This window comes from Poromitra crassiceps, assembly GCF_964638095.1.
Source record: "Poromitra crassiceps genome assembly, chromosome: 14".
Classification (NCBI taxonomy): domain Eukaryota; kingdom Metazoa; phylum Chordata; class Actinopteri; order Beryciformes; family Melamphaidae; genus Poromitra; species Poromitra crassiceps.
Genome location: NC_139633.1, coordinates 23,469,365 through 23,541,453, shown reverse-complemented (window position 1 = coordinate 23,541,453; position 72,089 = coordinate 23,469,365). Strand labels below are relative to the sequence as shown.

At 44.6% G+C, this 72,089-nt stretch overlaps 2 protein-coding genes across 2 annotated transcripts; both read left to right on the top strand.

Annotated features, from left to right (window-relative positions):
- Window positions 1-13,227: 13,227 nt before the first annotated feature.
- On the top strand, window positions 13,228-36,945 carry LOC310788942 (receptor-type tyrosine-protein phosphatase epsilon-like; the record flags this gene model as incomplete). Its single annotated transcript, XM_083650530.1, has 20 exons — window positions 13,228-13,338; window positions 23,269-23,340; window positions 23,528-23,624; window positions 24,460-24,533; window positions 25,066-25,202; window positions 25,441-25,531; window positions 25,676-25,752; window positions 25,848-25,884; window positions 26,432-26,529; window positions 27,115-27,234; window positions 27,561-27,724; window positions 31,448-31,583; window positions 32,182-32,331; window positions 33,618-33,711; window positions 34,084-34,160; window positions 34,299-34,433; window positions 34,689-34,814; window positions 35,032-35,183; window positions 36,611-36,746; window positions 36,871-36,945. The coding sequence occupies exons 2-20, from the start codon at window positions 23,274-23,276 to the stop codon at window positions 36,943-36,945; spliced, it is 2,043 nt and encodes a 680-aa protein (XP_083506656.1). The 5' UTR covers window positions 13,228-13,338; window positions 23,269-23,273.
- Window positions 36,946-39,742: 2,797 nt separating this feature from the next.
- gnrh3 (gonadotropin-releasing hormone 3) lies at window positions 39,743-40,946 on the top strand (the record flags this gene model as incomplete). The annotated part of the gene is made up of 3 exons (XM_083651238.1): window positions 39,743-39,889; window positions 40,142-40,222; window positions 40,828-40,946. 3 exons carry the CDS (start codon window positions 39,743-39,745, stop codon window positions 40,879-40,881), a joined length of 282 nt encoding a protein of 93 aa, XP_083507364.1. The 3' UTR covers window positions 40,882-40,946.
- Window positions 40,947-72,089: the final 31,143 nt, after the last annotated feature.

Here is a 72,089-nt window from a genome sequence, read left to right as displayed (position 1 = left end):
GTCTCATCCGAAGGATGGTGCTCACTCACAGGACAGAGTCCCTGTCTCTGCCTTGGGGCATTGGGGAGATTATTAATGAGACTAGTATAGTAGGGATACTACACGATCACGTTTTTTGCCACCGATCGCCGATCGTCAATGAGCAATATCTGCCTGATACCGATTGTCATGCCGACCTTTTTTTATAGCAGTTTTTTTATAGCATTTTTAAAATGGCAGTTGGTAGGCTTTAGCAGTACTATGTTGCCCCCCCCTTATATCAGCTTTTATAGCAGTATTATAGGTCTAATAGTTTCCATTGTACTGTACATGATATTTTTGGTGAAAATAAGCTCTACATTTCAACAGCATCTTTGATATAGATTGTTTGGTCAGTAACGCGGGTCTCCCTCCATCCTGTCACAGTAAACAGAAAATAAATCTATGGAATCCTCTCTCCTGATTAGATCAAAGTGGGATAACGGGAAAACAGGAGAGCAGAAAATGTATTTTCTGTATCCTGCAGAGCGGAGGAACCTGCTCCATGTTACTCACATCAGACTACATCAGTGATGACTGTCGGAACCCCATTACAGCTCCTTTATTGAACTGTAACGTAATAATGCAGGTAATTTTCCTTCACTATGACTCCTGTCAAGATATGACAGCAGCCCGTGCCGAGAGCCGCGGTCGTCGGCCATTGTCAACATGATCCACCATGGGCATAGGTAGGGACGTGTCCCTACCATTTTTTTTATTTATTTTTTGTCCAAGGCGGACGTTTTAGGGGTGAAGCTTCAATATTCCACTAACTAACCAACTAGGTTAGAGCACCCAAATCTGTGTTTGTATTTTACTGTACATCCCAGAACATGGCGCGGTGTTAGCATTGTCCCTCCACATACTGTTTAATGTTAGCATTTGAGCTAACGCTATTGTAACAAACTATATCCAGGATGCACATTGCACATGCAACATTACTAATGTGATTAATATGACATATTTGGGTGATGTACCCCATCAAATTGCTGTACTGTTAGTAGAGGCTCAATTTTGGCAAGGGAAAAACTTCTACTACTCACACAGGGCATCTAACCACAGTTAGATGCCCTGTGATCAGTTATTCTGCATAAATATAATGAATTACTCAGATATTCAAACACAATATGTAATTATTAATATTTGTATGAAATGCCTTCTGCAGCACTTATTAAGTATAGGCTACACTTCTCTCTTCTACACCTCTACTTCTCTACTTTGTCATTTTGTGGTGTTTTCATGTTGTTTCATTCTCTCATCATCAAATACAGTAGGTAGGTAGACTAAGTATTGTTAACTAGAAATATCGTGCTTCACGATCTCCCCAATAGGTGTCCCTACCAATACCAATGTCAAAGTCAAACCTACGCCCTTGTGATCCACTTCATAGTTCTCTGACATTGTTTGCTTAGAAAGACGACCATCTGCTGGAGGACTAATTCAGAGGTCGTCATAGAGCCTCCATCAGGTTACAGTTATTATAAAGCTTCATTCATCAGCTTTAATGGTGATGAGTTTGGTGATAGACACTAGACACATGAGCAGATGAGAGAGAGATGACAGACTGGAGGAACAGAGCAATGGAGGAGGGGAGGAGATGAGGGTGTAGGAATGGATGGATTGTTCACGTCCAGGATAGGAGACAGCTGGGTCTGCTTGACTTGGTTTAAGTCAAAAGATGAAATGAAACTGAGGATGAGGAGCGTAGTGGGTGACGTTTCCTCTTGACAACTGTGGTTTGTGTTGAAAGTTGAGAAGATTGTCACTTCTCTCTTCTCTCCTCTTCATTTCTAAGCCGTGTTCGGATTGGTTCACTCATTCACTCACTCACTATTCCCCATGTAGTGTTTATCAGTGAACTATATGGGGATTGGGGAACGAACACTACACAGACTTTTTTCCTGAAGATCATCACATCGCAAGATGCGTCATCTTGCTTAAAAATGTTCTTCTCCTTCGGTAAAGACGACCGCATTGCATTGTGGTATACCGGTGAACATGTAGGGGTGCATTCGCTGTTCACTAGAAATCGCTGTGCATTGTGGGTGTTTTATAGCGGACTATATAGTGAATCAAATTAACAGTTGAGAATTCGCACACTATATAAAATAAAATAAAAGGCGAACACACTATTTCTGTCATAGTGACTGATTCCGAACATGGGCGCTACTGTTGTTTACGGTAAATGCCAAGCAACAGGATAGAACAGAGGGACCCAGGTTGACATCCCAGGGTTTCTATATGAAATAAGCTCTGTGATAAGTACATATTACTTCACTGCTTCGTTATTATTCATAATCCATGTGGTTTGTAGTTTCATTGAAATCCTTGATAAAATGGCCTTGGAGCTTCATGTGGGTGGCAGCCAGCTAGATGGGCACAGTGCTGGGAAAGCAAAACTTTGATGTTTGATCATTGCAAATTTGATCATCGTAATTACACTCAGTGTTATCATCACTTTGCACATTCAATCCTTATAGGCTGCAATCATCATCAGGGCTCATTTTAGCTGTACAGTTTCCTGTGTAAGTTCCTCTGTAATTACAATACAGATCAAACTGTTATGAAAGGTTTTCAGTTAGTCATTGTTGTCTGTCTGTCTGTCTGTCTGTCTGTCTGTCTGTCTGTCTGTCTGTCTGTCTGTTTGTCATTGTCTGTTTCTATGTCATTGATAGAGGAAGTTCAAAGTGTTATTCAGGGACATCATAGATACAGTCGGTCTGTGTGGGAATGCCCACAAAACCTTACTTCCAGTATTGTTGTGTCAGTAGGACGGTGGGGGGAAACCCCCCCCATATATCTCAATGGGCTGACTCACCAGAGGACGGTGCTGCGGCTCTACACTACAGGATTGGGGATTCAAGAGCAGGTACACAGACGTCTGTTCAGATGTGCCTTTTACTGCGGCGGTTGAATCGCCGACCCTGTCTGCCTGGGCTGGGCTAGCAGCTAAATGCTAACTAACACTATGCTGAATGGGCAGAACGGGAGGATTTCCCCCATGCTGACCCACAGACCACACGCGTCTATGACGAGACACCACCTGGATGTATGCTGTGTTCTTGAAAAGTCTAGTGTGTTTGCGCTTGCGCGCGCGCATGCGTAAGTGTGTGTGTGTGTGTGTCTGTCTGTCTGTCTGTCTGTCTGTCTGTCTGTCTGTCTGTGTGTGTGTGTGTGTGTGTGTGTGTGTGTGTGTGTGTGTGTGTGTGTGTGTGTGTGTGTGTGTGTGTGTGTGTGTGTGTGTGTGTCTGTGAGTGTGCTGGCCAAGATGAGCGGGAGGATGTCGAAATCTCGGTGGGCATAATGACACACATTGAGGTGGCGAACACTTTGTTGAGTTTTATAATCCATTAGTCCCGATGGGAGAAGTGTCTCTGTGTGAGGACACAATCTGCCCGTAACAACGTGGCCTTCTAATCTTGATGATGGAGTGTGTGGGAGTGGAACTGCCTGTGCTCCTTATATAGGCAGCTGGATGTGGGATGTGGATTGATGCTTTCCTGCAGTGCCTTTACAAAAACCTCTGTGTCTGCTCTGTTATCATCATCTGCCACGGCAGCCATACCTTTTAATAGAGAGGCAAAGTGAACGTCACTTCCTGCTTCAGCACTGTACCAGAGATTTTCTTCCGCCATTTATTTTCCCATAGACATTTCGTAAAATGCTTATAAAAAATAGTTTGACTTGGTCAAACCAAACGGTTCAGCTACATTTAGAATCGGGAGAGACCATAGAACATTTCACTCGGACCAAAACGTAAAAAAAACAACATCGAAAAAACATTTTCTTTAAACCCACATTTCTTTACGTTTTGGTCGGAGTGAAATGTTATGCGATCTCTCCTGTCAAACCTATATTGGTGTTGACAGTAATAATATATATAATTGAGTACGGTAATATGTAATTGATTCATTCAAATCAATAAGCATTTGCTTTTGGGAGCCTGTGAGTTTTCATCCCTGTAACTGTTTTGCAATAAGTTACTCAGCGTATTTATTCAGCAATAAATGCACTTTATTAAGTCATCCTCTCCTTGTGATCACTTGGTTTTAAGTCTTGAATATACTGTGGAACAAAAATTTTAAAGTAAATATAAATTGCAGACTGCCTGCTGGCTGCGTCAATATGCCGTCCCGCCACGGGATGGCCGGTTTAGGTTTTGTTCTTGATGGGTACCACCAGGCCTGAAATAAATTCTAGGGGAAACACACTGGACTGTTAGGCAACTTAAGGGTTTCAAAAGTAATGCAAGCCTTGTGGTGTAACATAACTGTAACGGTGGTGTGCTGTGAGGAGAGGAAGTACAAGCAAGCCCACCCCTTCCCTCTGATGTGGAAGTGAATTGAAAAGCTGTAGTTCCTCGAATGACAACTAGGCATCGGGGGCAGTAGGCATTCCTCCCCATGTTAAAATGCCCGACTTTGTAACATGATTAAACATCTTTCCAGTGAGGGGCAAAACACGGTTTTTGGTCTATATAGCTAATTTCACCTTTTCATAACAACTGTAGGGGATTAAAATTTTTATATAACTCGCTCGTTTGGAGTAAAATAGATGATAGAAAAGGGGGTGATTGACAGATCGCCTGTCCAGTGATCGTGCAGCTTCCTGATCACGGACCAATAGCAGGCGGAGCTGCGGCTCTGGGAAACTCCCATCTCACGTGAGGTGCGGAAGGACTCAACCCATTCCCTCCCACTCTGCTGACGAAAAATCAAGATGGTGACGGCCAAAGTTTCAACTCCACCAGGGAGATGAAATTTTATGGGATAGCTACGTCCATATTATTTATGTCTATGGGAAGTACGTAGGAAATTCAAGTTGTACAAGTTAAGTACACACGTGTGAAATTCTTATGCTCGGGGGTTCCATTACAAGACATAGTGCAAGTAGCTACAGTAGGTACATACAGTAGTCACAAGAGTTATACTTATGTATGTAAATATGTATTGCACTCAGTCTCTGTCTATAGAGGGTATGCACGTGATGGCACAGAGGCAGAAGTCACTGTGGGGTCATGCCCACTGAGTCACAGCAAGACTGAGCTTGAGTGCAGTTGCAGTAATCAGCCTAGATAACTGACACCTGCTGCTCAGGGAGGAATTTGACCCTCATTTTGACACTCAAGCCTGATTGAGGGGCCGTGTTCCAGTGGGTGTGCATACCCTCTATTGTCTGTGTGTGTGTGTGTGTGTGTGTGTGTGTGTGTGTGTGTGTGTGTGTGTGTGTGTGTGTTATTTATTGTTGAGGATGACGAGTCGTCTTGTGGCCTGAGGTGGGTTGGTGCGTGTTTTGGGGGTCCTGTATCTCTCCTCCCTGATGGTAACAGGGAGGACAGGCAGCTGGGTCGAGTGAGTCCTTGATGATCTTCCGGGACTTCCTGAAGCTAGTGTTGTGAAATGCTAACGTGTTGTCACAGTGTCTAGACGATAGTGAGGGAAGAAAGTGACTGTTCATTTTAATATATTGTGATATGAGACTATAGATTTTGGATATCGTAATATTGTGATATGGCATAAGTACATTGACTGTATGGATTATGGACGTAGCCTATACCGTTGTTTTTTGGACTCGCATCTATGAGGCTTGTTGTTGCCATCTTGGGGTCCTTACGCAGCTCATGCGAGACGGGGGGTGTTTCCCTGAGCCGCACCTCCGCCTGCTATTTGTTCTGTGATCGGCAAGCTGCGCGAACACTGGACCGGTGACCTGTCAATCACCCCCAAACCACCATTTATTTATGTGACTCATAACATCACGTATTATTAGCACTATTCTATTTGCTTGATTGATATTTGGCTTGTTTGACACCACCCATACCCGACTCGAGTAAGAGGAGCAAACTGGAACACCATCAAGTGAGTAGCACTTACTGCAGCCCTGGTTGGGCACCGTAGAAGGAATGGTGAAGTTGTAATTGCAATGATTATCCTCTCTGGTCCTCGGGCCCGCCCAGACTGTGGCCCAGAAGTGTCATTTTCAGTGTCCTCAAACTTGAGGATGGAGATCAGTGAGGGTAAAAGCTGGTAGTTGAGGTTGAACTCTGCTCATCCACCCACCACACCAAACTACATTGAAATCAATGGTTTGAAAATTTGAATTGATATGGTGCGTCAAAGCGACACCCATTTCCAATCAGGGTTGTTGTTGTTGAGGATGGTCGTTTAATGCGATGAGCAGCCAATTAACGATTAAGATTCAAGATTCATGCAACTAGGAAATCACAGGAAATAAACTTTTTTCTCAAGATAACAGATCTATTAGTGAACCGTAGGTGAAGAGCCCTTCAATTTCCTTTCTTTTGTGAAACCTGGGTTGCAGTTGTCTCAGCTTTCAGCAGCACAGTGATCATGTTCGCCGGCCCATGCTGTGAAGTGCAGCACAGCATCTCACCAGCATCTGGCCCAGTCATCTCACAGCAGGCAGTCCCACAGATAGAATACAATTACAGACTCTCACTCTGGTCTGAAGAACCTGTGCAGAATTTCTGTGAAATCAAAATGTTGAAATCTCAAGTTCCTCTCAGTAGCATCGAGGAACATGACTGAAGGTGACTGCATCTGCAGAAAGACAACAAAATGAAATCCATTCTTTTGTTTTGTTTTGTTTGTCTGTTTCTTTTATTTATTTATTTATTTATTTATTTATTTATTTATTTATTTATTTATTTATTTATAACCCTCCTCGGGTTTCTTACCTCATCAGCACAACTATTTCTTTCTCTCTCTCTCTCTCTCTCTCTCTTTCCTCTGTGAAATATGTATTTACGATTCTAAATATAGCTGAACCGTTTGGTTTGCGTTTGACGAAGTAAAACTACTTTTATAAGCATTTTACAAAATGTTTATGGGAAAATAAAAGGCGGCTAAAAAATTCTCGTACAGTGCTGAAGCAGGAAGTAGGCGGTCACTTTGTCTCTCTATGCTAAGCCGTGAGCATGGCTTCCACTTGGATTCAATGTTCAGGGCTGAAAGGAGAAAAATACTCTATGTAAAAAGATAAAGATGATAGTTGAATATGAATAACTCTGGTTTATACATTTTTTATACTGCGTATCATTTATCTCAACTTTTGCATCATTAATAATGATATATTACCATTGCAATTATTAACTATGTTTTGCAAACATTATGAGTTAGTATAGCGCAGCACCTATTTTATTATTATTAATATCTTCCTGCCACTGCTTGGCAACTGAACTTTATCTACTGTAAATCTTCTTCCTTTTCCCACCTGGGAGCTGGAATGCTGTGTGGCCTCCTCACTTTTTTTAAACCTTTATTTAAAAGGGCCCTATTATGCCAATATAATTTATTATTTTATTCTGGGTCTCTCCACTAGAGTAGCTTTGCATGATTTTACAGTTCAAAAAACTTGATTTTTATTTTATTTTTAAATTTTGTATTTATCTTGTAGGCTACTGTGTTACGCCGTGTGTGTAAATGTAGACCCGAATGCAGAGACAACAGAGGCAGGAGTGTGTTTAAAGTCACTTTACTGGACTGTGAGCCACTGTCACACTTGTTAGGACAGGTCTTCTCAGAGCTTTTCAGTCTTTCGTCTGCGTGTCCATTTTCATAACTCTCTTAACTGACAGAGGCTCGAACCCTCAACCTCCAAACTGTCATGCAGCTGTCAAACTCTGTCTCACACTCTGTCTCACTGAGTCTCACAAGGTCAAGTCATTTGTGTCAGAGCTTTTCAGTCTCCACTCGAGAAGCTCTTCAAAGTCCAAGCTTTCACTGAGGCTCAACCCCCGAAACCTCCAAATTGTGGTGTGGCCATAGGTGTCATTTACAATGGGGGCATGTCCCCACCACTTTTCAACACAAAGTGACACCCTTCTGTGCTCAGATGTCAAATATGGTCTGACAGAGAATTATGGAAATTTGAGTCTGGAAAAGTATGGCATTTTGAAAAATGGAAAATGTGTAGGAACTACGAATCCTGTGCTACAGTATGGGAAAAGAGGTGTTTTCGGCTAGTTCGTTCTCAGTGGCCAGTTGTCCTCAGCACAGCTCAGACTGAGTGGGCTTGTCCAGCCCAGTCACACTGACTCACCTCTTCTCCTCTCCTCTGCTAGCTGCTCGGCTGTGTGGCGGTGGCCAAGTCTTAACAATGTGGCTTTGTGCCTCCCACCTGTGGGCAGAGGGACCCTGGGAGAGTGGGCGTGAGTGGGCGCTAATGCTAAGAGGCTAGCTTTCTTTCTTTCTCACATTCAGCCCGGCCCATAGAATAACATCACACTGAAGCCTTTGTGTCAATAGCAAAGAAATGATCGCACTCTAATTCCAACATAATATGTACAATGTTTTTGTGTAGTATCACATTCATGGATGGATCCAGTGCTGTATGCACGGAAAAAACTAAAATTGTGAAAAAAATGGAACAATGTAATTGTTGTCACTGTTATTAACTTTTGGTGATAATTCCTATTTGAAACACTGTTTTGTTGAAAGCAAGATTTGAACGTGTGTAGGTGTAACCTGTTTGGAAAACCCTGTGTTTTGCGTAGAATTTGTTTTGCGTGCCTGGAGATAAAGGCCCCTATCGTTGCATCGGCGCAGTTTCTAGGCCGAGCGGCAGGCGCAGATCAAAGCAGTGGGCGTGGAAAGGCGCACTTGATATCGTTGTGCTGGCGCTAGATGCAGCCCAAAGCATTACAACCACGCCTTTTAGGCGTAAAATTATGCACCGTCATGCTCATTGGATAAGTGCAATAAACGAATCGCACGCTTGCCTTTTTAGCTCCAATTCCAGTGATCCCGCAAAACCAGACGAAAGCCAAACGCTCTGCCCCCCCCCCCCCCCTCCCTTCATCCAGCCTGTCTGTCTGCATTATAGGCTATTATTCCATATTATTATGCTTCTCAAACCAATCTAACTGCAGTTTCAATACTGCAAGCATGTAAATACGCTACACTATAGCAAGATCAAAGTGAAAATAATGTTCTATGCATCAGCTAGAAAAATATAGCCTATTAGATTGGTGAAAGTTTGTCCAGAAAGATATCATTTTCTCTCGCCTGCTGCAGGAAGGATGATGCACATAAATATACCCTACATTATGTCAAGTCATTGCATAAATGTGTTTTTATTGTAAAACTAAATGTGAAATAGGGGCAAGTTATTGGACGGACATCACAGTATAGCAGATGCCATTAGAAGCGCGTTCCGAAGCGCGTTCCGCTGTTACTTCTCTAAATCACGTTAACTCGACAAGGGGTATATATATGCCCAGGAGGACATATATGTTTCACATAGGGTGGTGTTTTCATTTCGAGGTTTTATTTGGTCCAATATTGAAATGTTGACAATGGCAGGCTGTGTTACCATTACACATTAATTTAGAACTACCTTTTATATCTATTTTGGCTCATTTGGTGGCTATTTAGTAGCGAAATGAAGAAACACAATGCATGCTGGGAACTCAGAGAGAGAGAGAGAGAAGGGTGACAGAGAAAAAGCAGTGAAGGCAAAGAATAGGCCTGCTTTTGAAAAGCGCAAAGCGCTAAATGTAGGCCAGCTCCCAAGATATGACTAGGCTGGTATTTAGCGCCGACACGCCCACTTTGGGACTGCGCCACGCCCATTCGGCCTAAAGCGCATTTGGCAGCCTAAAGCCTATTGCTATCTTGCCGAAACAGGCACAAGGCACGTTTTTTTGCGGTTAAGGCCCGTAATAGCGCCGATGGCCTGTGGGAGAATAGAGCCCAAAAAGCGTATTTGCTCGACCACAGTGAGTAGGTTGCAGGCAGTGTAGATTAGAAGTTGTGGGAATGAGAAACACAGTACAAGAACACTCCATGTACAATTACTGCACGTCAACACACACACACACACACACACACACACACGCACACGCACACGCACACACACACACACGCACACACACACACACACACACAGACAGAGAGGCACATACTCTCGCCCGCTTGACAGATTGTGCACAGATGCAGCCTCCCACTCATTCCAGTCCCCTTTGTTATGTACTCAAGCCTTTCATGGTTATTTTCCCTGTTAGTCGGCCTGAGTCAGGGAAGATCAACAACTACGCAGCAAAAGCATGTGTAGTTGTGCAGCATTTTGATTTGATCCAACTTCCTTTGATATGTATCATTTCATTTTTTATGATTTACATTTTTTATTATATATATATTTTTATAACAGACGCACACAAAACAGCATGCCAAATACAGCAAATGTAGCAAACACAAGCATGACAAATCAGTGGGAGGAGGAGGGGGGGGGGTTACAGTGTTAAATTATCTTTATGGAACACATGCATGCACATGATGATATACTTAAAGGAACACTCTGCCCATTTTCAACCAGCTTTGTATCATTAGAACATCAGTAGTATATCAGAAAACTGTAAACTGTTTTGAAGTCTGTCATTTAATTTGACAGTTATTGAGTGTTAAAGTGTGGACCAGTGACATCACTGGTCCACACTAACTCAAATTAATAACTCATTAACTCAAATCAACTCTCAATAACTGTCAAACTAGATGAATGATGAATAGTTTGACAGTTATTGAGAGTTGATTTGAGTTAATGAGTTATTCAGTGTTAAAGTGTTTAAGTGTGGACCAGTCCACACTTTAACACATTCACTGCCAGCCTTTTTTCAATACTGTAGTTAGCATCTGCCAGAGGGTTTTTTTGAGGATTCTGGCTCATTTTACAAGAGCCGAGGATTCTTTTCTGCTTTGACTTTTTGAACACAAAGTTCACAAAAGTACTAATAGAATGTGTGCTTTCTCTGTCTAAAAGAGTTAGTTTGTAGAGTTAGTAGTTATGTAGATATTAGCCGTTGAGTACAGCATGGTTTCAGAGATTTTCAGAGAGTTTTGAGATAAATGGATTTTTAGAACCACCTCACGTCAGAGTCCTGCACCGGGTCGGGGTTCCGCGGGGCCCCGCCGGGTACCCGAAAAAAAACGCGGGGGGCGGGTAAAAAATACACTTCTGTAAATTGGTGGGTCGGGCGGCGGGTAAAAATTAATAAATGCGGACAGGCGGCGGGTGGAACAACGACAACGTATGAGCCTTGTATGTTTTTCTGTTGCACTCAGATGGAGGCAGGGGGTGTGTCTGGCAGGGGGAAGGTGTGTCTGGCAGGGGGGGTGTCTGGCAGCTGGTCTGACTCGAACAGGAGAAAAGTTTCTGACGCACGTTTTCGCTAATTTGTTTACATAACCGGCATCGTTTCAAGTATGCGCATACTGTGCAATGTGTGATGCTATATGGACTGCACAAAACATTCAAAACTCAGCTGCGGTCAAGGTGATTGATTGGAGACAATACGAGTCGGACAGATAATATAGTAGGCTAACGTTAGCTTCCAGTCAAACATACACACTGGCTGTTTTCATAGCAACAGGCAACAACAGGTCATGGATGGATAGCGTGAAAGTGGAGAGGTCTCATCCCAACGTGGATTTACGTTCCTCCAACAGCAATCATAAAGGCAGTATGGATTATACCGGACATATTGGAAATAGCTGGTAAGTCACTTTGCTTGCTGTAACTGTCTGACTGTGTGTCTGATAGCAGAGCTATCCAGCTGGTTAGTGAGCTAGCAGCTGCTAAAAGCTAATTAACGTACATCAGCTGACGAGTCTCGGCCAGAAAGACTGCTGTTCGCCTCTCGTGTGAAACGGTGGCAGTTTCGTTTGGTTCACTACAAAATGTTTGCACTGCAGATTAACGGTTATTATATATATGCGGTTCCGGGTCGGGGGGCGGGTCTCATGTCTGCCGGGCGGGGTGGGTTGCGGTACTGATTGATCATATGTGCGGGTTCGCGGAGCGGGGTCGGTACTGCACGTCGCGGGGCCGGGCGGAACCGGGTCTTGAAAATCAGACCCGCGCAGGACTCTGCCTCACGTGCCTGTGATTATGGGTGCCCTTGGGCAAGTCTGTATACTGTATTGTGTTTGTGTGTGTGTGTGTGTGTGTGTGTGTGTGTGTGTGTGTGTGTGTGTGTGTGTGTGTGTGTGTGTGTGTGTGTGTGTCTCCAAACTCCTCCCTCCGTCTGTGCTGCTGCTGCTGGCTCCGCGGCCGCTCTCGGGCAATTCTGGATTACTGTAAAACGGGCTCGTTCGTTTCTTGGGGTGTCGGCTGAGAGCTTTGATGAAGCTTTTGCGATTCTGGTCTTATTTATGCTCAAAGGTACTCGAGTGTGTGTGTGTGCGCGCGCGCGCGCGCGTGTGTGTGTGTGTGTGTGTGTGTGTGTGTGTGTGTGTGTGTGTGTGTGTGTGAAATCGAAAGCGTTTTCGCCCAGCTATTTCCTTGAGAATGGCTTTCTCCCGCGGCTGTTTTTGCTGGCTTTCTCTCTGTCTGGAGAGCACTGTCGCCACTTAGCTGGTCGGTAAAATAGATTATACACATTCTCTTCCTCCAATATTGGTATAGGAGACGTAAAAGGGGTTGATCGATGTCCCACCGTCAAATTTTTTTTTTTTTTTTTTAAGCCGAGATATCTCGTCTTTGGCACTCAACGGTTGGATCCTGTAAGCCGAGATATCTCGTCATTGGCACTCAACGTGTTAACACTCAATAACTGTCAAATTAAATGACAGACTTCAAAACCGTTTACAGTTTTCTGATATACTACTGATGTTCTAATGATACAAAGCTGGTTGAAAATGGGCGGAGTGTTCCTTTAACATTACTCTACAGCACTGTTTCTCAACATGGGGTCCAGGGACCACCAGGGGGCGCCGAGGGGTCCCCGGCAGACCGGTGAATTGCCAGACCTCAGCATGGTTACATTTATAAGAAGTTAGCACAAGTAGAGGATGCAGAAGAAAGACTATTTTGTTTGATCATACTTTCCCTATTATCGATCCACCTACAACACAGTAGGACAAAAACACATCAAACAGTAAAAATATAGCCTCAAATTTGGGTCCAAGAGACCAGATTTCACCAAATGGGAGTCTACTCTGCACTGCAGGCCCAATGTGGGCTAAACTAGAGCGTCCCTGTGATATGTATTCTAACTTGCTGAACTCTGCTTCATTCTCCAGGTGGCGTCTGTTCATGAAGACCACATGAGCCCATGTGTCGTGATCCAAGTCTGAAGCTCCGACACACTTCCAAGAGAAGCTCAGCCGCCGGAAACCAGCAAAAAAAACACAATCTTCTCTCCGTCTGGTACCGGTACCAAGACCTCAGAGAGGATGTGAGCGGGAGCTGGACTGAGGGTAGAAAACCCCAGTAAAGAGCAACCAGGAAAGGAACTAGGAGAACATGGTGGCTATGGACCGACGGGTCAACTGATACCAGATCTCACTGGCGTTGCTTGGGAGTGTAAGTCCTTTATTAACCCTCCTGACCACAGTCCAGGTCGATTTCATTTCAACTCAATCAACCCAGGGAATCAATTGAAATTCAATCCATTAATGGGAAATGAGCCAGTGTCTCTCTTCTAGATGAGCCTAATTGGATTTCATATCATTTCTGCTGATTGATTCTTTTGACCTTAACCATCCAGCAGACACAGTGATCAGAGGACAAGTAACTGGGATTTGACCCACACTAGCATGCCGTCTCTATGTGCTATGGAAGGCTTTATGCTAGGAGGGGTTCCATGCCATGTTTTGTAATATGTGCTATGCTAGATACAAGCCTCTTACCTTTCTATCTAGACTGATGTATTTTGAAAGCTAGTCTTGTTGCAACTGCAGCTAACCCTCATGTGAAATACTGCCAGCTGTATGTGAGGATATAACACACACTGACCTGACAGATGAGCTTCATACACACTGACCTGACAGAGGAGCTTAATACACACTGACCTGACGGAGGAGCTTAATACACACTGACCTGACAGAGGAGCTTAATACACACTAATCTGACAGAGGAGCCTAATACACACTAACCTGACAGAGGAGCTTCATACACACTAACCTGACAGAGGAGCTTAATACACACTGACCTGACAGAGGAGCTTAATACACACTAATCTGACAGAGGAGCTTAATACACACTGACCTGACAGAGGAGCTTAATACACACTAATCTGACAGAGGAGCTTAATACACACTGACCTGACGGAGGAGCTTAATACACACTGACCTGACAGAGGAGCTTAATACACACTGACCTGACAGAGGAGCTTAATACACACTGACCTGACAGAGGAGCTTAATACACACTGACCTGACAGAGGAGCTTCATACACACTGACCTGACAGAGGAGCTTAATACACACTAATCTGACAGAGGAGCTTAATACACACTGACCTGACGGAGGAGCTTAATACACACTGACCTGACAGAGGAGCTTCATACACACTGACCTGACAGAGGAGCTTAATACACACTGACCTGACAGAGGAGCTTCATACACACTGACCTGACAGAGGAGCTTAATACACACTAATCTGACAGAGGAGCTTAATACACACTGACCTGACGGAGGAGCTTAATACACACTGACCTGACAGAGGAGCTTAATACACACTGACCTGACGGAGGAGCTTAATACACACTGACCTGACAGAGGAGCTTAATACACACTGACCTGACAGAGGAGCTTCATACACACTGACCTGACAGAGGAGCTTAATACACACTGACCTGACGGAGGAGCTTAATACACACTGACCTGACAGAGGAGCTTCATACACACTGACCTGACAAAGGAGCTTCATACACACTGACCTGACAGAGGAGCTTCATACACACTGACCTGACAGAGGAGCTTAATACACACTGACCTGACAGAGGAGCTTAACACACACTGACCTGACAGAGGAGCTTAATACACACTGACCTGACAGAGGAGCTTAATACACACTGACCTGACAGAGGAGCTTCATACACACTGACCTGACAGAGGAGCTTAATACACACTAATCTGACAGAGGAGCTTAATACACACTGACCTGACGGAGGAGCTTAATACACACTGACCTGACAGAGGAGCTTAATACACACTGACCTGACGGAGGAGCTTAATACACACTGACCTGACAGAGGAGCTTAATACACACTGACCTGACAGAGGAGCTTCATACACACTGACCTGACAGAGGAGCTTAATACACACTGACCTGACGGAGGAGCTTAATACACACTGACCTGACAGAGGAGCTTCATACACACTAATCTGACAGAGGAGCTTAATACACACTGACCTGACGGAGGAGCTTAATACACACTGACCTGACAGAGGAGCTTAATACACACTGACCTGACGGAGGAGCTTAATACACACTGACCTGACAGAGGAGCTTAATACACACTGACCTGACAGAGGAGCTTCATACACACTGACCTGACAGAGGAGCTTAATACACACTGACCTGACGGAGGAGCTTAATACACACTGACCTGACAGAGGAGCTTAATACACACTGACCTGACAGAGGAGCTTAATACACACTGACCTGACGGAGGAGCTTAATACACACTGACCTGACAGAGGCGCTTCATTCTCTGTGTAGAAAGGATGTCTTCCATTATGGCTGTTATCTCTGAACCCGGAATGCAGACATTTATCACCTCCAGCCCCACTCCTCTCTCTCCTCTCCTCTCTCTCCTCCCCTCTCCTCTCCTCTCCTCTCCTCTCCTCTCCTCTCCTCTCCTCTCTCTCCTCTCCTCTCCTCTCCTCTCCTCTCCTCTCCTCTCCTCTCCTCTCCTCTCCTCTCCTCTCCTCTCCTCTCTCTCCTCTCCTCTCCTCTCCTCTCCTCTCCTCTCCTCTCCTCTCCTCTCCTCTCCTCTCCTCTCTCTCCTCTCCTCTCCTCTCCTCTCCTCTCCTCTCCTCTCCTCTCCTCCTCTCCTCTCCTCTCCTCTCCTCTCCTCCTCTTCTCTCCTCTCCTCTCCTCTCCTCTCCTCTCCTCCTCTTCTCTCCTCTCCTCTCCTCTCATCTTTCCTCTCACTTTACTGGCATAAATTTGTGCCCTACTTACATCCTTTTCCCAAGCACTTGACAGCTGAAGTGGTGGCTGTTTCTGCCATTCTTATTTTGCACTTCCTTTGTTCATCCTGTCCTTGTAAACAAACAAACAAACAGGAAACAGAAATCTCTAGGAGACGAGAGACATCTCATCCATCCTGTGCCAACCACAACATGGATTTGTCTTTGAGCCTGTATTGATTTGTGAAGAACCTGAGACTTGAAAGGATACGACTATCTATTTGATACATGTTTTATTGTTTGAGACGCCACTATAAAAAGAACATTTGATACCTAAGCAAATTAAAGCAACTTGTTAACGTTACGCTATTTTAGAAATAACGAGATAAAAACACACACACCACAACAACAAACAAATGCGAGTACTCAATATTTGAAATATCCATATTTGAACAGACACGATTTCTAAACACATAGCCGCACATACTTTACAATGTTATTTTATATTATTCCACACCTGATAGGTCAATAAGCAGTATCCTCGGCAGAGATCCAGAAATGTCCTCCAGACAGACAATGTCACTGATAGCACACGGTTGAATAATTTAGAAATCATGCATTTTTGAAAATCAATGCTGATTCCATCACAGCTGAAGCTTTTAGCAGGGTCAGGTCAGACTGGACACTGAGCTATTTATGTGTTTACATGCCATACATCATGTCCCACTAGCTGCTCAATGGCAATTCATCTCCAGCACCATGCAGAATATCAATCTACTTCATCTAGCATGTGGTTAGTGTGTGTGTGTGTGTGTGTGTGTGTGTGTGTGTGTGTGTGTGTGTGTGTGTGTGTGTGTGTGTGTGTGTGTGTGTGTGTGTGTGTGTGTGTGTGTGTGTGTGTGTGTGTGTGTGTGTGTGTGTGTGTGTGTGTGTGTCAGCATGTGCCACGCAGTCTGGCACATGCTGCATGCAGCACACACCCTCTGGCTGTGCAACGTATGTGCAGGCATGATGCATCCATGTGACGTGAGAAACGGGGGAACAAACATGTGTGGTGTGTGTGTGTGTGTGTGTGTGTGTGTGTGTGTGTCTATGTGTTTGCTGCAGGGTGCTTAGTGATATTACAGTACGTAGTGTATCAGGGAAGGAAGTGGCGTGAAAACAAAAGTTCTGGAAGAGGTGTGGCAGTCATTCTCTTGTGCTGTGTGTGTGTGTGTGTGTGTGTGTGTGTGTGTGTGTGTGTGTGTGTGTGTGTGTGTGTGTGTGTGTAGTTCACCACGCTTTAGCGGGCACAGTTTTTGCCCTAGGAGGCAGACATTTGGCATGGAGTGTGTGTGTGTGTGTGTGTGTGTGTGTGTGTGTGTGTGTGTGTTGATGCCAATTTGTTTGGGGGAAGGGGGCGGGGCAAATATGGAAATGCAGGATGGCAGGGTCAGAGGGTTGAAATTTGGCATGGAGGTCAAGTGTGTGTGTGTGGGGGGCGGGGGGGGGGATTTTGAAATGCAGGGTGGCAGAGGCAGAGTAGGGTGGGCTGCCCCTGTTGTAGCATCCTGCATTTCAGAAATGCACATATGTGGCAGGATGAGGATGTCGACTCAGGAAGATGAAGATGATGATGTTATGGAGACAGGCGAGATGAAGGAACATTAAGTCAAACTAGTAAAAGAGGCTTAGGCCTTGGCCACACTGATCCGTGGTGTCTGTCCGTGTGCGTTCATTTCTCTGTTCACTTCCATTCATTTTCAATGACAGCTGTCCGACTGTCCGTGGAGCACTCAGAAGCGTACGTATCCAGAAGATTTGCATACGTTTTGATGGACAGAAAGTTGAAGAGGGATGAACTTTTTCTGGATGGACGTATCGGATGGTCGGATGGTCGGATGGTCACTGTCCGTTTAGCCAATCAGAGTCGAGGTCTCGAGAGGAGGCGTTCCGAGATTTGTTTCAACTTTTCAAAGAAGATGGCGGCCGAGGCGGTGAAGGAGGCTATAATTAATGCTGTGTACACCATCCCGCTGTTGTACAACGTGATAGTCAGTGTCACCGTCTGGTTTCACCATCTAATCTGGTCATTCGGTGGCATTTTATTGCCACATATGTAACGTATAGCGCACAGAGCTAACAGCTAGCTGACGCCAGCTTTCTTCTTCTCTCGGTTTATAGGCGGGTCGCTGACACCTTCAAGGTGCTTACCGCCACCTGCTGTACAAGTAGGTTACTTGTACATGCAACGGACATAAACCTATCCGTCTATCTGTTCTGTCCATTTTCTGACGGATCAGTGTGGCCAAGGCCTTAGTGTGAGAGTAGCCTGATATCAGACTGAATTGCAAACTTGTTTTTCTTGTTGTTTGTTTTGTTTGTTTGTTTGTTTGTTTGTTTGTTTGTTTTTGGGGGGGGGGGGGGGGCATTTTTGTCAGATAGGACAGTAGCCAGACAGGAAAGGTGGGAAGAGAGAGTGGGGATGACATGCGGCAAAGGACCACGGGTCGGATTCGAACCCGTGGTCGGCCGCGTGAAGGACAAAGCTTTCGTGGTACGCGTTCTACCAGGTGAGCGACCGGGACGCCCCCGAATTGTCAACTTGTCACACTCCATTTCCAGAAGCAGCCAACTCAGTTGAGTGGGCGGATTCAAAGGTCTGGACCCAGGCAATTGTCAGAGAGGAATTTAAAATCATCCTTAAATTCAGAGAGGAAGGTGGGCACGTCAATCTAAGTCTGAGAGCAGTTGTCTGTCTGGGGAATTGAAAGAGAAGCTAGGAGATGTTGCCTGGGTCCAGACCTTGGAATCCGCCCACTACTTCACCACAGTTGTGTTTTGGCTGCTTCTGAAGATGATGGAAATAATGTGTTGAGTTCACTGTTGTTGTTTTTCACTTTGCGACAAGCAGAAAAGGCTTTGACAGCCGCCGGAATAAATAAATGAATAAATGAATAAATAAGTAAATAAATAAATAAATAAATAAATAAATGAATAAATAAATAGATAGATAGATAGATAGATAGATAGATAGATAGATAGATAGATAGATAGATAGATAGATGGATAGATGGATGGATGGATGGATGGATAGGAAATTAAGATATGACTACTGATCATCACAGTGAGATTTGAGGTCGAGCAATGTATATAAAGGACCCTCACTTTAACAGCAGCACAAAAAAACCTTAAATACCTTTTGACTTTTGCAGTTGGAAATGTGAAATACATAAGAGCAGCGTCTACTGTACAGTTTGGTTTGAATGAATGATTAAGATGAGGAAGCAGGCTACAGACTGCCAAAAGGAAAGGATGTGTTTCTAGGGTAGCTGGTGCTATTTCTGATGGCACTTTTCTCTGGGTGACTTTGGCTAATTCAGGTTCTGATGTGAGAGCCAAGGTGAGGTTGATGGTAAAGTGAAGCCGAGTCCTTTTTCGGATGCTATGACTCGTGGGGTTTGACAGCTTTATTGAGCCTTGAATTACCCAGGGTTAGGGTTTGCCATCATGCCATCATTTTCTCACACACTGCCACACATCACTTCCAGCACGCAAGATGCCTAGTTCGTTAAATAAGCGCTAATTCGCAATAACTGTAACAACATAATGCAAATTTAGCCTTTAGCTAATTGGCATGAACACATCACACACCTTCACACACTCGACCTCCATGTCAAATTTCAGACACACACTTGACCTCCATCGCTGGCGATGCTAAACTTTTAGCTAACCCGTTCGCATCTATGTTCGCAATGGCATCCCAAGTATCATCATACTATTATGGGATGCGATGCGAACAGTTGTATTATGGGATGTGCATTTGCCAGGCAACGACACACGTTGACACGTTTTGGAACAGCGCCGCACGCTGGCACGATGCTCCTAAAAGCAAAAAATGCTTATTGTTTTGAATGATTTGGCATCTCTTCTATTACTGTCAACACCAGTATTGTTGTATTGTAATAATATTTTAAATGAAAGAAAGTGTCGCACACTCTGGCTCCATATGCATACTTTAATGATGACGTTTCGGCCGTCCGGCCTTCTTCAAAATCAACAGAAGTTTGGAACAACATGTATTGTAATACTATGCCATAAAGGTTTATTGAAATTTTCGGGAGAGCAGGAAAAAAAAATCAAAAACAAAACAAAACAAAAACATTTTCTTTTCTGGCCTGGCAGGGGCGTCATTGGCCTGGCGGGCCCGCCAGGCCTGTAGAATGGTAGGGGAAGCGCTGGGTTTATTGCGGCCACTTGCAGTAAAGGGACAATCCATTGGCCGTACTCGACACTCTACTGCCTGCAGATGCGAGACGTACCGTGTGACCTCTGCATCGATCCGTACCCAGCATGCATTGCAGCGTGAAGCTGCAGGAGGGGATGGTGTGTGAGTGGAGGTGATTTGCCCCCAGTGGGGGAGCGTGGGAACAGCAGGTGTTGACACTGTCAGCTTGTTAACACTGGAGACATATTCTGGCTCCTTCCACGCAGTCTGGCACATGCTGCATGCAGCACACACCCTCTGGCTGTGCAACGTATGTGCAGGCATGATGCATCCGTGTGACGTGAGAAACGGGGGAACAAACATGTGGTGTGTGTGTGTGTGTGTGTGTGTGTGTGTGTGTGTGTGTGTGTGTGTGTGTGTGTGTGTGTGTTATGTGTGTGTGTGGGTGTGTCTTTATCACGGGTGTTATGTTTACTGCAGAGATGCTGTACTGTGCGATATCCAGAAGCCCCTAATTTGTTGTCAAATAATAATTCAGAAGTTGCATCATACACTTTGCTTTTGAACATCAGGGCATTGTCACAGCGCTATTATGTAGCTCCAGTTCCTACAAAAGCATTGGGAGTTATATTTATATGAACACCCCCCCCCCCCCCCCCAGGGTGGTATGCAAAAAGAATCTCTGAAAACATCACAAATTAGGCCCCTAGATGACCCAGTTCTAGAAGGACTAAATTGACACCATGAATTATTCCACCCTGTCCTCTATAACGAGCAGGCGATGGAACAGAGGATAAATTGGGGCATTCAAATCTTATTTCTCTCGTTTATTCCGTCAAATTGAGGCAGATTTCTGTTTGCCCAATTTATTCTATGATTTCTTCCCCTCTCATTAGAGAGAAGAGAGGAGACGGATGTGGGTTTGGAGATAATAATACAGTAAGACAGGAGGAGAAGGTGTCAGAAACAGTTTAGTTCTGGTGTCACGAGAGGAACGGGACATATCCTTTTGGAGATACTCTCACCGAGCTCTGCTGCAATTAAAATCACTAATAGCTTCCAGCGGGGAAAAGAGTAACTGGGAAGTGTGAGAATGTGATTTATTAGAACAAAATGATGGTTCACTGTTAGAGAGAGAGGGAGGGAGGGAAAGAGAGAGAGAGACACAGAGAGAGATAGAGAGAGATAGAGGGAGGGAGGGAGGGAAAGAGAGAGAGACACAGAGAGAGAGAGAGAGAGAGAGAGAGGGAGGGAGGGAGGGAAAGAGAGAGAGAGAGGGAGGGAGGGAGGGAAAGAGAGAGAGAGGGAGGGAGGGAGTGAGGGAAAGAGAGAGAGACACAGAGAGAGAGAGAGAGAGAGAGAGAGGGAGGGAGGGAGGGAAAGAGAGAGAGAGAGGGAGTGAGGGAAAGAGAGAGAGACACAGAGAGAGAGAGAGGGAGGGAGGGAGGGAGGGAGGGAAAGAGAGAGAGAGAGACACAGAGAGAGAGGGAGGGAAAGAGAGAGAGAGGGAGGGAGGGAGTGAGGGAAAGAGAGAGAGAGAGACAGAGAGAGAGAGAGAGGGAGGGAGGGAGGGAAAGAGAGAGAGAGAGACACAGAGAGAGATAGAGGGAGGGAGGGAGGGAGGGAAAGAGAGAGAGACAGAGAGATAGAGGGAGGGAGGGAGGGAGTGAGGGAAAGAGAGAGAGACAGAGAGAGAGAGGGAGGGAAAGGCGAAGAGGAAAACAAGACCATCTGGTCTCCTCTTACAGTAAAGCCAACAATATAACGGTTGTTATGTTGTATATAGATAGGTAATTTAAGTCTATAGGTTATGTCATAACCTATATACTTATCATAGACCGTATAATCCCGTTCCTGTTCTCCTCCCCCACTACTCTAAAGCATGGCACCCATTCTACCCTAAAGTATGGTGCCCATTCTATTTTATATTTCTATATTTTCTATATTTCTCTATCATATGATTGTTCAATGTATTATTATTACTACTGTAATTGCTACTGTTGTGTCAGCTAGAATTAGCTAGACATATTTTCTGTGGAGTCCTCTGAGACATGCTTGTGAATTAGGGCTATACAAATAAACCTGAGTTGACTTGACTTGACTTGACGTAGCTACCATGACATCACCCATTGATTTTTGGACTTCTGTTTTGAAGCCTTGAGGTTGGCATTCTCACCGTCGCCATCTTGGTTATTTGCTATTGGTCCTGCATCGGTGAGCTGCGCAATCACTGGACAGGCGACCTGTCAATCACGCCCCAAAACATAGTCTGCCTTGTCGGCTATTTGACTCTAAATGGGAGCATCATTTGCAAAATTAACATCCTGCTGTATTGAAGAGGACTTGAAACTAGTGATTGAGATCATGAACTCATTAGGAAAGTGTTTACTGAGGCTATAAATCAAGTGAGAAATAGGGTCGTTTTTCCCATTGGCTTCTATACAATCAGACTTCTTTTTGCAGCCAGTGGAGTAGCCCTCTGCTGGCACTTCGAAAGAATGCAGGTTTAAGACATTGGCTTCACGAACGGAGCTACGAGCTACCCCCTTGTTACATGCACTAACACTATGATTCTCTATCTAAGTCGTCTGTTCATTAGTATCATTTTGCTCCTAAAGGAAAATGACAATTAAGCCCATTGGGTCACTGAACAATCTGTGCAATGTTGAGTATCAATGTGTCATAGTTTCTCCAGCTGAGTCTTACTGTCACCAAGCAGGATGCTGTGCCTGCTATGGTGTCATAGATCAAAGATAGTATTGCAAAGTGAGATGTCTTACATCTAACAAACATTATGTTGAGCTCATCTTCAGTGTCCATTTCAAAGACCACAGGGGATCTTGTTGCTGTCACCTATGAGATAATGCTTCCTTTTTGCTCCGATGTCTGGATATGAAGTTATTTGAGATGCTGCTCGTCTTTCACATCAGCGTGACAGGACAAGGCTGTGGGCAGATTGCACTGCCCAGTCAGACACACACACACAGGCTGCATTCTTCAGCCTCATCCAGACTGAGCTCTCTCCTTCACCAGGAGACATTTCTCATTGGTTTGGTCCCCTCTAGTGGAGTCTGTGAAGCATTACAGGACTTATCTGTTTTCTGTTGAGGGAACAGTGAAATACTGTGTTTTGTTTTGGACATTGAACAATGTTTCTTTTCATCCACAGTGACAATGGTGTTGTTTCTGATTGCCACCTCCATAGTCTTGAATAATTCTTCCCATGAGAACCAAACTGCAGGTAATTGCTGCAAGGCCTGAAGAACAATACTACTGCACGTGACAAAGGAACAGACGTCTTTACAATTGTGTTTTCCCGCGATGCTGAAATGATCAAATAAATATCAAGAATCCGTTTAATTAATGTTGTGTATTTTGGTGTGAGGTTAATATGGAACTAATTATGGCCCACCTTGTCTCGTTTTCAGAAAACCCCACCCATCAGGGGGCTCATGTGCTGCCCTCAACACTGGTCATATCACTGCTTCTTATCATTATTGTCCTCCTGACAATCTATTGTCTAAGGTAAATACAACACACACACACACACACACACACACACACACACACACGCACACACACACACACACACACACACACACACACACACACAGACACAGACACACACACACACACACACACACACACACACACACACACAATACTGCTATACTGCTCTTACAACCATGACAAAAAAAGCTCACTCCGTTCATCTTTTTCACAGCAGCCATTTTGTGTCTAAAAGGCAGGGTAAACACAGGTGCAACCAAAACATTAATGAGGGTTTCCAACTTCCAATCCGTTTAGGTGTTCCAGTGCTGGGGCCCTCATTAATATTTTGGTTGCACCTGGGTTCACCCTGCCTTTTAGACACAAAATGGCTGCTGTGAAAAATACCTATTTGTCTTGTGTAGCTCTCCTTCTCTCCCTATTTCTCTCTTTCTCTCTCTCTCTCTCTCTATTCCTGTCTCTCTTCTCTCTCTGGGGTGGGTGGGGGGGGGGGGGGGGGTTAGAGGTCAGTGGCTTGGGAACAGCTGGTGAACAGGGGGCTTATGGGTTAACAGCTGCACCTCAAGTAAGACAGCAAACAGACAGTGTGGTCAGTTCAGACTCATTCACTGACCGACACACTCAGACCTCGGGCTCGTCCTCCCGGCGGGCCAACACAGCGCTTCTCATGAGAAGGAACAGCTTTGTCTCTCTCAAATGGTTCATATTAGTTTTTGGTGTTTGCTGTTTGCCTGCCTTGTGTGCTGAGCAGCCGTGTTCCAGAGGACGGGCTTATCTCTGGTCTTCTCCTTTTAATACAGATAACTGGCCTTTATCCTCTTGACTCTCTTCTTCGCTGTTTTCTAATTAGGTTCAAAAACCACAGGAAAGCTCTAGTGACGTCGGTGGATAAGAAGATTCCAAATGGCTTCTTGGAAGAACAAGGTACTGTTTTGCTGTTATATATCTATATCATATATACAGTATATATATATATATATATATATATATATATATATATATATATATATATATATATATATATATATATATATACAACTAGTGGCGCGTGAAAATGTTGCAATGCCAGTCTTTTGCTTTCATTTCATTTTTATGTGAATTGTAAGTCTACAGTGTCCTTTATGTGCTAGGAAACTTTCATGATCCTACTAAGGTACTTTGAGATGTTTCTGTAGGCCCTTAACTTTCCGAGCACATAAGGAGCCGTATAAGCTTTCATTTCAAGTCAAAACAAAAAAGCAAGGAAAAGGGCAAATTTGGGGCTGAGACCGTTTCCCGCAGCAACAGCAGCAGCAGCATGTTTACGACTCAAGAAATCATTTCTGTCACGTCGCCCCAAAAGTAGGAAATCTTAATGACCATCAGGCTTGTTTTCGCAGGTGCTACGAGAGCTTGTAATGTTCTCTGCGGGGAAACGTTAATGTTCTGACCCACCGTCATATTTCATCCCGCACAGGAGAGCAGACAGTGGTCCTCCTCCCCAGATCTCCCTCTCCATCCAAGAGGTACTTCCCAATCCCTCTGGACTCCCTGGAGGACGAGTACCGGATCCGCTCCGCAGACGACGGCAAGCTCTTCAGAGAAGAGTTCAACGTAGGTCTACTAACCGCCTCCACACACCTGAGCCAGACATGAGTAATGGTTTGATCCGTTTAACTATTTAGCAGCAGAGTATGTAACTGTTTACAATCGAACTGTGACCGCCACGCATGTGGTGTGTGCAGCATGTATAGAACAAGCACCAAATACTAGTCATAAAATGTTATGTTCGTATTGGATATGAATGTGTAATGAGTGGCTTTATTTTATTTTTTTATCTTTCTCTTTATAGTCACTGCCATGTTACTACCACCATGGGTCCTTTGAGGAGGCGAGCAGAGAGCACAACAGAGAGAAAAACAGATACCCGAACATTTTACCATGTGAGTGAAGATCTATATTCTGCAGCGGCTAATATAAATGTAACCTTTGGACTTTGATCAATAAAACTAAGGGTAGCACTAGAATGAAAATAAGAAGAAAACTTTATTCCCGGGCGTTTGATCTTTTTCTTCTCTCTTCAACAGATGACCATTCAAGAGTGGTGTTAAATCACATGGATGGCCATTTGTGTTCAGACTACATCAATGCGTCGTACATCGACGTGAGTCGTCAGTACAAACTGCAGCTTTCGAGGAGCTTTTTCGCAAACATAGACTATGAGAAATGGGCACTAATACGTTGTTCTCTTCCACACAGGGTTATAAAGAGAAGAGCAAATTCATCGCAGCTCAAGGTAAATATACATTTATTTCAGTTTTATGATGAACGACGATATCGGCTCGGTATCGGCCCGATAAAGGCTTTAAAATGAAATATCGGCATCGTCCTGAAACGATCATTTCTGGTGATATGGCGATGTGACGATATGACGGCGATTCTGCCGATAAAGTGACCATTCATGGATCATTCAAATCCATCCAAATGAAGATCTAAATGATTCAAGGCTGTTTAAGTAGGATGACTCTTACAGTTTTGTTTGAATGAAAAATGTTACGTAAATAAAAATATGGTATTGTTTTAGAGAAGTTGAAGTCGTTATAATACAGTATTAATGTCTATTACATCTGCCAGTGGACCGTCACGATAAGAGCAGGCATAATAATGTGTTCATTCCACTACAGGAGAGACTTGTGATGTTCTCTGAAATTAGGTGGGGAAAAATGCGTGCATTCGGCCAAAACAGTTGGAATATATCAGCGTATCGGATATCAGCAAAAAAACAACTATTATCGTGCATCCCTATGCATAACATTTTGTTGTTTTTATTGATTCCCCTTCAGGCCCAAAGCTTGAGACGGTGGCTGACTTCTGGCGGATGATTTGGGAACAGAAGACAGCGACCATAGTAATGCTGACCAATCTGAAGGAAAGGAAAGAGGTAGGTTTGTCTTCAGGTACCCTCCTTCCATGTTGTAGCATCTAGCGTAGCATCTAGCATATGCACCTACACAATCCATATGGCTCTGATGTGCCACTACTCGAGCGCCTTTTGTCTTCTCCTGACCCAAAGTCACGGGCATAATTTATTTGACCCTTTCCCAACTGAGAATCTATATGACGTGTCACCCAGCAGATTACTTAGCATCACATTAAATTTAGCCTCAAAGGGACGATCAATCGAGAGCCAAACGGGGGTTTGATACTGCAGAACAGAGGCATCGGGGATCGATAAGGGAATAATTGTTGATAAGATCCTGAGAAGCTTCCTGATAATTAGTTTGAGAATCCCATTAATGAGTTGAAACGTCACCGTGAAGATCGTATTGACTGACGGAGGAGCAGCACACGTTCCTCTTGATTGTCTGCGTGAACCGCACACAACAAATACAATACACACGTACTGGCAATACAACCGTTTCGAGTGTATCTTGTAATGATTATAAAGTGTCTTTAAAGGCATAGATGTGTTTTCTAATTAAAGAAGGATAGCTGTTAATTGTTCTGATTCTGATTCTCCCACCAGGACAAATGTTATCAGTACTGGCCTGACCAAGGCTGTTGGATGTACGGAAATGTCAGAGTGGCGATGGAGGACTTTACCGTACTGGTCGACTACACCATTAGGAAGTTCTGTGTACAATATGTAAGTAAAATATACTACATGTATCACTGCTGTGTCTGATTAGGCAACATTCACTGTACAGTGGATTGTGAGTGACTTTTCAGCATAAGGTGTGTTTATAGTAATAACTGAATACAATATACAATCAGAGAAACAGATGCTCTGAAAATGGCATCATACGTTTTCATAATTCAATTGAATTGCTTAGTTTAAGATGAGATAGGATCAAACTAATGATCCCCATGGGGAAATTGGATAATTTTAACAGCAAGTAGTAGAGTAATGGTTGGGGTTAGTAAGTCAGTAACGTACGTTTGTGTGTGTGTGTGTGTTTGTGTGCTTCACAGCAGGCTAGCGATGGCCCCAGGGCGCCCCGCCTGGTCACCCAGCTCCACTTCACCAGCTGGCCAGACTTCGGGGTGCCGTTCTCGCCCATTGGCATGCTGAAATTCCTCAAGAAGGTCAAGACGGTCAACCCGTCTTACGCCGGACCCGTTGTTGTGCACTGCAGGTAACCGTGTGCGGGGGCAAGGATCTACAAACAGCTAAATAAACACAGAGTACATTTACAAAATGCTATCTAGAGCGCCTAAGTCCCGCCCTCTTCCGGGTATGGCATGAGCCCGAAGGGATTTCATACCCCGTTCATTTCTCCATAGACGGTTTGAAAAAGCCTTATAATGAATAAAAGGGCAGCAATATAATATTTAGTTGTGTGTTTACATGTTAGTTGAAACAAGTGCAACCAACAGTAACCACTTCCTTTATTCTAAGTTTAAAATAATTTTAAGAAATAAGAGTCTCGAGTTTGAGATTGGCTTTTTTTTTTTTTTACCTTTATTTATACAGGGGGAGTCTCACTGAGAGCAATGCTCTCTTTTTCAGGAGTGTCCTGTTCACATTCACACACACATTCATACCTGGAAGCTGACCAGTACAACCACAGTCTCATCTGCTGGCCACTGAGCAGCTCCACTTGGAGATCATTCCAGGACCAAGGGGCGTAGTAGAACAGACCAGCTTGCCAGACTATCTCCATTTCGTGCTGTACCCGCGCAGGAGAGAGTCTGGCTCCTCTTACTCTCACTCTGGTATAGCGGGGGCGAGGGGGGAATGCTCTGTTATCTTTACAACCATCCACCAAAAGTACCGAGCAGGCCTGCTTTATTGCACGATCCAAATCTCCGTCACAACTTGCCATTTCCAGCGTGTAGGTTGCTAGCTAGCGTTGTTGTTTCACGGCGGCGGAGGCATTTGAGAGCGACATGCAGGGAGCAGAAAGGGATTTCCCTTCGCTCCGACCGGAATGGTCGGCACCAATGGCAGATCTTATCCCCGCAGCCTGCTTCCACGAGTCAGACTACAGGCATGTAAACGTTCTGCTTAAATAAAAAGGTAATAAATACGAAATAATTGTAGAAACTAAAATGTACCAATGTTGTAGCCTACGCAAAGTAAGGAATGAACAGGGTACAATGATGGGTCTCAGTGACATACCTCAGTGCTGAATGATACAGAGGGTCAAGTTTGGACGAGGTGGCTGCTGGGGCAAACCTGTATATTGTCGCCAAAATCAATCTGAGAAAAAAGGGCAGTAACTAAGTGTTTTCTCGACACCATGGAGAAACAGGACTTAAGCCTGTACAGAAAGCCCAGAGTGAATTTAAATTTCTTCACAAAGTCGCCACTATGGAATTTAAAATAGTAGGCTTTTGTCCAACAGATTGAATAGCGTCAAGGGTATTGATGGAGACTGGGTTGGAACCTTTGTTTGCGCAGAGGGAAAACATCATAGTTTTAGTTTTGGTTGAATTTAAGAGCCATTTCAAATCCAATAACGCGAGCTGCAGGGTGTTAAAAACATCCCCTCCCACCTCAACGCCCCAAAAGGGGGACGGGGAGTTGGCCCAAGTGAAATGTTCTATGGTCTCTCCTAATTCTGAATATAGCTGAATCGCTTGGTTTGTTTGACAAAGTAAAACTCTTTTGTAAGGATTTTCCAAAGCGTTGACTTAGGCACTCTATATACCACCGGTAATTAATCTTGAAGAATAAATCCTTACCTGTGTCCCTTTTCAAACAATGAACATCCTTTTGGAACAAAACAATGAGCAAAACTATGTTTAAAATCATGGCATGTAAAACAACAGTGTCTGACCCGTTATGCCAATAGCATGAAGATGTGGTTTCTGTGGAATGAGACAGGAAAGAGAGGTCAAAGGTTGACTTTAAGGTCTGAATCAAAGCATCAACAGTTTGGACTTTTTCTTCTTCATGTATTAATTGAAGGTCTGAATCAAAGCATCAACAGTTTGGACTTTTTCTTCTTCATGTATTAATTGAAGGTCTGAATCAAAGCTTCAACAGTTTGGACTTTTTCTTCTTCATGTATTAATTGAAGGTCTGAATCAAAGCATCAACAGTTTGGACTTTTTCTTCTTCATGTATTAATTTAAGGGTCTGAATCAAAGCATCAACAGTTTGGACTTTTTCTTCTTCATGTATTAATTGAAGGTCTGAATCAAAGCATCAACAGTTTGGACTTTTTCTTCTTCGTGTATTAATTGAAGGTCTGAATCAAAGCATCAACAGTTTGGACTTTTTCTTCTTCATGTATTAATTTAAGGGTCTGAATCAAAGCATCAACAGTTTGGACTTTTTCTTCTTCATGTATTAATTTAAGGGTCTGAATCAAAGCATCAACAGTTTGGACTTTTTTCCTCTTTACGCAGTAACAGGACGCCTGGAATGTGCATTTGTTTGTCCGCTCAATCAGTATAAAGCCTCGGTAAGAAATCTGCAGCCGATTGTAGCAACTGCTGCAACAGGTGCTGAGGGAGTGGGGCCTGTTGTTCTGAATGGGGCCCATTGAAAAGGCTTCAACACCCCGCTGTGGAATCCCAGGCCTGTGCTCCCGGAGGTGCCGTCTGTCCAAATGACCCTTGTAAATCTGTTAGGAGGGTTTTTGGGGCTGCAGACATGAAGCAATTTTACACGTGCTTAGAGCTGACCACAGTTGACATCTCTGTTGAGAAAGCACATAACAGGAACGCAACAAGGCCTATTACTTCTATCAGGCCATGATATGTTTTATTCGAAAGATCTCGAAGCTGTACTATGTTACGTGTTGAACAAAGCAAAGATCTCTGTGGATATTGTTCTCGGTGCTCGTTCGAGTTATTACGGATCCAGCGGACAGACAGACAGACAGACAGACTGTGTTTGCTGTGTGAGTTAAGAGGAATTGAAAGAGAGATTATTTTTTTGTTTGTTTTACTGTCCTGCATACGAAGATGCAAGGGATGTACTTTTTTGGGGTAAAATCTGCTCAATTTATGTTGCCTTCTTTGAGTTGGGTGACTATGAGATTCTTGAGTTGTCCTTTAGAAAGGGAACCTTTTTGAAGCGGATTTTATTTGTCAGGCCGGGGAGAGAAGACAGAATATTTGGTTTAAGACCGAACTGACCACTGCAACGACACAATTTGGTGTCATGAGGGTTGGTACGTTGTGTGCATGACACAAAAAGAAATGAAAATCAATCAATCAATCAATCAATCGATACATTTTGTTTATTATCTACACCAGAGGTGGGCATTGCAACTGGCGGCCCGCGGGTCACATGTGGCCCTGGGTCAATTTAAAAAATAAACCGTTTTTTGTATTTGTTTTTTTTACAAGGCGGACGTTTTTGGTTAGGTTAGGTTAGACCACCAAAATCTGTGTTTTTATTTTACTGTACAACCCAAAATGCTAATGGCATTAGCATTGTCCATCCACATACTGTTTAACGTTAGCATTTGAGCTAACGCTATTGTAACAAACTATATCCAGGATGCACATTGCACATTGCAACATTACTAATCTGATTAATATCACATATTTGGGTGATGTACCCCATCAAATTGCTGTAGCGGGCTGTTTTAAAGCGAGACCAAAGTTTCTGGTGTCATCTGAATGTAAGAATTATTAAATTTGAATATGAAAAATATAAATGTAATTTATAAACTTGGATTACCAGTCCTTTTTTCATCAAATTAGTAGCTATAATTGGGAGTGATGGTGTTACAGTAGGCTACTGGTGGAAGTGCACGCTCACAATCTGGCCCTCTGGTAGCGAGGATTTTTTGTGTGTGGCCTTCTCTATCATCAACGTTGCCCATCCCTGATCTACACACTGCTACTTGAGTATTTCTAACAGAGAGGACCTTGTGGCTCCTGTGTGTGTTCTGCAGTGCCGGGGTGGGGAGGACAGGGACCTTCATCGTCATCGACGGCATGATGGACATGATGCACATGGAGCAGAGGGTGGATGTCTTTGGCTTTGTGAGCAGAATACGAGAGCAGCGCTGTCAACTCATCCAGACAGATGTAAGTGCTGACCCCGTCAGACCTGTTGCACCTTGGACTGACAGCTCAGCTCGGTGTTCTGGCTGTGGTGTAAACAAGCAAGGACGTCCAAAACAAACCCTGTCCATGATGTTAAGATGGACAGAAAGATGGACAGAGGAAATAGTTTGCCAAACTAAACCAGTATTTTTTCTCCCAATCGTACTTGGCCAATTCCCCCTGCGATCAGCACATGCTTCCTCCGATGCATGTGCAGGTATCGCCAGCCGCTTCTTTTCACCCGACAGCGAGGAGTTTCACCGGCAGGACGTAGCGCGTGGGAGGATCACGCTATTCCCCCCAGTTCCCCTCCCCCCTGAACAGGCACCCCAACCGACCAGAAGAGTGCAGCGACCAGGGCTCATACCCCACCGGCTTCCCACCCGCAGACACGGCCAACTGTGTCTGTAGGAACGTCTGATCAAGCTGGAGGTACCGCTACCGGGAATTGAACCCGGGTCTCCGCGGTGGTAGTGCTTTTACCTCTGAACTACCCAGACTCCCCCACTACCTTCTGCTTCTTCTTCCTTCCTTCCTCTCTGTCTGTCTTCCTCACCGTTTCTCTCCATCCCCCCCTCAGATGCAGTACTCCTTCATCTACCAGGCTCTGCTGGAGTACTATCTGTACGGAGACACCGAGCTGGACGTGTGCTCTCTGGAGGGCCATCTGCAGAGGCTGCACAACACCAGGGCGCCCCACGACAGGCTGGGCCTGGAGGAGGAGTTCAGGGTACAGAAGAACGAAACTCACTCACACTAAACAGTCCAGTCAGTTAAGGAGGACTTGCCCAGGGTGCAGCTCATGGCAGCAGTAACATAAATATCAATGCTTTGAATAATCTATAGCGTTATATTATCTTCCTATCTGCCACATTGAATTTACTGTCGCTTGGTGCCCCTCACAGTTCCCTACTGGACTGGAATTTATCCCTTGTGCATCTTATTCTAGTAGTAGTAGTCATTTATTTCGGTCCTTTTTAACAATTTTCTAAAATGTATGTACTGTATATCCATCCATCCGTCTATCTATCCATCCATCCATCCATCCATCCATCCATCTATCTATCTATTTATCTATCTATCTGTCAGAGGCATTGTGACATATCTCTCACACACACACACACACACACACACACACACACACACACACACACACACACACACACACACACACACACGAGACAGACACACATACACAAGTCCCACTGATGATGTCATCAGTGATGTCATAAAAGCAGTTGTGACATCATCAGTGATGTCATTAGAGTCCCACTGATGATGTCATAAGAGCAAAATCAAGTCCCAGGGGCAGACACTGAAAGAAGTGGGAGTCTGGCTTCAGACCCCCGTCTTCAGCCATGGACAGCTGTCCTGTATGTTGCCAGCAACAGGACAGGTGATCCAGCATCCCAGAAGTATGTCATCAAGGAGCAGCCAGGGCGAGGCCGCACAGCGGCCAAGCTGCGTATGTGAGCTGCAGGGTGGGCGACCCTGCGTAGCGGGCGAGCCTAGGAATCGAGCGTGCGAGATGCCTAGTAGAAATAAAATGAATAACAATAACGCATTAAATGAAATGGAAAACAAACAAGAAATTAGAGAAAAGGTGGAGGCTGAAGTTTTGGCTTATTATGCCTACCCTTTTTACATGACATTCTAAGACAAAACCAAACAGAAGCAAACAGAACATTTCATACTGTACACACTATACACAATAATGATCATATCTCAGTTTTATATGATATTTATTTACCACCTTATTTATTTTTTATTTTTTGCTGAACTCATCTTCTGCTCCACTGATAAGAAACCTATTAAGATGTGTTTATGTCCAGCCTCACTTTTCGCGATTGTTGAAGCATTGGCTGTTCCAACTTTAAAATCAGCGAGAGGTTTACCGGGGCACATGTGATGTACGGAGTAAAAGACTTTCTGATCATGTTCATCCTGTCTTATTTGCTCCCATCAGAAGCTGAAACTTTCTGATCATGTTCATCCTGTCTTATTTGCTCCCATCAGAAGCTGACCAACGTGCGCATAATGAAGGAGAACATGAGAACTGGGAACCTTCCTGCCAACATGAAGAAGAACCGCGTGCTTCAGATCATTCCGTGTAAGGAGGTCCTCCGACAGCCCAAACTGTTCCATAATACATCACATCCAAGTGACATCAAAGATCCCACTGCTGCCTGAAGTATGCAGATCTCTGGCTAAACAACTCCTTGCCCGTGTCACGAACGACATTTGGATACGGCTTGTACCTCGACCTACTGTAAAGCCGAGTAAAGTGACGAAACAAAACAAAACAAAACGAAAAAGCCAACGTACAACTTTTTTTTAATAGTGGAAAATATTGATATGGCTCCGGCATATTCATCTTTAATAACACGGTTAAAGTTTTACTCTGCTGTTTTTTCCATCAACCTTTTCAACCTTTTATTTTATTCGAAATCGGAATTGCAAGTTGTTGTTTTTTCTCTCGCAGATGATTTCAACCGAGTAATACTCTCAGTGAAAAGAGGACAGGAGTTCACAGACTACATCAATGCTTCCTTCATTGACGTAAGCGCTCCCTCCTGACCTCTCGTATAGATCTCCCATAGAAGTATATTCATAGCTTATTGTTACCTTTTGAAACAATGTCAAATATGATGTTGGTTGCACCCCCAAGTGTTGTTTCCTCGATGATCCTCCCTGCAGGGCTACAGGCAGAAGGACTATTTTATCGCGACCCAGGGCCCCCTGTCTCACACGGCGGAGGACTTCTGGAGGATGGTGTGGGAGTGGAGGTGTCATTCAATCGTTATGCTCACCGAACTCAAGGAGAGGGAGCAGGTAAAGCCTAGTGTTTTTTGCAAAAGTACATTGTGAAACATGGATTTGCTCATTTCAGCTATTTCTTTATTTGTTTATGTCTTCGTTTTTTGTTGTTTTTATGTTTCTGGAAATACAGCAAGCCATATTCACAGCTCATGTATATTTTCTCCTTTTCTGCTGTTTTCATGGAGTGCAACGGGAATGGGAAATATCACCAAAAGTAGGAGATCTGAGTCAAATGTAACAGTATTTCCATCTAACCTTTCCCACCAGGAAAAATGTTTCCAGTACTGGCCATCAGAGGGCAGTATAACCTTTGGAGATTACACTCTGGAGCTGACTGGAGATACACTGTGTGACACCTTCACTCTGAAAGACATGGTGCTCACCTACAGACCAGTGCGTAACGCTTCACATACAACATTATACATCTACTTAGATAAGTATTTTAAATGTATACAATTGCCTTCCAATATTTCATTGAGCTGTTAGACAAACCTATTAATTTTATATCCGCTTTATACCTTTTCATGATATCGTCTTAAGTGCAGCGTTTCCAAAAATACTCAGCTGCTCAACTGCATGAAAACAACAGCATATTCCCCCATGTCACCAGGAGAAACAGTCACAACATGTCCGGCACTTCCACTTCCACGGATGGCCTGAGATCGGAATACCGGCGGAGGGAAGAGGGATGATTGACATCATTGCTGCTGTGCAGAGGCAGCAGCAACAGTCGGGAAACCATCCCATAATTGTGCACTGCAGGTAAGGAACCAAGCACCAGAACCAAGAGGATCCAAGGAACCAAGCACCAGAACCAAGCACTGATGTGCATCTTAGGATATAAATTACTTCTACTACCCCTATAATGCCCTTTTACCACAAAACATTTAACAACTAAGTAGATGCATCACACACTTTCAGTACAACTCCTTCCTTTTCCACTGTACTTTTCCCAGGGCCTGATCACTGGAGTCCCACCAAACACAAAAATGCTTTTGGAAGGAATTTCAATTTAGCCAGTCATTTTTTTTCTTTCCCACAAAATGCCTGTTACAATAAATTCTACACTTTGCCTCGGCAGACCCGGTGCTCTCCGCCGACACTACTTATGTGATCCCTTATAAAGACTTAGCTGTGGAAGCTTTGATCAGAACCTAGCTTCAGGTGAAGTGATTCTAAAGCAGCTCGGCCCGCTGGGACTGATCCAATCCACCGATTCACAGTCAATTAAAACCTCTCAAAGTGAAATCTCCTCCGACTCCCACTATGATTAATCTGATAAGATGAGCTAACGACAGGAAATGGTGTCATCACTCTCTTCTACTCCTTCATCACCGCTTGTCTGAGAGGGGCTTTTTAAAGCTTTTTCTCCGCCCCCCTCGGGAATGGGGCTAACCCATTGCAATCCCCAACGTCTCTCTACACTTCTCCTGCACATCGCACATCTCTCTCTCTCTCTGTCTCTCTGTGTCTCTCTCTCTCTCTCCCCCTCTCCATCACACAAACATTGACTCAGTCAAACACTGAGCCTCCAAACTGATTAGTGTTAGCGTTTGGATTAGCTCCTCTTTAAGTGAGGATAATTATTAGCACTATTACACAAAGGTCACCTTTTCTCCAGCTAACTTTTTCCATTTGAATGAGAGAAAAGGAGGATGTGCTTCTAAGATGATAGAGATTCCATTGCAGCCCTATTGTTAAAGAGAGGAAAACATTTCAACTTTGACTTATTTTTCGACTGAGCTACAGACTCATCATTAACGGAGTTCATCTTCAATCTGCAGGCATAGTTTCTATAAGTGCAGAATCTCAATTGCAATTCTGCACAAGAGCCGCAATGATTAGTCGATTGACAGAAAATTAATTGCCAACTATTTTTTTTTTACAATCAAATTTTTAAGACAAAAAATACTAAAATGGTCTTGTTCCAGCTTCTTCAATGTGAATATTTTCTGGTTTCTTTAGTCTTCTATGATCAGGTCAGGACAAACGAAGATATTTGAGGACGTCATCTTGGGTTTTTTGGGGGGGGGGAAAGTGACCGACGTTTTTCACCATTTTGTGACATTTTATAGACCAAACTAATCAATTAACCGAGAAAACTAATCGATCGCCCCATCTTGCAACAAAACTATTTATTTTTTATTTTTGTGATGTTGTTGCTGATGGCTTTGTCCTTCATGTTTCAGTGCTGGTGCGGGTCGGACCGGCACCTTCATCGCCCTCAGTAACATTCTGGAGAGGGTGAAGGCTGAGGGCCTCCTGGACGTTTTTCAGACAGTCAAGAGTTTACGCATGCAGAGACCACACATGGTCCAGACTGTGGTGGGTAAAACGCCATCATATCAAATGTACATAGCAGATTAGATCAGATCATTTTAGAAGTGTGGTAATCGCATACAGTACTGTACATGCACTGTAACACTCTTCCTCTGCTTTTCCTTTTCAGGAGCAATATGACTACTGCTACAGAGTGGTTCAAGATTTTGTTGACATTTTCTCAGACTACGCCAATTTTAAATAATACCTGTCAGACACTGTACCATAAACGTCTGTCAGATTAACTTATGCAATTTTTTCTGAATGTTATTTTCTAAAGCAAGCTCTTTTTACATTTTGCACTCGACTACAGATCTAAAATTCATTGTAACATACTGTAATATAATTGTATACGTATTCTTTGCTCCGAGAGAATCTGTCTCCTTCAAGAATGTTTGTGTGAGTGTGATCTTCAAGTACAAGTTCAAGTAAAATATACAAATTATTATAGTTAAGTCAATAGGGTGGTTGAGTTGTTGGATATGTAAAAAGCATAGCTTTATGTTTCTTTGCATTAGTCCACCAGTCTGAAGGTGAAAGAAAAGTGTTTATTTAGGGGGGAAGTGAAATAATTGTATTTGAAGTTTATCTACAGTATATATATATATTATGTATAGTATGTATTGCTCACTTCATACATATAAGGAATCATAGTTATTATGTGTTGTGGAGTCCATGCATTCTCTTTTATTTATGCTTTATTTTGTTATTGACACACACACATTCAGTCTGTTTGATAAATAAGATAAAACAATTAATGCTTGTGTTGAAATGACATCCTGTGTGACATATGAATAGTATTTATGGTCTACTTTTAGCTCAAAAACATGAAACTTAAGTTAAGATACATTTGATTACATTAGATGCTGCAAATTACCTCACTTCTATCTAGTATTCAACGAATAACTTAACTGCTGCTGCCGAACTTTCCTTTTTGCCTGTGGCAATTTCACTTAGCGGACTGGTGCCTGACGCAGTAATATGCAATTAGCTACATTGATCAGGCAGACAATAATATATTAGTACATTCATCTTTACACATTTTTACAGTTTTGCAGTTTAGCATCACATCTTTCCGCTTAAAAAGAAAATAACTTTTTGTACTTTGATAGACTGAATTTACAAATGCATGTTTGCATAAAGCAGTGCCATTTTGATTAGAAAGACAGTTCTAATCATGAAAAACCTGTCACTGAGTGACACAATTTTAATAGCTATATAAGCCAGATTTTAAGTTGAAATCAGACTTACTGTAAGTGATATTTGTTTTTAAATTATGGTGATCTGTATGAATCTTTTCATTTCATTATTTGTACTGGACACAAATACTATCTGATGACAGTAACACAGCACGAGAGTGTTGCCGTTGTCCAATGGAGAAATACAACACTGCAGATTTTACTGTTAGAAAATCTGGATTTAGAAGAAGAGTTGATAGAGTTGAACCTTGTCCAGATCCCCCAGGAACTGAGATCATCCAGGAGAGAAAGATTTATGGGACAGTATAAATCACTGATATTAAGAACCAATGCTTACGCAAAACATGAAATATGCATGCTCAGCCATTTGGACATATTTGGACTATGTTCTTATAGTTTCATATTTAAACAAGGAAATGCCAAATCCTCTGCAGAAGGTTTTTCTTCTTAGTGGAATGGTGAGTTTGGAAGTCTTAAGTTTGGGTAAAAAAAAAAGCTTCTGCCATGTTTGTATTTCCATTATATTAAATTGCTGAGATGGTTAACACTGATCATTTTGGTTCATGTAGTGTACATAAATTCTTATCGTGGTCATAACCATCACTAAGGACTAACTGTAGTGTTGACCTCATTTTTCATGTACCACTAGCTTTCCAAACCAAGTTAATTGTGCAGTAATAAGTAGGCTAACACGTTTCATGCTGATATAAGAAAGAAAGGATTATGACAGTGGGCCTGTGCAGCTGATGTAACATTGTAATGCACACTCATCTCAATGCTGTGATGCCTTTTTACATCTGTATGGAGTTCCAACTGTTTGCTAAAAGTTGATTGCAATAAATTCTAGATGAGAGAAATGTCTAATTTCATTGTAATGTTGTCCTTTTCACCTACTAACCCTATAACGCCAAGTGACTATTTGATACATACTTCATTTTTTGTAGACCTCTACAGTACATCATCAGTGTGACCCAGGCCCCCCCCCCCCCCCCCCGATCGAAAACTGTGAATAATCAGATATGCACCAGAGGTCAGGACCTTCAATGAGACATCCGAAATGGACGTTGTCAATCATGTGACCAACATGTGGTTTTGCATGGATATTTTTGCCTATTTTGAAAAAATGTAAATTGTTACCGATGCAATGTGGGCTATAATGAGGCTACTTAATATTATGTATCTTTTTGTACAGTAAAACCGTGTTAAATACGTGTGTATAAAATTACAAAAGCAATCTAAATCTGCCATTGATCTTTTTTCCCCATCTGGGTCCAATAAACACTCCAGTTTCAAAGAATTAGAATTTTCTGACAATTATTTGACGGTTCAGGCTTCACAGGGGTTAAAACAATCAAACAGACACGACTCACAATGATTACAGGATACTAATATATGAATGTAACACTCCATGCTGTTTGAGCCCTCGTGGTGATGTACTGTAAGCATATCTCAGCACTTAGCCAGGTCCATTTGTGTCCCATTAGTGGGTAAATGTGTCACACCTGCAGAGAGGGGATTATAATCCTGACGACAGCCAGCCTCCTACAACACCTATAAAAAACCCCTCTGGCTAATGCACCACATGCTAACAAGAGCAAGCACAGAGGTGAGGCAGTTCACAGTGAAGTTCCCCTGATGTTCACTAAGTTACAATTATTATCTTATTTGTGTCTAACATTGTTTACTGTTGTTGGGCGTGACGCGCTCCCCTACCAGTTGGCAGTCTTATGGGGTTGTTGGAGAGGAAACTGTTGTGTCATTATTTTATTATAGTAAATATGGCTTCCACCCTCTCCAGCTCCAATGGAGGCTAGCAGCAGCAGCAGCAGAGTGATGTTGCAGGTGTTGTTGCTGGCGCTGGGGGTGCAGCTCGCCCTGTCCCAGCACTGGTCCTATGGGTGGCTGCCAGGTGGAAAGAGGAACGTGGGGGAGCTCGAGGCCACCATCAGGGTAAGTGAGTTTTACCATTGTGCCAAATCCAGAGCGTGATTCCACTGTTTTGTCTTATGAGATTTAACTGAGCAGAAACGCTTGTACAAAATAGGTCAGAGAAGCCTGAGTCAGGCTGTTTTGCTCGGGATAACAATATTGCGAATGTGTCTGGGTTCAGATGATATACCAACCATGGTTTCACTGGGCTTTATTGATGCCATGATGAATGCTACACTGGTCCAGTTTTCTGTTTGGCTGTACTTTCCTTAGATGATGGGTACAGGAGGTGTGGTGTCTCTTCCTGAAGAGGCGAGTGCCCGTACCCAAGAGAGGCTTAGACCATACAATGTAGTAAGTGCTTATTATACATAATTTATTACCGATGTCTCCTTCAATTGTGCAATATTAATGTACACTGTAGCACTGTGTGCCAGAGCGGCAGTGACGATACACAAACTGTTCGACTGGTTTATTTTTTTTTCTTCACATTTTTTCTTCATGCACTGAATGGTATAGGCTTCATACTTGTGTGTGGATGTTTGCAAGCAAATGTATATTGCTCAGACTTGTTTACTGTGATATATGATATACACTTTACAATAAGGGTACATTAATTAATGATTAATTCATGCCTAATAATGCTTAATAATAGTTAATGCTTATTACCATAACCATAACCATTAACTAAGCTTAACCCCAACCATAACCATTAACTAACCATAAATTATTTAAAAACATGTAAATGAATACCTTAGTTAACATGCACCATCAGTAAATGATTACTACACATTAGTTAACTGTTAATTAACTGCTTATGAATCATTAACTAACCCATAATAAATGTATCCTTATGGTAAAGTGTTATGATATGAATGAAAAACATAGGCTAAATGTTATATTCGATACTATTGTAGCTGATCAAACTACTAACCGAGATTTAATTTCAATTTCCTCAGATGAATGACGAGTCCACTCATTTCCAAATGAAGAAAAGGTTGCCAGATGAATGAAGACGTAAAGTGTGTGAGGGGAGAACACTCACGTTATTTGCATCAACACCAGTAATGGATCAGCCACTTGCCAGGATGCTGACTTCAAGATAACATCACGTTCATCACATGCATGTCAACGATATCTGTGTCATATTTATATCCATGTAAAATTGGAATAACGTTTTTGAATCTTGGTCAACTTATCTTAATGTTTTGTTGAATGTGCTTTTCATAAAATGTTATTTCCCTTTGTAGATCTGGCTATTAGAACTGATTAAAGATGCTGTTACACTCTAAAAATCCTCTTTCTAAGCTTTTAAATAGGATAAATTGCCTTTGTAATGCAGTCACGACCGACAAGCATGACAAACTTGTGATACAACAATCTTAGCATGACAACAGCTGGTGATTAAGCCAATTTATTAGAAATCAATGACTTAATTAAATTTGTTACAGTTTTGGTAATTCCATTTACTGTCATGCCAGTCATGTGTGCATACTTGATGAAGAGAGACTACACCAGATGATATTTACCTGAGTCTCTCCACATTAGCCCATAAATGAAAGACACTCATATGAATATATAAGAATATGTTATACTTTTTTTTCTTCTCACATGTCCAGATTCGTTTTTCTGCTATTGGGATAACTGCAGCCATCCAAAACCGACAAAGTGTAAAACTTTTCCTCCCTCTGTACAGGAAATTGGTGTTCATTATAAAAATGTGAATTTCATATCAGGAAAGGAAAAGAATCAGCAGGGGGCATATGTTTTAAAGAGAACTCATTTTCTGGCAAAGCCCCACAGACAGAGAACTATACTAATCGCCTGGTGCATAAGGGGCCAGGATTCATGAACTGTGCTGACACCGGGGAGGCCCGGCATTGTTAGAGCGTGGTTGTAATGCACACCAATGAACCCAAACCCGCTGGCACAACTGGGAGAAGGTGAGCATTATAAAAGCACATAGAATTAGAGAGAAATTAAACCACATTCCATTGCACTTCCAGAACAATGGTTCTTCATTTGTGAGACTTTCACATCGTTGGTTTAATATTCATGGTTCTAATTTCCATAACGCAATCATTTCGCTTTGATGAGGAAAGACTTAAGGATTTTTTGAAAAGTATATCCTATGTTACCTTCTCTTACAAAGTTGTAGAAGGAAATTGTGTCGAGGTCAGTTTTCTCCACAGCTCACTGTGAGACTTTTCTTTTTGTCCGACTGGTTTTATATTTATCTGTATCAAATTTTCAATTATTTGGCAACATCCTCATAAAAGAGAGATCATGTTGCTTTCATAACGTTTCCTGAAATATGGTTTTAATTCAATTTGGTACAGGCTACTCGCTTAATAATAATTCATTTTTTCCAGTATAAATTCCCTCTAAATAATCCCTAAGCATTTTCCTGCAAAACACAACTTTCTCTTTCCCAGTGTCCTCATCAAGGACCTGCCTAATTGCACGTATATCAGGACAACAAAACCTGCTGGTATCTATGTTACCAAATTTGATTTAACCTCACTTTCTCCTTCCCAGACCCCCTGGTGGATACGCCAGTGTTTACCTCAAATTAAACTTCATATTGTTTACAGCCTCTCGGTCCCCGAACATTTTATAGCATTTTAGAATTATTTATTTATTTCTTTTTTGTAATGATTGTAGAGTTGGGGATTCATTTGAATGTTTCCCTCATCTGCATGAAAATTATATAATTAACTTTTGATTAACCAGCACAGTTGAGTTGGTTCCCCCATGCCCACTGGTGAATAGTACCCACCGCATTTTAATGACTGTTTTCCAATTGAGTGGCGACCTTTTCATCAAAGAGCCGCAACTGGGGCTAAACAACGCTAGAAAAATAATCAAGGTGAAGACAATAGTCGAGGCCGACAGGCTAGGATGTCACCTTTAAAGAATATCAACACAGATGAAAGCAGTGCGTTTAGTGGCGGTGGCAAGAAGCCAAGCGCTGGCGTTGTGGGTCGCCCCATTGTTCAAGCTTTGGAGGTCACGTCCATTGGCATATAGAGAGGGAAAGGACAGGACGCAGGGAATAGCCCATTGTTACATGTCCTTGCTCTGGGGGGATTCCATTATGAAGGGTGATACATTTTTGATACTTTGATTTTTGTGCCATTCATTTGTGTGGAAACACATATTTAGATGATGATGGCTGCAGGAAAAAGGGTCTCAGAGCAGCTCTGCTCCGTCCAAGGCCACACAGCACTGCATGAGCACACCTGCCAATCAAGCACATCCACACACACACACACACACACGTGCATCCTCGTCAAATAAGTATTCCATCATATTAATGCATAATATTATACTTTTCATTCCATCATGATTATGCTCCGTGCACCATGTGTGTGTGTGTGTGTGTGTGTGTGTGTGTGTGTGTGTGTGTGTGTGTGTGTGTGTGTGTGTGTGTGTGTGTGTGTGTGTGTGTGTGTTGGGTCATAGGAAAGTTTTATTGAAGCGCAGTGCATAATGAAGTCATTTTCCAGGTGCTTGTTGTGGCTCTTATTATGAACAGAATGATAATTTCCCCTGGAGGAATCTGGGCCTGAATATCAATTGAAGTTTAGTGTGGGTCTTACTATGTTCCCGCAGGCTATAGTAGAAGGGAAAGTCATCTTCAGAGAGAGTCTAAATGTCAGGGAGGTCTTCAAACAGTTTTTTTTTTCTGCGGCCCGACTGAAGGGGGTCTTTGGAAGCAGTAGCCTATCTCTTGGAATTGATATGGTAGAGGTGAGGGGAAGAGGGAGATAAGCGACGCAAGGCTTGATGGTTTAACGTAAAGCAGTTGACAGTAACCTACAATTTTATTGGAAAAAAATATATATATATTTACACACACACAGTATATATAATTTAGGAAGAGAACGTACAAGAAATGGAAATATTCTTCTTGAGCTCAGTTCCATGGTAAAATATTTGTCCACACACACAGTGCCTCTGATCATATCCGCTCGTCTCCACATGGTGACACTCTTGAGCTGTCTGATTTGAATCTGCTCCTAGCTGGTAGGTCTCCCAGCAATTCCATCAGTGAAGTTGCAGATAGTGTACTCCTCTAAATCTAACAAAGACTTCAATCAATCACCTCAAATTGCTCATTTTACCGCGTGCTGATCGATGGAATTGGTGTTTATAGCCAAAGTGTTTTCTACAATTTTGTGGCAATTTTGAGTCCTGTACACGGCCTGAAATCGAGCTCAGTGTACAAATGCGGAATGTAAAAACGGCAAAAGTATTTAATCTGTGGAAAATCTGAAAGTCATGACTTTCTCAAGTGTTCTTAGCTTTGCATTTTGCAAGACACTTTCTTTTTCTCCAAGTTAACTGGAAGTATACAGCAAGCCATACGGTAGCATGTACTGTACAGTAGTGGATTGGCCTTCCCGCTCCTCCTTGGCTGGCAGGGAACCTTCCTGTTGTGCTCCGACTTCTTTCCTTTGATCAAAGAACAGTGTTAAAGCACTGGGAGAGGGAGGAGGTATGAAATATGAATGAATACAGCTGTGTTTTGATGGATATGTCTCAAAGTATCCCAGTAAGAGACTGCTAAAGGCCAGGAAATCTGTTTGTGTTGTGGAAATAGGCTCTTCCTCGCATGTTTCTTTAGCAGCTTCATCTCGACGAGCTTTTCAGTTCATATTTTAGAGAAGCCTTTGTTAGGGAGAGAGCTCAAACTCCGATCCACGCTCGAGTAGGAAACTGTTCTAAGAAGCCCCTACTTCGTACTATATATCATTAATGATGCCATTTCCTTTGTTTGGTCTTGAAACCACCTTTTGAACAAAACGAATTCTAGCTACGAGAGGAGGATATTTATTATTTTTCTAGGGTAGACCCGACGTTCTCACAGATGGAACGAGATCTCATATGAGGTGATGGGAGGCTTTGTCACTAGTCATGTCTGTGATTCCATTTCCTTTTCTCCAACCCCCGTCGGGGAGCTGTGAGTCATTTTGAAGTTGAAAGTTGATACCGCGGTGTAAAACCAACGCTCCCCTCTGAATTTAAGAAACTATCAGAGTTCATACGAGCCTCACATTTTCAGAGTTACATGAACTCATCACTCCCATCACACTTCTTTAATAAACATAAGGTAATGAAAAAGAGAGAAGTTCTTATAAATTATCACGATAGTTTGTAAACTGAATAGTGGCTGGATAGACTCGCATGTTTTATACTGCGCTAGAACCATCATTAACAGTCATTTAGACTCTCTTCGGTCTTTTTATAGGACGATTCCACCCCCTGGCTTTTTCTCCCATTTTCTCCCCAATTGTACTTAGCCAATTCCCCTGTTGTCCCGGACGTTGCTCCAACTCCTCTGCCAATGTGGGGAGAACCAAGACCGTAGACACGCTTCCTCCGATACATGTGCAGTCGCCAGCCGCGTCCTTTCACCTGAGAGCGAGGAGTTTCATCGGCAGGACATGGCGTGTGGGAGGATCATGCCCCCCCCCCCCAGTTCCCCCCGCAAAAAACAGGTGCCCCCAACCGACCAGAGGAGGCGCTAGTGCAGCAACCAGGACTCATACCCCACCGGCTTCACCACTCGCAGACACGGCCAATTGTGTCGGTCGGAAACGTCTGACCAAGCCGGAAGTACCGCTACCGGGAATTGAACCTGCGGGTCTCCCTTTTTTAGGACGAATTTAACTAAGATCCAGCCTTTTGGACCTGTGGCAGGACGATGTCTCTGGGCTGCTGGAGGTTGGAAACGTTCTGCCCGGGCTTTATTAGCCTTACTAACAGCTGGGTTCCCTGAATGCCAGGGTCCACCTCTGCTGGGATCTAAAGGCTTAGATCCTGTCAGAGAGGGGTCGCACTAACCGACTGTAATCTTTAGGGCACTCCACTCCCTCTGACCTACATCCAACACCGGTTCCATCCCCCCTGCTTTACCCCCCCCCCCCCCACCCCACACCAACACCCCTTTCCCTCCCCAGTCTGGTCTACCCATCCCACCTCAGTTATGGCACTCTGAGCTCACACCCCCCCACCCCCACCCCCACACACACACGTCCTACCACCCTTGTGATGGTATCCCCCCACCGCGCCCGGGCCACTCCCACAACCTGCGCCTGGTTCAGCCTGGTCCGGCTGGCCACAGCGAGGAGTAAAGCCGTATCCTGGGCCAACGGCAATTAGCAGTGTGAGGGAAGCTGTGGAGAAGACTGGGTGCCTGTCCACGCTTCAACCCCAGATCAGCAGACTCCAGCACACCACACACTTCTCATCTCCAGCAACGACTTCAAGGCAACGCACGCAATTAGCTACAATAATGATAATGTGTTGTAGCCGAACAAAGGGAGGGTGAAACAGACTAGTGTGGGGTGTGATAGTAGTGGGGGGTTATTTGAATTGCTCTGGTGTGGATCGGAGACGGTATCAGACTGATTATCAAACATATGATGATGAATTACATTTTTCCTCTAATTATCCAGGCCCCTTTTATGTGTAAACCCAACAGAGTGGATTTTGCATACTAGACATCTCCGGTCAGTGGTCTTCTTTGGGCATCACACTGGGGTTAGATCTTTCATTTCCTCCAGGAAACATACCAGGCGTAACCCATGCGGCTAGGCCGATGGGAAGAAAGGAGAGACGTATAGTGACCGTTCTCTTAGTTGACTTAATTAGGTACTTTCGGAAATATCTGGCAGTGGTACAGGAATGGAGAAAAGGGGGGGGGGACGTATGTGGTTTGATGTTTGATTATTGAAGACGTGTTGACACAGAGTCCAAACACGCTGGAAACAAAAAACCACAAAACGCAAACCACAAATAACAAGCATTTTCAAACTACCGGAGGTTTGTGAGTAGATTGGGTGTTGAGACGCAGACTCATTGGCTTGCTTAGAACAGAAAGTGCAGGGGCCTATTCTCTCCGCTGTGGAGCAGAGACCATTCCTACAGTCTGACTACATCCAGAGGTTTATAGAGGATATTTCGCTGGGTGTTGTGCAAAACGAACCGTGTCCCCAGAGCGGCAGCAACTTCACCTTGGCGGAGTAATGCTGTGATATTCTGTTTATTCTTCCCTCACTTCATTTTACTCAGAGGAAATCCTCTGGAGATGGCTTATCTTGGAGCTGGAACAGGTGCAGTCTAATTTACTCCTATTGCTTGGGGAGCCCAGGGGCCCCTGCAGAGCAGGAAGTAGCGATGTAGCACACTCCACTGTAAAGCACAAACAGCCAGAGAAAAGAGCATTTAATCGAAAAAGAGAAGGAAAACTGGCGAGCTTTGAGCGCGGCCCGTATCGTTTGGATGCAGAAAATCTATTTTTTTTGCGTGTGTGTGTGTGTGTGTGTGGAAAAAGGAACTCGTCATTTCATTTAACTTTCATTTGTTCAACACTGTTTACTTTGCTGGAAAGTGTCGCGCCACACTTGGCAAAGCAGCGTGGTATGAGGTGTGGGACCTGTTGTATCACCTCTGCATAACAATAATACAGCATTTCATCAGCAGTCGCTGCTGAAACGTCGACGCTTATATATTCGCCTTATTCACTGTAAAAATGGGTTTAGGCGGGTAACTCTGATATGTCCCACTTTAGGTTAAAGTGTGTACTTACAATCGTATGCTATGGCCTATTTGCTTTGGTTAAGCTACATATATTAAGTGAGTGAGAAAGTTTGTTTCATCTTCCAGCCCCCCCCCCCCCTCTCCATACATTGTAAAAGACCAAAGCTTTCAACTTTGAATTTACTCTCCAATTCCTTTTCTGTAGAGAACGATGGTTTTGAAGAGTGGAGCTGCGATGTTATTTGTTCGCTATATTATATCTGAATTCAGTCAGTATTTTTGTTTTGTGTTGTTCGCCTCTTGGGAATTATGCAATCAAAGCAGATGCCTCCAGCAGTCTAGAAAGCGCCCCCTGTGAATAAGAGAAAATCTTGTACACAGCATTTTTTTTTTTTGTATGTGTGTATGAGGAAAGGGGGCATGGCCACAAAGCAAATATATGGCATTGTTCTCTGTATACTATACCTGTATGCTGCTGCTTTTTTCAAAGGAGAATATAACCGGCACACCTGTATTCATATTTGGAAAAATGTCGAGACATTTTGACTCCGTTCAAATGACAATTCCACATTAGTGAGAGGGAGAAATAGAAGTGCTATGCTGCTGTGTGCAGCACGTTGACTGATGCAATGGAGGTTCAATAGTCATCGCACACTGACTCTGTATGGGAAAATAAGGTTTGAAGATTGTGCGGCTGGTGCAATTTCACAATGTTATAACAGACATTTCTCACACTGAAAAATAATAATTAAAAACAACAGAAAGACAAGAGGCCACAGACAGAAAAGGCTTCTAAACACAAAGAAGAAAGAACGATACAAGGACAAGCGGAGAAAATATCATATACACTTTTAATGAGTGTGTCCGCCCCGAGCCTCTGTTTTTAATCACCTTTCCGTGTGACATAATTTGCTGTGAGATTGTATATGCTTGAGGGACTTTCAGTTCTTGTCAACTCAAGAGCATTTGAACCAATCAATACCTGTCTATCCTGTGGCACACTCATAGTTGGCCATTAGGAAAGAGCTGCTTAAAGTAAGCTCAGCCAATACCATTAGCCCTAGCCTAAGGGCAGTTCCATGCCTTAGTCAGGGTAGGCACCTGCCCCCGGAACCCCCACCTCACCCCCTTAACCCCCTCCACCCCTCCCCCTACCATTAAGAGCCTCCCCTGAGACATCATTTGGACACATCGGCCAAAGAGCACTTCTTTATTCCCTCTCTTTTCTTTCCCTGGCTCCACCAAAAATCAATACAGCTCCCCTTTTTCTTATTTTCACAATTTTGCCTCAATATTATTCTCTTCTCTGCCAGAAACCAATGGAGTGGACTATCCCTTCTTTTTTTATCTACAATTTCCTCTGACTAATGTCTCCAGAACTCACGTTTCAAAAGAGGCAGAGAATTGAGAAATAATGAAATTATCTTGTCATGGTGATATCAAACTGAGAGGTCCCACGGTTTACTGAAACATTAAAAAAATAATCAGTGCGGTCATCGTGTATTCAGTTGCTCTCATTTTGACCCTATGGATTTATACGTGTTTTTTTTTTTGTTGCAATGCACATAATGTTGTCGTTTAGAACGTTACTTTGCAAACTCAGCAAATGCCGCGGTTCCGCTTAAACCCACACATTGGTTTTTGACACTCAATATGGGAGACATCAACGCTCAAATATCTTCCCTGTAATGACTGGACTTCCTCTGTGTCAGTGATTTCTGTTCCAGCTATGTCATAATAGCAAACCCCAGAGAACCAAGCAGAGGAGAACGCTTCTAATATTATTGCAAGGCCTCTCCAGACAGCACAAAGTTTCAGAACATGCACTGAAATGATATCATATCCTTAGAAACATACACTGAAACAATATGATGTCCTTAGAAACATACACTGAAACAATATCAAGTCCTTAGAAACATACACTGAAACAATATCCTGTCCTTAGAAACATACACTGAAACAATATCAAGTCCTTAGAAACATACACTGAAATGATATCAAGTCCTTAGAAACATACACTGAAATGATATCAAGTCCTTAGAAACATACACTGAAATTATATCATGTCCTTAGAAACATACACTGAAACAATATAATGTCCTTAGAAACATACACTGAAACAATATCCTGTCCTTAGAAACATACACTGAAACAATATCAAGTCCTTAGAAACATACACTGAAATGATATCAAGTCCTTAGAAACATACACTGAAATGATATCAAGTCCTTAGAAACATACACTGAAATTATATCATGTCCTTAGAAACATACACTGAAACAATATAATGTCCTTAGAAACATACACTGAAACAATATCCTGTCCTTAGAAACATACACTGAAACAATATCAAGTCCTTAGAAACATACACTGAAACAATATCCTGTCCTTAGAAACATACACTGAAATGATATCAAGTCCTTAGAAACATACACTGAAACAATATCAAGTCCTCAGAAGGGGAACTCCAGTCATTCACTTATTGACCTCCCAGCCCTCTATATAATAGACACAGAGGGAGAGGGTCCTGCCCTAAAAATTGGCCAGTGTTGTTTACGGTAATAACTCAGAAGAGTGATAGCCGGTTCCGCAGCACTGGCGATTTCTGTGGCCGCCTATATCGATCGGGGGTCCTAATGAGCAGCAGCGGAGCTGTGGCTAATGGTGTTGTGTCTGGTGTCGGCGGTAAACGCCCACGTTGAGATTATCATCCCCAGGGGGCGCTGAGAAAGGTTTGGCCAGCCCAAGCCCTCAGGGTGCTCGCGACACACTTCAGGGGTCAAGGTAAAGTATCAAATGAACAGCCAGGCCTGCAAGGACTATACCATACCCATAGCCCTATTATATATAGTAGTATCTTAAAACCCATAAAATCCATATAAATCAATTTGATGCAAAGATAAAATATTAAGAGACAGATTGATATTTTATTATTATTATTTGTACCATTGTGTAGTGATTAAGCCTGGAACAATTGACCCCTTTTCCACAGCAGCCACTTTGTGTCTAAAAGGCAGGGTAAACACAGGTGCATCCAAAACATGAATGAGGGTTTCCAACTTCCAATCCGTTTAGATGTTCTAGTGCTGGGGGGGGCCCTCGTTAATATTTCGGTTGCACCCGTGTTCACCCTGCCTTTTGGACACAAAATGGCTGCAGCGAAAAAGGCCCATCCCCACTCACTTTCTGCAGCCTTTACTTTATCGCTACTTTGTCCATTTTCTCCACGGTAGTTGTAAAAAGCTACGAGCGGAGCGTTTCTGAGCGACTTCACCAAACTGCCTCACTGTTATTAAGAGACCTCGAATGAGACCTGGCGTGAACAGACTGATAACGGCTTATTTGACTTCAGAGATGGTCCCTGGCACCGACACGCCGTGGGGCCCCTTCACGGACCCCTGGCAGTCATTGTCCTTTGCTGCGCGCGGCCATTCTGCCCGGGTTCTTGAGTGACATCCAACAAGTTCAGCAGATTCCGGGGGAAAATAAGCACACACCAGACAGTACACCACGCGCCATCTTCTCCGAGGAGGAAGTGAAGCATTGCCACTGTAATGAGGAGGACTTGTTGTCCTCTTCCTTACAGACGGGTCTGGACTGAGAACTGCTGTCGGCTCAAATGTGGAAAGAGTAAACTCTCTGCACCGCGGCGATGAAGTCTCGATAAAACCGCAACTCAAAATCTCTCATTATTATTATGATGACCCTGCGCCTCCTGGTTCCTTTTTGAGCAGACATGTCCTCCTCCACGGGTTCGGTGCACTGATGCTCTCCGGCGCGCGGGGGTGCACGTACGGCGCAGCATTAGCGGGGCACGTTGTAATGAAGTCGACCCCGGCGGCCCGGGCGAGCAGCACCTCTCCGAGTCGTGTGCCCTGTTTGGAGTCACACTTCCATGTCCTGGCAAATGCTGAGCATGTAAAACAGAACTGTCAATTATTCAACATGAGCAGGAGGATGTATGGAGTGACACGGGGGGTGGACAGGGGCCCGGCGGAGCCTGGGGCAGAAGACGAGGGGTACCACTTTGATGTGAAGTGTGTGTGTGGGCCTGCAGAGTGGAGAGCAAGGTGCAGCGTGGTAAGCTGCTACAACACACCCGCCCCGGACCCCCCACCACCCCCCCCCCCCCAACCACAACCCCACCGCGCCTTCATTCTTCCTTCTCCTCCCACCCAATGCTGAGTCTCTCTCTGCGCCCTTTATATCCTGCCTCGCCTTCCCGCCTCTCTCTCTCATATTCTCTCATCCCATTCATACATCCATATGAACACGCATACTGTATAGGCCAGGGTAACACTTTACCATAAGGATACACCAACGGGTCGTTAAGGATACATCAATGATGGGTCGTTAATGCTTAATAATGCTTAATAAGCAATGCATTAACTAAGCCTTAGTTCATGTTTATCAACTGGGTTAGTTAACCCTAACCACTTAACTAACCCTACATGATTAAATAATGCATAATTGAATAGTTAACATGAGCATCATTAGTAAAGAAACGTTAGTTAACTGTTAATTAAGGGTTAGTTCATGCTCATAATTAATGTAGGCAACCCTTATTGTGAAGTGTGATACGCACACACACACACACACACACACACACACACACACACACACACACACACACAACGTGTGCACACACACACACACACACTCACACACACACACACAGACACTTTACACAAGTTGACATAAGGTAAGGTTCCTTTGTCCATTAACCAAAGGGTATACTATTCACCTTATTCAGAAGAGACCGTCTGGCTTGAGAGACTAACAGGAAATGAAAATACAACCGGAGGTTCCGATTGTATTCACACTTCCTGTGACTCCTAAACCTAGTCCGACACATAATGTGAGTCAAACTAGGTTTGACCAGGTGAGTCAGACTAGTCTGAGCAGGTAAAGCAGCCGGCGTTTTGAACAGGAAGTCGCGATACAACGGGTCAAGTGGGCGGGGCTGAATAAGGTGAACGGGCAGCAGTTGTTGTCGATCATAAAGATGATTTGAATTGCTGATTCGAGAGGAATAGGGTTGTTGCAGCGTCACAGAACAGCATTCCTCACTCCTCACTCACACACTGGATACTCAAAGTTCCCGTCTCTAGAGTCTCCTCTCGTATAGTCATACAATAGCAAGCATAATTACATTAAGTTCTGAGAGGAGGGGAGTTAATGGCTGACATTTTGCTACACCACGAGTGCTCCCTCCAATAACAATGGAAACCCAAATAAGACCTAATTAATATGCATAGCAGAGCCAATGAACCTAATTGTCAAGTTGCTTTTATCAACCTGTCAAAGGGTTGACAATTAAAACAGCCTGCGTTCAAACTTTAATGAGAAGCAAGTAGGGGAGAGGGATGATGAGGGAACAAAAAAGACGCTAGCTTCATCCCTCATGAAAGACGCTACAAGACAACTAGCCATTATTATTTCCTATCAGGATAAAACTATGCAAATCATATTATGCATTTTTAAATAAGGAGTCAATGAGTCATATTTAATTTATTACCTATACTCTTAGAATGAATATTTAACGCTGTTTTTAAGTTGATGAATTCATTAGATCATTTAGTGTCGAGCTGTGCCAGCATTTTATTCGATTTTTTTTTCGCTTCTCCGAATGTCCTTCAGTTTCTGCCCCCGGAACCCGCCTCGCTGTGCGTCTGTTTCCGAGTTCAACAAGTAAACTGGCGACTTCTCTCAATGCGCCTCATCATTTCACACATGCCGATCCACCGGGCCGACCGAGGTCTCTACCTGGACCTGACCTATAGGGGGCGAGGCGGCATTTTGACTTGAGTTTTTCTCCCAACATTGACACCGGCATGTCTGTATGTTCCAAGGGGGGGGGAGAGTGAAAAGTGCTGACTCACTCCCAGCGCGCTGGTTGTTGTTCCCCCTTACAGATGTGACCGTTAATAGGCCCGCATCCATAATCATTAGTGTGTCTCAGTGCACAGGTACCCGATGGGCCCCGTGCGTCTGCCATTTGGTCTCGGTTCACTGTGCTCGCCTGCAGATGTGAGCGAGACACACACCTGCTCAGGGGCTCTCAAACAGACCGGCGCCATCCGTCACAGCTCACGCTACACTCGCTCTGTCGGAACAAGGCCTTGGTTCCGGTCCAGCGGCCCTCAGACTGTAGGTCAGTGGCCGTCTCTCGTGATGAACCCGCCCCTACCATGAATCATATCCTCTCCTCCCTTTTTATACCCACACTCCCATCCCAACCCGCCCCAACCAACAACCCCCCCTCCCCTCCCCATCGCCTGCCCCCCCCCCCCCCCCCGCTCGTGGTCCTCTCTCTCCTCTCCCGACGCGCTGCTGCGCTAGCTCAGGTGAGCCAGGTAAAGAGAGAGACAGCGCCTTACAACTGCAGAACACAAACTTAATGGTCGTGTTCCCCCCCCGGATCGTACACTTGTTCTGCCTAGAAGCCACTACGACGCACTCCAAAGAAGAAGAAGAAGAAGAAGAAGAAGAACTTTTGTGTGGGTCCTTCACGGGCATCAGGCCACGCTTCACACTAGATTTGTTGATGTGTGCATGCATGTGCACGTCTCCTGCCAGCCCGCCTCCCATCATCTCCTAATGAGGCCAGCTGGCTCGCCGCTCCGACCAAACCAAACTGGAGAGCCGGGCACAGCCCTGGCTCCCATCGCCTTGTAGCCCCCCACCTCCCCGAGCCCTCCAACAGCCCACCCTCCCCTCCCCTCCCCTCCAGATATCTCGCAGAAGCAATGGACGCCTGAGCACACACGGCCGATTTGGAAGTGGCCAGTGTGTTTGTTAGAATGTACTGTGTCTTCCCAGATCTCCCTTGGCCGGGGCCCTGAATTAGAAAGTCCATGGCCGTAGCCCCAGACCCTCCTCCCTGGTTGCTCCGGCGATGTTCTCTGCATCTACAACAGCGGGGCGGCGATGGTGAGGTCTGCTGTGGAGCAGCGGAAAGGAGGAGATATGCCCCGAGGCGCAGTCAAGGGAATATTGCTCCTGACTATGGAAAAACACCGCCAATGTTACATATACCTAGTACAATAAAAAAAAACACACACAAAGATAAAACAGCTCCTAACATGTCATAATGTTGATTTGTTTTTAAGCCGTAAAATGCAAAACAGTAACACCCATCAGTAGCATAACGCCCGCCGAGTGTCCATTATATCTTAATTGCTTCTTTTTTTTTAATAGTTTTTATAGTTTTATTATCAGAGAGATCTTTTCTTATTAGGCTGCGGCAGCTAATTTGACTGCCGACTAATTAGAGGCATTTCATAGCATTAACGAGCGTTATTGTTGATAAGGGCCAAAAGGGTCTATGGAGAGACTGGCATTGTCCAGGCTGTTACTTGGCATACAGTTAGGTCCATGTGGGTGAGTCATTCCAACTCCCTTGCAATGTCTCCTTGACAACTAACAATTATTCCCTCTTAGTCACACCAGAAAACACAGACAACATTTACACACACACTTACAATACCCAAACACGTGCATTCATTAGCAAAATACAGATATACAGTAAGTGCAGATTTGTGAATGTATGGTTGTGCCAATTATCACGTACATAAATGTGCCCACACAAGCAGACGTATCCACAAATACATTCACGCTTATGCACAAACGCACACACAGACTAGACAGAAACATACACACTGTTGCAACCTTGTCCGCTTCATCCAATCAGCAGCCTGGATCTCATTCAAATCTTGTGTGGAGACAAGCTGACTGCATGGGAGTTTTTTGCCCAGGAAGAGAGACCGGACCGGGGGGAACACCTTAACAGGTAGCCCTGGGGTGCTTACCAGGGCCGGGGCAGCCGGGGGGAGAGAGTGGCCCTGGGAAGCACCTACCACGTCTCTCCTCTCTGTCCACTGATTATGAAGCCGGTCCCAGGCGGGTGCCTTCAGGAACCCCCCAGGCTACTCACAGCCTCCCTCTCCTCCGCCACAGGATCTGTCGCAGGGGGATTCGACTGAAGTGTGAAGAGAGGGGTGTAACTGGGAGACGCGCTGAGAATTCTAAATAGGTACAACCTTCTTGGTTCCATTTGTTGTCTTTCTGTTCGACTTCCATGCTGCTAACAAAATTTGACGGAAACAAATCACAAGTGTTTCGGGCGACAATGTCGATGTCTGCGTGGGAATTGCTTTCAGACCGTGTCGATTTGACTCGCGTTGTTCCCCAGACAGCTGCTCGACACGTCGTCGTCGTTGAAATAGTCAAAACTCTAAAACTCCCAAACTGAAAAAACAAGCCGCTCTGTACAGTACGTGCTACGAGAGCTGAGAGGAAGAGGTCTCAACACTTGGACTCAACTATAACCCTGTCTCCAGTTATGACGACGCCCCAAGTTTTGCAAAAGCCCTCTGGCCTCAACTGTCTCCAAAAATGGCGTGCGTGTGTGTGTGTGTGTGTGTGTGTGTGTGTGTGTGCGCGCGCATGTGTGTGTGTCTGTGCGTGTGTGTGTGTGTGTGTGTGTGTGTGTGTGTGCGCGCATGTGTGTGTGTGCAAAACTCCCCGCAAAGTCCCAAAAAAAGGAGGGAAAAAATCATAACTAATGAGAGCCATTTAGCGCCCAGCACCTGACTTTGGCCCGTGATCTCCGGGAGACATTAGAGGCAATTTGCCATCGACTTCAGGGCTGCTGTCCCAAACGTTATCAATGAGCTTGTCAGGTAGAGACCTAACCTCCCTTTGTTTCCTCCACAGCCCCCCTCTCCGCTCCGCTCCCCCAGCCCGCTCCCCGGGCCCCCGAAGAGGAACCAGCGGCACCGTGTCACACACCTGTTTGGCTGGAGGCTGCGGCCGGGCGACGCTCGCAGCCGTGGGGGTGTCGCGCGTTGGCACCCCTCGCTCCCCCCTTGTCGCTGCGCTGCTACGCCCCGTGGATGTGTCAAAATGGCAGATGATGGTTGGGGTGTGTGCAGCTGCTTGGGAAGAGGAGTGCCAAGGGCGCTCATTTCCTGCGGTGAGTTTTAATTTGCTCTACCCCGGCGTCTTCTTGGAGAACCCTACCCCCCGCAACACACACACGCGCGCACACACACCTACAGTACACACATGCACAAACACACACACCTACCTACACGCGCGCGCGCGCACACACACACACACACCTACACACATGCACAAACACACACACCTACACACGCGCGTGCGCACACACACACACACACGCACACACACCTACAGGCGCGCACACATACAGTACACACACACACACACACACAGTCGCACGCACATACACACACTCGCGCGCGCACACACACAAACAAACACACAAAAATGCAGACACACACATACACACACCCACACACACGCACACACCCACCCCAAGGGGGCAGAAGCCCCACATGACCTGAGAGTGAGGTGAGTGCAGGAGGGAGGAAGAGGCGGAGCCATAGTTTCGTGTTAGAAGCAGACTTTTCTTCAAACTTGAATAAAACAGTCTGACCTAACTGATCTAACTGATCTAACTGGCGCATGATGACAAAAATCACCGTTCAGACGTGTTCAGTTGGGGTAAAAAAGTCACAAGTCACAAAAAGCTGCTGCTAGCATGATAGCATGATAGCATTGCCATTGTATGCTGAGGGGCTCTGTCTCTTGACATGCGCTATGCAGTTGTCACCGCTAAGTTTAAATCCCCCCCCCCATTGATCAGACAGCTCGAGTGAATTTGTGTCGGTGTTATTTTCCCCCTCCTAACTCCCACTTTGCGAAACAAACCCATTTTCACGCCGGGCACACGCACATACCTGACAGCTACACACCTAAACAAGCCACGCTGTTTACTGGAGAACAAACACGGAGACGCCAAAGCAGCAAATCTACTCTCAATACACACATCACCCCAGACGTAAAGAGATTCAATCTGTGCCTACCGGGAGTCTTTCCCGGGGTTTTTTTCTTCTTCCGTACGCAACATTCCCCCCCCCCACCTTGCTCTCCTGTGTCAAGACAACCGCCTTTGATGCTAGCATCTAATATACAGGGCCTAAAAAACTATAGTTTGCTGTGAGCTGACAGATAAAACGGTGCAAGACGCCATTACCCTGCAAAGCGGGAATAATGAGGAGACCTGAACACACAGAAGACAGGAGCCCAGTTGAATTACCGTGGTCTCTCATCCAAGGTGGAGCTTTTTGACAGCTTTCCAGGCAGCACAACACATTAGCATACCGACGCTGCTCTGTAGTGCCAAAGAAACGCTTTGATGAAAACATTACTGGGAAACGGGGAAATCTTCACGCGTGTGTGTGTGTGTGCATGTATGTGAATGTGTATGTGTAAGTGCACGTGTGTGTGTGTGTGTGTAACAACAAAGACAGGACAACAATGGAAAAACCAAGCAGTGTCAAGCTGCAACTTTATGTTCTCTAATTACTTAGCGGACACTTGCATTCTTGAGTGTGCGCCTCCTATTGACTGACTTGTTGTAGCGTGCGCCTTGATTTCTCCATTTATATTCCACGCTGATTATTCCGTTGAATTATCAAAGGGGATCCAAACCCAATTGACGACGTGTCTAAAAAGCAATAACGCTCCGACCGGAGAGAGAGAGGGGTAACCTGGCCACTTCTTTTATTCTAGCTATTTTCACGAAGGCGAGTTGGTTGGTTCTCCATAATTCTAACAGAGCGGGGCTCTGATGTTAGATCTTTGGCAAGGACACCCTGTACTGAGTTTTGGCACGGTGCTGTGCCGCAGTATGCTGCTGACTCTGGGTCTTAACGACAGGCTAAACGAAGCGGGCGTTACGGCCCCCTGGATAGGTCATTACTCGTCCGTGGCCAAGAGCTAAACTGGAGCAGGGCTTTTTAAAGAGGGGAGCAGGTGCGTCTCACCATAGGGGCTGGAGCCGGCCCAAGACCAAACAGCCTTAACGGGCTCTATCTCCTTCATAATGAGGCCACGCCGACTCTTGCCCACATGGGCTAATGCTGGAGGTATGGAGACCCCGGCCCTCCCCCCGGTTAAATGGTGACACTTTCAAAATGACCCGTGCCCCCGAGCCGTGGCGGGCGGCACACGCGGCGGTGGGCACGAATGTCGATAGACACAAATTCGGTCGGGGCGCTATACCGCACGTTTTTAAACGCGCGCTTCTCTATACGAATTTCTCACAAGCTAATTGGTAATTATTCAAAAGTGGAGTGATTCTAAAAGTGAATATACCTTTGAGCATACGAGGGACGGGTTCACCTTTTCTTGTTTAAGGGTAAAATGTTTAAATAACTGTGTGTGTGTGTGTGTGTGTGTGTGTGTGTGTGTGTGTGTGTGTGTGTGTGTGTGTGTGTGTGTGTGTATGTGTGTGTGTGTGTGTGTGTGTGTGTGTGTGTGTGTGTATGTATGTGTGTGTGTGTGTGTGTGTGCACTGGATAAGGGTTCATCTGCTGTGGGCCTGTGTGTAGATGTGCGGATGTGTGTGTGTGTGTGTGTGTGTGTGTGTGTGTGTGTGTGTGTGTCTCTGTGTGTGTGTGTGTGTGTGTGTGTGTGTGTGTATGTGTGACTGGCTGCGTTACGTGAGTGTGTGAGTGTGCCATTGTCCCTCTCTCCTCTCACCTGTCTGAGTAGGTTCTGTGGTACGGGTCCCCTGCGCTCCCCACAGTCTCCTCAGCCCTGTCAGGCGAGTTCAACTTGATCAACATCAAACGGCATCGCATTCAAAAGTATTAGTGTTCGCTGTTGATGGGCGCTCTCGCTATCACAAATCAGTCCCCAAGCTACTATATTATTTAGCTCTAATTCATCAGCGCTGTCTCTCCTACACACACACACACACACACACACACACACACACACATCGTGAACACACACACACACAGACACACACACACATTGTGAACACACACACACACATTGCACGTTGGCACATAAAACACCAGAAATCTCTGCTTTTGTTTTTGTCATATCGCGTGTCATCGCGGTTTAGCTAGAAAAGGAAAACGAAGGAGAGCACTTTTTGGTTTGAGCCGTGGCCGAGGTCAGCGCTGAGGAAGAATCATATTTTAAGAGGCCTGATTAGAGGGGGGCGGTGCTCGTCCGTTGTAAAATGCTGATTATTGCGCGGTGGGCCCGACAGGCCTCGTGTTTTTCTCTCTGCGAGCGTCGCGGGACGTGAGTCCGAAAAGTAGCCCCCATGGTGCCGTGACCCCTGACCTCGCGTGGGCGATCCCACCAGATGTGGAGTGTGTGCTGGGACGGTGGCGAGGGGCAGCTCGGTCTCACGCGGGGAGGCCCTGTCTCCCCAAACTGCCACAGAGAGCATGGCCAGAGGGGTTCTGTCAGCACCGTTATCAATCATACTCCCTCCCTCTCTCTCTCTCTCTCTCCCTCTCTCTTTTCTCTCCCTCTCTCTTTTCACGCCGTTTCCTTTTCACACTCGCTCTCTCCGTCTCTTCCTGTCTTTCACTCTCTCGCTCCCTGCGTTCTCCTCTCTGCTTTTTTTGATTTTTTCTCTCGCTTTCTGCTTTCTCAGATATCCTTTCTTCCATTTAGGGTGAGTGCCAGCTCTCTCTCCCCCTCTCTCTCTCTCTCTCAGTCACGTACTGTATTATGCCTTCAGCCTCCCCCTCTCCACCCCCCCCCCCCCCCCCTCCACACACACACACACACACACACACACACACACACACACACACACACACACACACACACACACACACACACACACACACACACACACTTTAACCTTCCCAGTGTGACTTTTTTCCCTCCCTCTTTCATTCTCTAATCTGTTTCACCCTGGCTTCCTGGAGTCTTAGCAGCACATTTTTAGTCACAAAAAATTATTTTGTACTCGTCCTTTAGATTGACAAAGCAGACAACGCTCTGGAAGGACACAACGTCTAAACTCTAAAAAAAAAAAACTAGTCTAAACTCGAACACCCTGAATTTATCATACCCAGGGAATCTCGCTTAAGGCATGAGGAAATGCATAACTGGACAGAAGGGCAAATATAAACTGACAAAATTCACCATCAGCAAAGATGAATCAATAAAAACAAACGTAGCCTATAGAGGGCGCCCAGAGGAAACCTTCTCGAAGATTAAGTTTGAAAGTAACTTTTTTTATTATTATTATTATTATGAATAGTCATAGGCTGTAATGGGAGACGCAGGCAGGGGTCATGGTTTGAGGAATAGATGCCAGTTGTCGCTGCCATCCGGTGTGAGGTGTTCACTGACACATGGTACTTTGAAGGGGGTGCGCCGGCCGCCCCTCCTATCGCTGCGATCCCTTACATCTGCAATCAGGGCAAATGGGTTACGCCTGGGTTACAGCCAGCACGACAGACAAACAACTAAATAAACAACATACCTGGGGTGGAACCCCCCCCCCCCCCCCAAATATCCGGACTGCCAGTCTGGCTTTGGTGCATTTTTAAGACATCACTAGGTAATTGAACTCGAACGTTCACACTGACACATTTGCATGGGGTGAGGAGGAGGGAGGGGAGGGGAGGGGAGCGGAGGGGGGGGGGCGGCTGGTGGAAGAGCAGCTGGTACGCACCAGTACGACTGCGGCTCAACCAGTCCTCCTGACTTCATATGTAGCACTTAATTGGTTCCCAAGGCAAGAATGAAATATTTAGCTCGCACGTCCTTTAAGATGCGATTGATTTTGATCTGACAGCTGTGCCTGTCCCGCGCGAGGCAGCGAGAGAGAGAGAGAGAGAGAGGGGCGCGGGCTGTCTGGGCTCGTTGCCTGAGAAGAACGCGACAACACCCACTCAAGCGCACACAAACACCAGTATACGGCCACTGAACGTAAAGGATCACTCATATAGACGCCATATGCTTTCAACTAAAGCCCCCTTTAAGACACCCCCCCCCTCATTTAACCTTAAAAATACAACCAGCCTTGAGCTTTGGATGGTCATGACTGAGTACCTACTACATGCAGTTTTCATACACATAAGTTCAAAGCGTAAATGCACAGAGGAGATATGGACCAAAAATCGTCTCAGTATTTTTAGGCTTTTGAATGGCGATATACGCGATATATATATATATATATATGTGTGTGTGTATTTTCTACAAAGTGGGCTATATAAATTATAGCCTATAATGTGGAAGTGGGGGAAGTTGTAAGCCAAATCCACATGTAAGATCTCACTCACAGGCACTTTTATTAAAACAAGAACTGTGATCAAAACTAAATGCAAAGACAGAGTTTACTTCCCTGACTATTGGAGCAATGTGGATATAGGGACTAAATGGGTAAAGGCAAATAATAGAACAGCGAGAACAGTCTGGTAAGTTCAGAAAACGACTTCACTTTACTGTAACGCAGCCTTTGAAACCAGGAAAAGACGATGCTTATGCCATATCACGATATTACGATGATACTCAAAATCGAAGTCGATATGTAGTCTCATCTCGTGACATCGATATAATATCGATAGCGTATATTACCAGCCCAACTGCTCATACACACATTCACCTCGAATCCACACTGTGCTTTTATCTCGTGTTTGAAGTGAATGAGCATCATCATAGCATGCAAAATAAGGATCATTTTAAAACGGGACTCATCAACTTCAGTGGACTTGATGTACTTTGTGTGTAGATTCGACTCAAACGTAAAATGCTCTTTCGGAAATGCGCCCAGATATGGAATCAAATTGGATTAACGTGATTAATTCTCTGACAGGAAAAAGGAGCAATGCAAAAAAGGCAATTGTGTGGTCACGCCATAACATGATCGAAATGCATTAAAAGGCAAAACGCGCACGGAAGCCACGGCTGGGGAACCGCCCCCCTGTCAAATTGACTAAGCTGCAAATTACATACAAACGGATATATCCTTTATATAACAGCAGTGATTTTCTCCACTTCATCCTACCTGTCAAGCTCAGAACATCACAGGGCTAATTCTTTATTAAGTGAAAGGGCATCGGGGACCAGATGATCCAATTTAAGTACATTGGGCAGAATAGAAGACTAATTAAAACCCATATTTTTACATTATTAATTTTGGAACTTCACTTTTAATGAATGTGAAATGACAGGCCCTTCCATTTATACACACGTACTCTTTGGGCTGCTCGACCAGGGAATAGGAGTTGCGGGCGGACTGCAGGGGCTAAGATGAGTTTGTACAGCGCCCAGACTTTATATCAAAGTTTAGACCAAAGGTGGGCAAAAGCTAAAACTTCTGCATCGTAAACAGGGGCTGTTATTTTCGGCGTCAAGGTATAGTGTTTTGTTTATATGTGGAAGCGCGGAGAGGCTGGAGACAAAAATGTAATCAGGACGTCTGTAGCCGCGAGTGCAACCTTGTCACTTAGCTCTCATTCTTCCTGCAGGTACCTGGAGAAAGACAGAGAGAGAGAGAGAGAGAGAGAGAGAGAGAGAGAGAGAGAGAGAGAGAGAGAGAGAGACAGAGACACACAGAGAGAGACAGAGACACAGAGAGAGAGAGAGAGAGAGAGCAATGCACCTACACGGCGTTTAATGATGTGCCCCATTTCCACTCACCTCTGCTCAAAATCACTCGTCTTTTTTAGCAACGTCACCTTTAATTGTCCATCCTGCCCTCTAATCAGGGCCATTAAGAACGTGACCCCGTTTTACTGCTAACTTTAATTATCTCACTGACGAGCGATGAAAAAGCTGCTTCCTGACTGAGGCGTTTCTATATGGCTGCCATCATCACTGTAACGCTTATACAGGATGTGAAAGAAGGCAAAAGTGTCCCGTACCACGAGGGTACGAAGAAATGGTTTTCGTTGCGGCCGCGGGTTCAACGCGTTCAATTACAAGGTGAAAAAAATAACTAAAATGAATGGGTGGCTAAACTGTGTGATTTTATTTTTATTTTTGTTGAATTGTATAGAAACAGGGGGGGGTTGGCGGGTCTTCTGTGCGCCCTTTGTAGAACTGGATCTCCATATGCGCCTTCCATTCCCCACAGGCTCGCGCATCCTCACATCCACAAATAGGCACAAGTCATAGGGCAGCCAGTTTATAAAATTGAGTCAAATATACAAACAGCGATATTTAATGGCGTTTCTTTTTTAACACCGAGTGACCCCTGCATGGAAACAGATCTCTCTCGGATTTTTTTTTTTTCCTCCGGTTTCAGGAAACTCTTGGAAGGCAAAAGCAACATCCTGAGTTGGTGAGGAGACAGGAGAGGTGCTGACATGCCGACAGGCAGGGGATCCTGGGAAAAGCCACAGACAGGAAGAGCCTGGCTGACTTTGACCCCCGAGGTCAAGGCTGGGGGCTCGGCAACTGAAAGATCTTTTCCAAGCCACACTCAAACTATCATAGACTTTTACAGGAAATAACTTGGAAATACTGTACGGCTGTACGCTGCGAAAACGCGCCAGATCTTTTGTTTTGCTCACTGTAACATCAAATGCATTTTGGCCCAGAGCTACATTTGACATAATTGTCTGAGGGGTCGTTGTATATAATTGAGTTGAGCGTAAGTGCATGTCTCATCTCTATAATGTGAATAACTGTATTTTCTCAGGCTGAAGATTTACTGTGACGAATAGAATTACAGATCACGGTAGATTTTATGTAACAGAATTTAGACTGGGACAAAAAGCGTAGTATTACCCTCTCTCGCTCCAATTACCGACATGTGTTTTGAATCGAGCGAGAGCGAAGTTGCTGTACTTTTTCAAGCGTTTGTGCGGCACGTCTCCGTAGAGGGCCTTTAACAGTGGAACCCAAAGTGGGTGAGGAGATTGTCCTCTCTCTCCCCCCCAGTCCTCCTGGCAGGACGACTCATAAATCAAGGCGTCCATCGTTTGTCACACCTCTTGTCTCCGCAGTTCGTGGCTCCGGCCCGCTCGCGTTTCCCTACTCAAGAGTTTTTAGCGGCACAAACGTATCCATCAAACCCCTCCGAGTGGCCCGCCATCCGCCAAAGCCGCCGCAGCGATCGATGGGTGCGATGTAGCCTCCCTCTCGGCCTGTGTGCAGCGCTCTCTCTCTGCGTGGGAAGAGGGGGTAAGAGGAAGCTCATTTTAGCTGGTTTTAGCCCCGGGCCACGACTGTGATTTTACCCCGTGCTCCTGGCCTGACGTCATTAAACATGCATGATGATGGATACCGTGAAGTCAACCTCTCCGAGGGGGTTTTGAGGTGGTGGTGGTGGGGGGGGGGGGGGGGGGGGACTGGGGGGGGGGGCTTGCTTGTTTTTGAGATCACACTAAGAATAAATCAAGACTGTTTAAATGTAGAGGTTGCAACTGGATGCATGTGACTAATCTTTCCCCATGCAACATCAGAAGAGAGAGGAGTAGTCAAGTTATTGAATGGTGAGGAGGCACGTTTTGACCAGTTGGTGGTGCTCCTGTCACAGTGATTTCACCGTCTTGGCTGTGCTGCTCTGTGTGAATTAGATAAATACACTCCGTGGCTGTAACCAAACTGGGCTGGAGAAATAAGAAGACAATAATGCAAATTTAGATTTCATATCAAGAAAGCTGCTTGAAAAATTGTTTCTCTCCTCTCCGTCTTCCTTTGCAATAGAAACTTGTGTTTGCCGTGACTAATTTTAGACTCTTTCACTCCTACTTTTCATAATCTGATCCCAATCTTCTCCTCCCACTACATGTACATGTTTATGATGTGGATATTCATGAGGATCTGATACACCACACTCTACATTCTGCAGAGTTACTGCAAGAATAAAGTAGAACCATATTCATATACATGTGATCCTCCAATCTCACAATTAGCATGAAAAAGTTGACTTTATCTCCATATATAACATGCATAGTAGGGTATCTTGAATTTGCTTCTCGAGGTGTGTGTCTTAGTAATGTGTGTGTGTGTGTGTGTGTGTGTGTGTGTGTGTGTGGATACGTATGTGTGAGCGAGTGTGTGCGTACGTGCACGCGCGTGTGCATTTGTGGTCATCGAGTGTGAAGAATCTGTGTGTGTGTGTGTGTGTCTCCAAAGGGAATGACAGGGGAGACATTTGACAGCTGCGCTCCTCGGGTTCAAAGGTCATGTCAAGTCCTGGATGAGCCCAAGGTAAAATGCTTCACAGGGCCCGCGCGCACCGGTCAATGGCTATCGTTTGCCTCGATCGCAAGCAGGCTCGTCGTAATCGGACCTCAGTCATGTGTCAGCGCCTGGAAGAAAACTCAAGTACCCATGAGGCCACATTTAGAGCCTCCCAAAACAAGAGGGAACGTGGAAAGATTGAACTCCTAAACTCCCCAATTTATAGCTTAAAGGTGTCATATGCATGGCAAACTCTCTAGGTAGCAGCCATTATCAGTCGACACCTCTCTCTTTCACTCACTCTCTTCTCTCAATCTCTTCTCTCTCTCTCCCTCTCATTTGCTTGCACCTCCCCTTCACTCTCTCCCTCTCTCTCCATGTCTCTCTCCCTCCCCTCCCCTCCCTCTCCCTCCCTCTCAGCTCTAACTGCAGTTTCCAGGATCCGCCTTAACCGCCGCGGTCCGCGCCGTCCCTGCTGGGGAGTAGAATCCAGCCCTCACTGGAAGACCCTGAAATAAGGCCTTTATCAGCCAACCCCACACAGTACCAGGGGGCCTCCCCGGCTCCTCCAGGCAGCCTCTGATGTGGAGGAGAGATGGACAGAGCTCTGTGGTCCTCTGGTCGAGCACCAGAACAAGGATTCAGCCCATTGTACCATTCAAATTAAGCAGGCATCAAAAGGGGAGCGGAAGCTGTTGTTGATGTATTGTCTGCTGTTATTTTAACCGGCTTAACTCGCAGGCTCTTCATGGTGGAGTGTTGTGGCGGCTGGATGCCGATGATGATAAGTGCTGGATTGTCTGTTAAGACTGCTAAGCTGCTGTGCTGGCTGTGGCTGTGGCTGTGGCTGTGCCTGCTTTTTTTGGCTGTGGTTGAACCATTTCAATAGGTTACCATGGGTTTATCCGGTCAAAACCGCTGATCTGGCTGTCCGTGTATGCGGCTTCTTCGCGTCACCAGTGGGACCCCTGTTTATTTCATAATACTGGCATTTTTCGAGGAGATTCGTCGGGAAAACTAAAAGTTCAACAACACAAAGAGAAACTTTCAGTTAGTTGCCTCAGTTTTTAAACGTTACAGAAACTTTTTTCCATAAAAAGCTATTCAGGTTTCTAGTAGGGTTGGGAAATGGGAATCACACGTTTCCTCACAATACGATATTATGTTGATTCTCTGGATGACGATACAATATTTGCTGATCACAAAGTCTCTGTCACGATATGATTTTGTCTCAATTCAATTCAGGAGCCTGCGCTCGATATGAGACGATACCATATGCCCATTTAACAGAATCAGTTACACTTATATCAATTCACACAAAAAACAACTAAAATATGATTTGACAATTTTATCTATGAGCTCTTCCTGACCTTAAAAGGACAACGATGCGTATCAATGTTTTCGCGCCGCATCGACACACGATACGATATTGACGCTGCAGATCGACGTATCGTCACAGCCCCTAGTTTCCGAAGAGTCCGTTTCATTTTAAGCGTTGTAATAATCACGAACAGGTCTGCTGCTCGTACTTCAAATCCAAAGCAAACAGAGGGGCCTCATTTTAATAATGACACCAATAACACGTAAATAGGTGCTATAAACATACATGTGAGAGGAAATATGCGTTTCCATCGTCTTAAAGTGTAGCGTTTTATTTACAGGCGTGGTGAAATAATCACCCTGTAAAAGACAGCTCCGTCAGCAGCGACTGAGTACTTGTGAATAGCGCTCTCCGTTAGCCGCTGAAAGCTGTCTATTTAATTTCCCTCCTCTGTCCTCAGAGCAGTAGCTATTAAGTGCCTTCATATGTCAAGGCAGTGACACCTCCTCCATTCTCTTCAGCTTGTTTAAGCGTGCCCCTGTATTGTTGCCCGTCCTGCCCTGACGTGTTAATAGCTTAATAACGTAATCTGGCAAATAATGACACCTCATCACAAAGAGCGAGGCCAAATGTTTACAAGGGAAGCCGTAATGTATGATGACAGTAATCTGAATAAAAATGAATTTACTGGGGCGTCGTCTCATTTGCAGTAAATTTTCACTTCTCCCGTTGCACAACTGATGCTCGGCGGACACCTCCTTCTCCTCTCGAGCTGTCTCATTACCCCGCCTTTCAAGTGGCGGGGAGAGAAGGAGAGAAAAGGGGGGAGACGAGACGGAGAGAATGGAGAAAGGGTGAGAGTGTGATGGAGAGAATGAGGGGGGGAGAGGGGGAGAGAGGAAGAAAGATACGCAGGGCAAAGAGGAGATAGGCACTGATCGAGAGCGAGTTATTTTCAAAGCCATTTTCGTCCCTATCGCTTGCTGCGGTGGCACAGCAATAAGGGGAAAAAAGGAGGAAGTTCACACTGATTTCAAAAAGTCTCACTTCCTTTTTTGACAGATGTGGTGTCAGCTTTTGCCGCTTAATTAAAAGGAAATGGAGGTGATGATTGCGACACCGACGTGATCTGATATGATAATGTATTTACAATCATCAAGATGAGCGTCATTAAGGATGTGTCAAGGACGAATTCATCGTGGGATTTGGGGTCCCGAGCTGTCAAGTGTATTTTTTCTGAGGCGCTTGTGAGACTGTCAGGGCGGACGCGGCCGAGGCTACGACGGTCACAATTAATAATTTGCGAAAAGAATATGATTGAGTTTTATATAGCGTTTTGTCACCGCGATTTCCAAAGCCAAACACATTTATAGCAGCACTGCCAACTACAAAAATATATATGAAGTTATTATGAAGGGCCGGGGAAAGATTGAAGCAAGAGACAAAAATCCCCTTGATACTCTACACGGGGCTATATGGGGATGTTGATATTAAATGACTTTGAATTATTTTATGGGAGTCAGCTTTAATTTCTCATAAGGTTCATCAAAACAAATTGTTCGATTTTGACAATTACTAGAACAATCGCACCACTTCTTTTGCCGCACCTGTTTTGGAAATGAATAATTTGAAGGCATTTTAATTGCTTATGTGACAGCTAATCATCAAGGCATTAATTTATTTATCGAGCTGCGTTTGAACTTCCTCCTCAGTGATAACATATCCAGCCTTACTCTCTAGAGTCACACCATACTGATTAAACTGTAGCAACCTCCTTCGGTATTATGCAGATGCCGAGGAGTCAGCCCTGAGTGGCTTGCGATAATAAGATGCATGATCCACGCTAAATCCACATCAGGCATGCAGTGGTCACAGCAATGAAATGCCCATTGCAGGGAAAACATAACTTGTTGATGTAATCACGTCGCTTATAACTAAAATTGCTGCTGACAGGAGATTGACATCGCGTTTAATTGTTAACGGTCCGAGTATAGAGATTTCTGTAACATTTTACAATAAGGTCACTCAATTAATGCTTAGTTAATGCTTAATCAGCATTAACGAACTCTTACTTAACAGTTGACTAATGTGCCTAGTAATCATTTACTAAGTGTTCATGTTAACTAGGCATTCATTTGAGCATTATGTAATAGTTTAGGGTTACTTAATGTTTAGGGTTAAGAGTTATTAAAAACATGAACTAATGCTTATTAATCCTTAATAAGCATTAAAGGAACACTCCGCCGATTTTCAATTCCAAATTATTTTGGACATAATCTCACACATATTCAAAAAATGTAAACAGCTTTGCAGACATTCATTTCGTTGGACAGTTATTGAGAGTTGATTTGAGTTAAGTTGTGGACCAGTGATGTCATTTGTGTATGAATGCCATCACTGGTCCACACCTTAACTCAAATCAACTCTCAATAACTGTCCAACGAAATGAATGTCTATAAAACTGTTCACATTTTTCGGATATGTGTGAGATTATGTGCAAAATAAATCAGCATTGTTTTTCGGTGGAATGCCCCTTTAACTCACCCTTAATTAACAGTTAACTAACGTGTCTAGACATCATTTACTAATGGTGTTCATCAATCAATCAATCAATCAATCAATCAATCAATCAATCAGTTTAATACATTCATGTTAACTAGGCATTCATTTATGCATTATGTAATAGTTTAGGGTTGATGTTTGGGATTTGAGTCATGCTTTTTAAGCATTAACTAACCGTTAATTGTAAGGCGTTACAGAGATTTCAGATGTCGCGCTTTTATTCAGGTTGCTGTTCCCATTAAACCAGACGATGGTGTAAAAGCCGTGCTGCACACACACACACACACAAACTGGAATCCTCCCTGAATCAAAAGGCAGACGTGACAACGTGAAGAACACAGAGGGAAAAGTGAGGAACATCTGCCCTAAACTCTCAGAGAAGCGGAGCATTAGGGGCTGAATGTGTGGAGCTGCTGGTGGCTCATCTGCAGTTGGTGGTGTGCCGGGATTGGTGCGACGGCTTTGGGGAAATCAGCCACTGTTCTCTCTCTCCGGGTCCCAGGCATGGCCATTAACCGACTGCCAGCAGCTCTGGGAAGAGGAACAACAGATGCCAGCAACTGAAAAGCCTCCAGCTCCTTCAGCTAAACCAATCCCAACTGAGTCGGGACGGGGGCCTCTGTAGATTTTTGGACATACAGCGAACAAATGTGGACATGAAAGGGGGAAGAGGAGGGCTGTTCTGGAGGTAAAGATTTGTTAACCCTCTTGAACTTGACAAGAGACGGGAGAGCGCGGCAGCAGATTAGCCCTCTCAAAGCTGGCTCCTGCTAAAGGTTGATGCTGTGTGAACAAACGTGTCAATGTTACGGGGCCGGGGCTGCATGGCGCACGACGTGCACAATTTGCATGTGTGTCCAAACAAGCATGCGTTGATGTGCGAGTTCTACGCAGGCACGTACAGTAGTAACTAACGACACAGGCCAGCGCATTAAACGGTATGTAATTACAGTCACCAAACCATTTCATTATGTTTTAATTACATTTGCTACTTCTCTCTGCCATTGCAATATCTGTTCCACAGCAAAAAAAGATTTCTTTTCATTTGATGTCAGTTAGATGTCCTCCTGGCCATTTGGCACAATATTGCACCGCAACGCCACAGTTTATCTTTCATTCCCCCGATGAGAAGGGAAAGACTTCCACCCTCGAAACGTTCCCACATGTTCTAGTGATTTAAAACCATCGTCTTCTGACAGAACGTAGGTACCCTAGTCTCAACGCCAGACCCATGAGAGTTCTTACGCTGATACACCACGTTACTGCACGCTGCACATCTCTCTCTGGGTCTGGGACACTTTCCCTCAGCCAGCTGGGGTCGGAAGTGAACCGTTCACTTGGCCAGTGATTGGCCAGCGGTGGATTCAGTCTTCCCCAATCAGTAACGATGACAGGGGAGGCCCAGCCCATTTTTTGAACCGCTGTCTCATTGGTACGACCTGTCACTCATTCAGTTGCAACCCCCCTAGACCCATCCTCACACCTGTGAAGTGGCACAGACTAATTTATGTAGTATGCGGAGCGCAGCGATTCAACATAATATTTGAGTCTGGGGAGAGACTATATGTAGTCTGGTAACCAGCCCCAATGAATCCTTCATCAGGGTCTGGATGCAAGCCTATCCACAACTGATTCTGTGAGGTATTTTTCAAAGCAGGACAAATTCGGTGATTCTGCGCCAAAGAACTTAAATTGATAAGAACTACTGACGCTCAATGGGTTGTTCCCCTCAGCGGTTCCACTGCAACATCAAGGCGGGGGCACTGTTGTAAAAAAAACACAGGTTTCGTCTCGTCTTCAATACTCTTTGTCTGCTACATCCGGGTACCTACACCGGCAACCGTTTAACTTAGCTGCAACTTAGCCACAAGCAGCTCAACGGATTTCAAAGCTGAAATGTTACTGGTTAACAAGTGAAACGTTTGTTCACTCACACTGGCGTTTTGAGCCCGGTTTAGAGCAGCAGTAGTGTGCTTAGCTAACGTAGCTAACAGCTAGCTAGCCTAGATATTAACATACTTTTTTCGGGTTTTTAGATAGGACAGTAGGCAGACAGGAAAGGTGGCGAGAGAGAGAGAGAGAGGGGACGACATGCGGCAAAAGGACCTCGGGTCGGGTTCGAACCGGCGTCGGCCGCACGAAGGACCGAGCCCCCGTCGCACCTGCAATGCGTCGTCGGTAACGTTAGATTAGGTCCCGCCGCCTACATCGAGCAGCCAATCACGTGTCCCGGACAGTATCTGTCCTGAATAACCACAGTGGATGGGCGTGGCTCCAGACCCATATGATTCATATGGGGCCGGATACCAACCTATAGGACATACATGTACGTACAGCATCTCATAAAGTGCTAAGAGGTCAGCTATTTGATCATTATACTTCAACAGAAACACACGAGACAAGCCATGGAGATGATGATGACCATGTCAAGCTTTTTGAGCGAGAAGGAAGTGACGGGACGGAGCAGTAGGAAGTGGAGGTGGAGTGCGGGGCGCGGGCTGGGTAAACACAGCTAGGCCTGCATCTGGAAGCAACTAAAAAGATGCTTAATAATGCAGAGGCGTGCAGGCGGGCCCTGTGCAGCTGTTGTGTGCGCAGGACCATGAAAGACTCTCCATCTGACAGCTGGCTCCATCTAGCTGGCACCATCACCCTGTCTCTCTCTCTCTGTCTCCCTCTCTCCTCCGTGGTCCAGAGTGGCAAGGAGACAGCAGATTAGGGATTAGCCAATCCCTGCCATCCTCATCTGTCCCATCTGCCTGCCAGGCAGCCGGGCTCCTGATACCAGGGAGAGAGAGAGAG